Source organism: Pteronotus mesoamericanus, unplaced genomic scaffold, assembly GCF_021234165.1.
Source record: "Pteronotus mesoamericanus isolate MK-2021 breed Mesoamerican mustached bat unplaced genomic scaffold, CSHL_Meso_final contig_94, whole genome shotgun sequence".
In the NCBI taxonomy this organism is placed as follows: domain Eukaryota; kingdom Metazoa; phylum Chordata; class Mammalia; order Chiroptera; family Mormoopidae; genus Pteronotus; species Pteronotus mesoamericanus.
This window is the reverse complement of record NW_026555285.1, coordinates 51,142,757-51,193,225: the sequence shown is the minus strand read 5'-3', so window position 1 is coordinate 51,193,225 and position 50,469 is coordinate 51,142,757. Positions and strand designations below refer to the sequence as shown.

General features: G+C 54.6%; 1 protein-coding gene across 1 annotated transcript; it reads left to right on the top strand.

Annotated features, from left to right (window-relative positions):
- The first annotated feature begins 16,008 nt into the window (after positions 1–16,008).
- SOHLH2 (spermatogenesis and oogenesis specific basic helix-loop-helix 2) lies at positions 16,009–46,372 on the top strand. The gene is made up of 12 exons (XM_054586709.1): positions 16,009–16,056; positions 22,316–22,527; positions 28,756–28,817; positions 28,897–29,001; positions 30,726–30,825; positions 32,498–32,608; positions 35,743–35,890; positions 36,043–36,131; positions 36,953–37,074; positions 39,753–40,222; positions 45,928–46,023; positions 46,307–46,372. Exons 1-12 carry the CDS (start codon positions 16,009–16,011, stop codon positions 46,370–46,372), a joined length of 1,629 nt encoding a protein of 542 aa, XP_054442684.1.
- Positions 46,373–50,469: the final 4,097 nt, after the last annotated feature.

The window sequence follows — 50,469 nt, the reverse complement described above, 5'->3', positions numbered from 1 at the left end:
GGTCTAAGTTCTTCTACCGGGATGAGCTCCTTTTAGCCCCCGACATTCCTAAGCCGTGCACACCATGCACTGTTAGAATCTGCACAGAATAAAAGGAAACTAGTGCAGGGATAGGCGCCTGCCAGGACGGAGGAAGACAGCGTGAAAGGAGAAGTCACGATGCTCGTCGGAAGCGGGGGTGGGGTCGGGCATCAGCCTTGTCCTTCTGGAACAGGACGGTGGAGGGACAAGCCATCTTTCTAGGTCTCCTCTGCTCCCAGCTACTTAACGGGGCTATGTTTTGTTAAAATTCCACTGGCTTGATGACAGAAAATTCCCCAAGATACTAGCAAAAAGACCATCAGTCCTAGATTTTGGTGATAGGAGCTTTTTGTCTTTTTCTCTTAGTAGGTATTAGTATAAGTGAAAGAAAAAAAGAAAAAGCCAGTGTTAAGGCTTGTGAGTTAGCTAGAAACCAGAAAACCAGTATTCTAGTATGGTACTCTTGCCAAACCCAATAGGAGTTTTTAAATGGATTTTCCGTTCTGTATTTAGTGTAGCAACAGAAATGCTTAAAAGGCAACATTATTTCTGAATAGCTTGTTTTCTTTAAAATGCTCCTATTCACCATATTTTACAGATCCCAAAAGAAAAAAATCTTTTAAGAACATTGATCAGACATTTTTTAAAAAGAAACCAAATGATGTCTTCAACAGTATCCTTATGCAAAAAGTTGTCCTGCGAGGACATGGTGTAACCGCCCGGAAGATGACCTGGCGCGGTCCCGCGTGGCCAGCAAGTCCGGAAGCAGCTGGACGGACGGCGACGAAGGGCAACGTCCCACGGGCAACGTCCCACCGGCACCTGACTGTGCGCACACAACACCCCTAGTGGAGAAACCCGGGCGTTGGTGGGCGACGGTGTGTACGCATCGGGTCCATGCTAAAGCCACGCTGACGGCAGAGCACCGCTGTGGGGCGGGGGCGGGGGGCGCGCCAAGTTCCCGTCCGGGGACAAGGGGCGGCTGTTCGGATGGAGTCACTGGCCAGTGTGGATCAGCAACTTCATGAGAAATAAAATGCTGCTACTCACTGCTCTGCTAAGGCCTGATGAGGAGTCACTGCTTTGCCCCAAGGCTGTGAAGGGGCTTTCCCGGTCTCCCTGTCTGGGTCCCGGCTGTGCCTGGGGCGCTTGGGCCAGCGGTGGGCACACCCCGGGCGCCCAGCAGCAGCGTGAGCGTTACAGACAGCGCGGCCATGCCCACGGGGACCCAGGCCACGCAGGGAGCGTGCCCTCTGGTGAGAATAGGCAAGCCCAGCCGCCTTCCCCGGGGGGGTGGGGGGCGGGGACCTGGGTGTGGGTGTAGAGAGAAGAGGTAACACGCGGGGGCGGCGGAGGTTGGTCCCTCGGGGAGCCCACGCCGAGCCCATGGCACCAGGCGGGAACACAGCCCCCCTCCGGCAGGAGCCAAGGCCGGAACGGTGCCAGCCGAGGCGATGAGGATGTGATGATCATCATCCCCGTTTATGGTCCTGCAGCAGAGCCTCACTGTCACCCAGGACCGGCTCCGGTCGGCCCCTCCCACTGTCAAGGGAGGGCAGCTGCCTGCCACCCCCGCTCGGCTGCTCTGGTCGCTTGCGGCTGCTCAGTAAAACGCCCCGCAGCGTAGGGGCTGCGGTAGCACGTATTGCCTACGGTTCTGCAGGCTGGCCGGCTGCCTGGGTGTCCTTCACTGGGCCTCTCAGGTGACTGCCTGCCCTTGCAGGCCGGCTGGGCCTTGGTCACCTGCACGTGCCAAGAGGACTCGCGCGCCCAGCAGGCATCTGATGTCGGCTGCTGGCCGGGAGCCCGTGGCCACTGCCCGTCACAGCGCCCACCCACGGCTCCTGCAGCTCCCGGGCTGCCAAGAGGACGTGTCCCAAGAAGCAAGAAATCCGCAAGGCCCAAGGGACAGGGAGGGCGGGGCCAGGGAGAGGCCGCTGCCAGAGCTGCAGGGTCATGGCTGCTGCCCTCTGTCGGTCACAGCGGTCACCGAGTCAGCGCCAGGGACGTGCACTTCACCCGCGAAGGTCACGGCACAGCCGGGCGGGGCGGGGGGGCGGGGCACTTACCACGGGAGGCCTGCGTCACCGGAAACGCGTCCTGCCGCAGGGAGCGCGGGCAGCAGACAGGGCTGGGGTCGCGGGGGAAGACACGCGAGGGAGTCACTGGGACGAAGCGAATGAGTTCACAGCTATCGCGAGGGCGGTGGAGTGACAGCAAGGGAGGTTTAAAATAAACGTTATTGTTTTTATCGTTATAAAAGAAATACGTGCAGCAGCGGCAACCAGGGGTGCATCGGTCTGATGGCTGTTTCCACTCCCTGTGCCAGGGAGCTTCCCTTCCTACTTCAAAAGGAGAGCGGGGCCTGGGAAGGGGGTTTCCACTGGAACAGCCCCCCACCTCCCTACCTGCGCACCTGGTTCGCCCTCCTTCTGATCTGAGGCTCAGCCCTTCACCCGCACAGCAGATCTCGTCCCCTGCCACCTGGCCCAGGTGTCACCCCAGCCCTCGTCCCCTCTTTCCTGCGGTCGCCCGGTCTTCCTGCCCCACGGCTCTCCCCACCGCAACATGCCGGCTGAGTTTATTTCATCCGCAAACACACGACACGCCTCCTCCTGCCACGACCTTGCCCTGCGCCATGTAGAGCAAAGCTTTTCATAAAAGTGACATTCTGTTACCTCTTACCTGCCTTTTCGTAACTGGGTTAATTTCTAGGTGAAACGCCGAACAGCCAACTCCAAGGGCTCCACACTCCCATAGGGGCCTCGGGAAGCCCTTCAGGATTCCTAAGAAACTCTATACAAAAACAAGGGTTTTGTTTTAATGAAATCTGGATTTTATCATCTTAAAGACGAAGAACAGGAAAGGAAATGTTCAGGTGATTTTTTTAAGAGAGAAGAGTCAGTATCTATGTAGAGCTTGCAGTGCGTTTTTAAGAATTCAGGACTAGCTCTGGTCGGTGGGGCTCAGTGGACTGCGCGCTGGCCTGAGAACAGGGTCGCCGGTTGGATTCCAGGTCAGGGTACGAGCCTGGGTTGCGGGCTAGGTCCCCAGTAGGGGGCGCAGGAGAGGCAACCACGCCTGATGTTTCTCTCCCTTTCCCCTTCTCTAAAAATAAATAAAAAAATTGATACCCCACCCACACCACGGCCCTTTGAAAGAAGTATGATTACCCCATCATACCCCGTTGTGCAGATAACACGCGGAGAGCCGGGGGTTGCAATGGCTTTCCGAGGCCACCGCGCAGGGCCTCATAGGCCAGGGATGCTGGCAGGGAGCCTGCGCTCTCGGCCAGACCTCTTTTCGTCTCTGAAGCCTGCGTCTGCTTCTCCCGAGTTTCACGTGGGAGATCACAGCACCGTGATGGCTGAGCCTCTGTGATGTTTGCGGACTAGGGCAGGAAAGGGGGGACCTGTCCAGCGTGAGGACAGCGGTCTCATCCTCTCCCGAGGTCGTCTCCATCGGAGCCCCTCGTCCGCTGAAACTGCCCGGGTCAGCGTCACTGCTCCCTTCCAATTCGCTGAGTCCAGTGTCAGTGCTCTGTCCCCATTGTATCAGCGGCGTGGCCGCAACCCACCACCCTCGTCCTTCTTTCACGTGGCTCCTGGGACACCCCACTCGGTTGCTTTCTTCGTCTCTCTCGGGCACTCACTCCACATTCAGGGTTCTGAGCACTCGCTGTGCCCCGGGCTCCTCCCCTGACTTTCCTTGGTAAATGCGCCACCACTCGGGGGATCTCTGGTCCTACGGTGTGAAACATGCCTGCGTGCCTGCGACGCCCGGGTTCCCATAAACACGCCTGCGTGCGGAGGACGCACGGGTTCCCCTAACACGCCTGCGTGCGGAGGACGCACACGTTCCCCTACCACGCCTGCGTGCGGAGGACGCACGGGTTCCCCTAACACGCCTGTGTGCGGAGGACGCACGCGTTCCCCTACCACGCCTGCGTGTGGAGGACGCACGGATCCCTGTAAACACGCCTGCGTGCGGAGGACGCACGGGCTCCCGTAAACTTGTTCGCGTGCGGGCAACGCGCGGGTTCCGGTAAACACGTCTGCAGGGTTGACGCCCCCTTCGGGCGCCCCGCCTTTGAGCTCCTCCCAGCCTTCGTTTCTAGACTGCCTTCTGTCTTGGTAGATCACATACTTCGAAAACTTGGTAAATGCTAAGAAATGTTTTGATAAAATTTAGTCTTCTGTATTTTAAAACAAAAAATTTAAAAATTTTAAGTCGTTTTAATATTGGGTTGGCCAAAAAGTTTCTTTGGTTTTTTTAGTTGTCTTTAACTTCATTGGAAACAATTGTGTTAGATTGCATTGTGACAGCTGTCATATCAGCGTGCGTTAAAAACAAAAACAAAACATCAAAATTAGTGAGTTTTTGTGTAGCCATTTTAATATTGAAGGTGGAAGAAAATGTGTGACATTTTTAGAATAATGTGCCTTATTTCAAGAAAGGAAAAAGTGCAGCTGGAACACAGAAGATGGGTGCAGTGTGTGGAGAAGGCGCGGTGACTGAACGCGTCCGAAGTGATTTGCCAGGTTTCCTGCTGGAGATTTCTCGCTGGACGATGCTCCACAGTCAGGTTGACCAGTTGGAGTTGATAGTGTTCCAATCGAGATACCCAATTGAGAACAATCAGTGTCCTACCACCCTGGAAATAGCCGACGCCCTCAAAATATTCAATTCAATGAAGTCATTGGTGAAAATGAAAATGTCTTTTATGTTACGGAAAAAATCACACAAACTTGTGGGCAGACCCAGCGCTGAGTGATGAAACACGTTCCCGTTCCTCGGGAGAACAACGCTGCTGCCGCCTTGGGACCTGAATGATCTTTGAGCAGTTCCCTTGTCAAGCAGTAAAGTATGAACCAGACAAGCGTCACAGCTATTAGACAGGAGAAGATAAAATGATTATTCTTTTCCCCTTAAAAAACTTGCCATCCAGAGCCTTTCAGAAGACTGATTGGAAAACTACTATATTCGTCTAGAGTTAGAAAATGGGTGGATGAGCTAATGAAAGATTTTTTGGGGGGGGGGGGGTAGAAACCCAAAACGCCAGCAAGAGCCAGATAGACAACAGGGTGTTTAAATGGTCCCATCCACGATCGCACAGACCCGGCGCAGGAGACCCGGCGCCGTCCGTGATGGGAAGAAGCCCGCAGCGCCCGCGTCAGGGGGCCGAAGGCGGGACTACGTAAGCGGGTGCCGGCCGTGCAGCCACAGCTCTCACCGCCTGCGAAGGAAGAGGTTTCCTACCGGAGAGCAGCTCTAGAAGCTGAAACCAGGAAAGGCTGCTGCCCTGGCGCCGGCCCTGCTGAGCTTCTGGCGTCTTTGTTGCTAGTGCGGGACGCGCCTCCCACCGAAAGGCCACCGCCCGGCTCCTCCTAACGCTGGTGCTCGCGCCTGGGTGCGGCGCGACTGACGCCCGGCCCGAGGCTAAGGGCCCCCAGTCGGACCAGTAAGTAAGTAAATCACAGGGCGCGATGCGGGCTCCAGCGGACGGCCGTCGCTGCCGGCTGGGGTCGTTCACAAACTTCGGCAACCTCAGGGAAGGGAGGCCGGTGCGCCTGAAGGGTCAGGGAGCGCGTGTTTTAAAAAGCCTTGCAGCTCCGCGGTGGCAAATTGCTGCCCAGCGACATTTCCCCCCTTTTGAGAGTTAATTATCATCTCGGTTACTTAATTGCGTGTGCTTTATATTGTACAAAGCACACTTGGTTTTCATCCATTCAAGTGTCCACTGTTTAAAAATACAGAGGGGGCTCCCAGGACGGCTCCTGTTGAGCCCAGCGCCTGCTTCGAGACAGCCTTTCCCTCGGAATTCTTGCTGAATTTTAACTTCACGAATACTCAGAAAAATACAGAAACCATGGAACGGAAATCGGGAATATGTGAAAAATGACAATACTAAGCTCAGTCGGCAGGATTGAACGTCATACGATCACAATAATGGCTTGTTCTCAACGAAGCATGTAGAATGTGCCAGCCAGCGCAACGCACATCATTTGTCGTGCGACAGTCCCGGGGAATAAAATTTAGTATTTTTTCCTTTAATCCACGGACACACTTCCGGGAAACGCGGAGCCAGGCTCCTCTGACAAACCCACGGAACCACGTGATCCCCCCCCCCCCCCCCCGCGGCCCCGAGCAAGGCCAGATTCGTCTCTCCAGGCGGGACGCCGAGCCGACCCCTGTGGTCTCAGGGCCCGGGCCCAGACCACCCGGGAGACCGCCCTTTGCATAACTGCAACTTCAGGGAAAGAGAGCAAAACTTTGTGTTTTGGTGAACAATGCTTCGAGGGAGGAGAAAAACATTTTTTGCACACTCTGTTATTTTCAACCCAGGAAGACCCTTCTTTCTCTTCTGGAAAGTCAGGAAGACCTTGCTTGCTTTGCTGGTCGTTTCCCCACCTGCCGTGGAGCTACAGCGCCACCTCGTGGTCCTTAGGAGTCGCTGCAAGCAGTTGTAAGCTGCGCTTTCTTTACTGTAGGTAGAAATTTTTTTAAGGTACAGTGTATCTACTTTAAAAAGGCAAAATAAACTACAAGCCTGTCCTTGCTTAGGGCCTTTCTCTGCCCTCCTCCACCCAAGCGGGGCCTGCCCCCTGCCCCGCCGCGCCAGCTGGACCGCGACGTCACCTTCCGAGAGGCAGCTGAGGTCAAGGGCGAGGACATCTTCGCCCCAAAAAAGCCCCGGGGGAGAGAGGCGGCTTTGCCCCAGCGCCTGCGAAGTATAAAATATCAAGCGCCACCTATAAGACCCGCAGCCCTCGGGCCGCCTGCTTCTTGGTGACACGCCCCGAGTCCAGCTCAAGAAGTGGGGTTCGCCTCACAGTGGAGGGGGGTGCTGGAGCGAGCCCATGGTGGAGCGCGTCGTTGCATATCCAAGACACATTTGGTGGCTTTTCCAGCCGCTCCCTCAGGCTCTGTTCCATGTGCGTGGTGACAATAAATGCCCTCACTTCCCTGGATGAGTCTGTGTTCTTGAAAATGTGGTTCTCGGGGAGGCTTTGGTCTGGCGGCGCCGGGGGTTTGTTTCTCTTCGGTAGCAGTGGCAGAAACGTGGGGCGAGCGGAGAGTGGGGCCGCGCGCCCGGCTGGGAGGCTCCGGGGGTCAGGCTGCGGGGAGCTGTGCCCCTCCCCGGCCTGGGCCTCAGGCTGCCCGAGGGCCCGGGTTCCTCGCCCGTGGCGAGTCCGGGGCGCCGTCCGAGCAGAGGGTGAGGGATCCCCGCGGCCGGGGCCAAAGTGGCCAGCGACTGAGGAGAAGGCACTGGGTTCCAGGAATCCCACGTCCACTCAAGAAATCTTATCCAAGGACAGGGCACCTATCCAGTCATCGTTGTCACTTAAAACTGGTATTTGTTTATAGACAGGTGCTATCATGGAAACGGTACATTTCATTCCAGTTTTTTTAAAACTCCTTTCTCTATATATTGTGTCTAAAAATATGCATACAAATATCACCCTGTACATATTCTATTTTTTATTCTACCCATGTTAACACACGACAATCTAGTAAATGTTGTCTGCTGTTACATGTACATATCCTCATTTATTTATTTATTCCGCTGTTGACATGCCCTGAGAAGGCTGCAGACTCCCACTGCGACAGATGTCGCTGCGGTGAATGTCCACCCACATGTCTCCTGTGCAGAGGGTCCTGGTGGGTTCACTAACTTTTCCATAGGGAGCCAGATGGCCGATATTTTTGGCTTTGGGGCCTTTTGATCTCTTGCACCTGTAACGCCTGAACAGGTGGCGGGGGTGTTTAATCCAGCCAGTTTTACAAAAACAGGCCGCAGCTGGGTTGGGTCTTCAGGCTGTGGGTCGCTGGCCCTTGCTTTAAACTTTGGGGGCACCAACCACCTGGGGAACTTGGCGAAAATGCAGCAGCCAGCCCTGCCAGGGGCCCTTGAACCAGCGGCCACCTCTGCGTCATTCCCGGGGACCCCATGCGCACCGATGTCACAGAGCCCGTGCTCCGGCACACATACGCAGACAGTGGAGGTTTTGGATCCCGGGAAACACCGCTTCACTTTTTCAGATAATGATAAAGCCCCTTGACCAATCTGTCTAAACGCACTTAGTTCGGGGAGTCGGGAGCACAGGAGGGAGGTGTTGGGAGAGGAGGCGCAGGTAGGTGCAGGGCCTCCAGAACAAAGAATTAGAGTTTTGCTCCCGTGGTAGGGAGTGTGAATGTTTTTCCGTGGGATGGGCAGCTGCTGAAATACATGATACAGAGTCAGAAGCCGCCTCCAGCCCACCCACCACGGAGACAGGGCTCCCCAGCCTGGTTCGGGACTCCAGGCGGGAAAGCCGCCGGGCCGCCGCGGTCGCCCTGGTCCGGGCCAGGGGAGGGGCGTCGCGGGCCTGGGCCGCAGTCTAGCGGGGGAGCAGAGGGACCAGGTTAAAGAATCCCAAGGGCTGAGGATTTCGTGGCGACTGGGAGAGGGTTTGCGGCCGGTTCAGGGCGCTGACTTGCATCGCCCGGTGGATCACAGCGAAGAGGCCGGTAGAAACCAGGACTAGCTGGGAGGCCGGGGATTGATAGTTTGGCTCTGCATGCGGCTGTGATCCGTAAGCAATGAGAAATGCTTGTGGACGGCAGAGGCCCCGGCGCTGTCGGCGTCCCCGGCTTCGGGAGTGCACACGAGGTGGCTCAGGGAGAAAACAGCCCGCGCGCACGGCAGGGCTGAGCGCGGAACCTGGGGAAGGCCGACGCCTGAGGCAGCCGCGGAACCGGGAGGAAAGCGGTGGACGAGGGGAGGGGAGGCCGGGGGAGGAGGGAGCTTAGTGCAGGGTCAGCCGGCTGTCGTCCAGGAGCCTTCTGGGCGGGGAGGCTGCGCTCGCGGGCCGATGAGGAGAGGGTCCTGGGAGAAGGTGCGGGGCGTGGAAAGCAGGGCAGGCAACAGGGCGGGCGGGAGACACTCACGCTGCACCCGTGGCTTTTGGACTTAGATCCCCTGGGTTCAAGTTCAGTCTATGGGACAGGAAGGAAGTGAGGTCACTTCTCCGAGGCTGGATGTCCTTGCCCGTGAAGTGGAGGTAACAAAGTTCGCTTGCAAAGCTGCTGCCAAGACTGGGACAGGGATTTGCAGGAAGCAGATGGCGTGGTGCCGACGCAGCGAGCGCCCAGTCCGTCCGCTTCCTTCCTTCCCTCCCTGGACCGAGGAGGCATCAAGCTCCCGGAACACGAGTCTGCAGTGAAATCAGCCTCAATCCCGTGGGAAGGAACAAGGGCCAGGGCAAGGCCCGGGATGTGCAATCGGTTCTCACTTGTTAGGCTGTGCTGTTAGGGAAGTTGTGATTGTCCTGGTACCTTCTTAAAACTAGAGTAGAATTTTGTGGCCCCTAGTACCTGTCCAGCAAGCAGGGACTTCAGGGAATTTTTTAAAAAATCCTCACCCGAGGATGTTTACTGACTTTAGAGGGGGGTGAGGGGGAGAGACAGAGAGAAATATGAATAAGAGAGAGAAACATCTATCGGTTGCCTCCTGTACATGCCCCGACCCGGCATCGAACCTGCGGCCTTTCGATTTACAGGAAGGTGCCCAACCAACGGAGCCACACGGGCCAGGGCCATCCTTTGAAGCTTTGGCACTTCAGGTCACAAATGTATGTGGCAGAACCCAGTAACCAGGCATCAGATGAGAGTGCTGTGCACACCAAGGATGCGTTTGTGATTCAGGGATCTGTCAGCCACGGAGTGAGCACACTGGACGTTCTGGAGCGCGAAATAAACGAAACGCGGAGAATCCTGGCAGCTGGTGGAAGGTCTGGGAATTCATGAGGCTCCGTCCCAGGCGCCTTCCGCGGAGCGCGTCCTCCCCGAAGACCAGCGCGGCCAGTTTGCAGGCAGAGTTTCCTGTCAGAGGATTTAATACAGAAATCTAGTAAAAACGTCGTCCACACGGGGGCGTTTGGTGCTGACGCGTGCGGAGCCCTGTGTTCGTCGTGGCGACTGCCTCCTTGGAAAAGGGCCGACTGTCTGAGGGCCTTGGTTGACCGTATTGTCCTGGTTTTCTCTTTGCGTGTTCACGGAGGGATTCTTTTCCTTGTGGCTTTATGGGCTCTTTAGTAGAGCAGCTGCCATAATAGGGGGCTAATAGCACTTCCTTTCTGCTTTCGATAAAGGAAAAACCTTTTTTAAGAACCCAAGTATATTTGGTTTCAGATAATGTAAGTAGTATCCTGGAATTTCTTGTTCTTACTCCCCTGTTTCAGCCTAGTGTTAGAAAGGGACACTTTCCAAGCTGATGAAACCAAAAACAGACGCAACGCCGCTGCGAATGCTGGGGACTGGCTTGGAAACGAAGCAAAGCGAGAGCGCTCTTCCGTGGCGGCGCAAGAATTGCTTTTTGGGTGTGTGATTCTTGGGGGGGGGGGGTTAATTTCTAGGGGAGCCTCCCGTGTAGCTGCCATTTTAGATGTCATTCCAGGCGAGAGCTTTCTGGTGTGTAACCACTGATTACGGAATCAGATAAAAATCAAAGTGGGGCCTTGGGAAGGTCAGGAACGTTGTGTCTCACACAAGATGCAATGGGACGCGAGCGTGCGTGCCCTGGAGAAAATCATTTTAAAATAATCGGTTCATTCTGGACTCAGGAAAATACTCAAAATCTGGAAAGAAGCTTAAAGTTTTTATACTATAATTTCTTAATTTTTAAAGAACTTCCGAGATGCATAACAACCTTCTACGTGGATAATCACAGTTATTTATTTTGCTTTTAGTAGTTCAGGGTATTGAATGACTAGTGGCGGACCTCACATTGTCCAGAATGTGTTCTCATCTTTCTCTCCCAGGTACTCCAAAAATAAGTAATGGATACATCATTATTATTTTTTTTTTAGACCAGCTGTAGGCTCACACCAAAATTGAGGGGAAGATGTAGAGATTTCCCCCTGTACCGCAATTTGCCCTGTATGGTGCACACATTTTTGCCCAAATTTCTGAGGGAAAAATAAGGGTGCGCCTCATACCCAGGCAGCACTAACACGTGGGTGCCCACCACACTGGGCAGATACGGTAACCGCTCAACCGCACGCGTGCCCGGCCCCCCCACCCCGCCCCTCTCGCCGGGACGAGCCTACACTGGCTCACCTTCACCACCCCAAGCCCACCCTTTACCTTCCGTTCCCTCCTCGTGGAGCCCGTCCCGCGCGTTTGGCCAAGCGCATGGTTACACGCGTCCCTCCGTGTCGCATCACACAGGGTCTTCCCCCCGCCCTTGACCCCCGCCCTCCCGTCCCGGGCACCACCGACGTCTTCACTGTCTCCGTACCTCGCCTTTTCCAGGAGGTCACACAGCTGGGGGCGCGCGGTGTGGATGGAGCCTTGTCGGGTTGGCTTCCTCCCCTCAGCCCCGTGCACTTGGGGTTTCTTCGTCTCTGTGCACGGCTTGCTAGTTCATCTCTTCTTGGTAGAACAGCCCCTTGCCTGGAGGCGCCAAAGTTCGTCTGTTCACTGACTAAGGCACATCTTGGTCACTTCCAGGTTTTGGCACCTGGGAATAAAGCTGCTATAAGTAAATGTCCATGGGCAGGACTTTATGTGGACTCAGGTTTTCAGTTCCTTTGGGTAAATAGCAGGAACAGCAATAGCTGGGTCACAGGGTAAGAGCGTGTTTGCTTTTGTAAGAAAACTGCCAAACTGTCTTCCCGAGCGGCCGCCGCATCTTCCCCGCCTGCCAGCCATGAGGAGCGCTGCTGCTTGTCCGTGGTCGGGGCTCCGGCCGTTCCGATCGGTGTGCAGTGGCATCTCGTCGTCGATTCAATCTGGATTTTCCTGATGACAGGGTGCGGGACATCTTCTAATATCCTCATGTGTCATCTCTGTGTCTTCTTTGGGGAGGTATTTGTTAAGGTCTTTGACCCTTTCTTTAATTGGGTTGTTTGTTGTTGAGTTTTAAGTGTTCCTTGTATGTTTTAGATGATAGTCGGGGTGTGTGTGTGTGTGTGTGTGTGTGTGTGTGTATTTTCTCCCTGTCTGTGGCTTGTCTTCTGGTTTTCTTGATAGTGTCTTACACAGAAGTTTTTAACTTTAATAAAGATCATCTTCCATATTATTTTTTTCACAGACAGCATCTTTGGTGTTACCTAAAGTCGCCCAGGTTTTCTCCTCTGTCATCTTTCAGGAGTTTTATAGTTTTTCATTTTACATTTAGGTCTGTGATCCATTTCGAGTAAATTTTTATGGGGCTGCAAGGCATGTGTCTAGATTCATTATTTTTCATAACAATGTCCAATTGCCTGGTACTCTTACAAGGCTACTTTGTTCCCTTTTATCACCTTCTCTACTTTGTCAAAGATAAGTAGACAAAGGGTCTATTTGTCCTTGTGTCTGGGGGGGGAAAAGGGGGGATCTAAATCTGGGCTCTCTATTATATTCCATTGATTCATTTGTCTATTCTTTTGCCAAAGCCACACTGTCTCGATTCCTGAAGCTTTACAAAAGTGTTGAAGTTGATTAGCACAAGTTCTTCCAGTTTGTTCTTCTCCCTCAGTGTTGTGTTGACTATTTTGGGTCTTTCGCCTTTCCATATAAACTCTGGAATTAGTTTGTTGATATCCATAAAATTACTCTACGGAATTTTGATGGGGATTGCATGCAACCTGTAAATCAAGTCGGGGTGAACTGATATCCTGACAGTATTCATGAACATGGGATAGCTCTCCCTTTATTTAGTTTATTTATTTGATTTTATTCATCGTAGTTTTGTAGTTGTCTTCATACAGATCTTGTACGTACTTTGCTGGTCTTATACCTAAGGATTTCATTGGGTTGGGGGGGGAATGCTAATGTGAATGTTACTATGTTTTTAATTTTCAATTCTACTTGTTTTCCTGGTTGGTGGATAGGAAAGTGATAAACTTTTATGTCTATTAACCTTGTATCCTACAATCCTACTGTGATCATTTATTTTCTTGAAACCGACCCAGTGTAGCCTCTCCCGTTGGTGGGACTTGCACTGACTTTCCCCCGGAGCAAGCTCGTGTTTGGGGGGGCGGGGGCGCTGGCCTTGGTAGCACTGGCACACCGAGCGCTGCGGCGCGGAGGGCCGCCTGAGAGCGGCCGGCCGTGCGGGGAGGCAGGGACAGCCGAGCGGAGCCAGAGCCGCGGCTTCCCGGCCATGTGCTGTGTCGCTGACGTTATTTTTAGAGACCAGACCCTGCTCTGTTTTAGCTGACCTACTTATCCTACTGATACCATTTTTTAAATTCTATAGATTACTAACAAGTATCTAAGAGAGAATAAATACAGTTTCTAGGGAATTCGCTGTTTCAGGAGAGGGTCGTGAGCTCGAGAAGGCGATGTGCTTGGCGGAGATTTCAGTCAGCTGCTGTTGTCTTGTCTTTGTTTCTTTTAATAGATTCAGCGGCCACATCCTCACCGAGAAGAGCCGCGTCGACGTCGACGTGGAGAGTTTTACATTCAGCGTGTAAGACTACGAGGAACACTGGAATTGCTGAAAACGACGTCAGGAGGGGGATGAAGAGTTTAAACCAGGCTGACTGCGCGCCCGCTGCTCAGCTCCAGCTGTTTGTGATGACGGCGCAGCGGGAAGGGGTCGGAGCTTCCAGAACTGTACTGCGTGGCCTGTCCTCTCCTTCCCCGGGCCGTCGGCCTTCCTGCTCGTTCTACCACCTACCTTGTTACACGGGTCGTAACCACACGCCCTCATGCCGTATAATTACCTGGCACGCGTGGCCTGTGGAGCCGGCCTACCTGGGTTCCAGCCCCAACCACACCAGGGCCAGCTGTGTGTCTTTGGCGCCTCATCCAGAGCCGTTCCTTTGTGTGAAAAATCCCCTTCCTCCGTGAACATTAAGAAAATGTCCCTGTTTGTACCTCCATAGTACCACCTAATGGTTCGTCAAGTAATGGAGGACCGCTGGACCTCATATTCCAAACACAGTGCAAACGTGATGCTTTAAAGCAGGCTGTCCAGCCTCCAGGCGCCTCTAGGCCGCACTGGAAGGAGAAGCGTCGTCTTGGGCCACACGTGAAATACATTGCAACACGTGATCACAAAAAAAATCTCACCGTGTTTTCAGTGCATTCACAATTTTGTGTCGGGCCGCATTCACAGCGACCCTGGGCTGCGTGCGTGTAGGCATGTGTTTAAATACCTACACTGTAAACAGGCTGAGGGTTGAACACCCCTGTTTACAGTGTAGGTATTTAAATACTGAATTCAGTACATTGTTAAATAGAAAAGCAATGGACGTGTGTTAATGCTCCGGCTTTCAACTTCCGTGGTTATAGCCCTTACGAGAACAATCTCCGGGCCTCAGGGTCTTTCAGAGGGAAGGGTAGTTAGGCCATCTCTAGGGCCCCGTCGAGTTCTAAATTTCTGTAACTCTGAGAACAAGCCAGGGAAGCAACAGTGTGGACACAGTGCTTATAGATGAACAGTTCTTTACAATAGCTGGGTGGAAAATTCCTGAGCATTTCAAGCATAGGCTCTTGATAAGAATTCCTTTGAACAGGCCATGTATAATGTATTACTTTATAGAACTATTCAGGGTATATGAATAGCATGAAAAATACACAATTCTTATTTAATTTTTTTGGAAAATAATGGAAAGCATCATAATTTCAGGTGACCCAGGAGCTATCTTCTAAGAGATGATTTGAAGTGTCCATTTTGAGTGCAAGTTTTAAGTATATTTCTCTGTGGAGAATGACTTGTCATATTTAATAATTCATAGTATTCAGGTTTCCATCAAGAGCATAAATGGCCTATTTTTACTCTTGGGACCCAGGAAGAAAATCCATCTGCCCGTTTGTCTCTAATGATACAAATGAAGATGATTCGAGAGCATTCAAGGTGACAGAGATGGGAAAGTACTAAAATACTTAATTTGGTTCTTGATGAAGCTTGGGTACAGAAGAGGTTTATTCTTTTTTTTTTTTTTTTTTTTTTTGCTTCCTGCTGCAAAGGTATGGCTACTTCCACTCAGTCTGGAGGTAGGAGCCTGCAGCACCTCAGGAACGTCTTGGTCACTATTAGCATCGGGGCTGCTGGGACGCAAAGCAAACCCGGTTACCCCGGAAAATGCGCCAGGCGACCCCCATCCCCCAACCCCACCCTGGGCCGGGGCGTGGCTTCGTCCCTGTGGATGCCCAACCTCACTGCCTCGCATCTGTGCGGTTCCTCTCAGTTCCCGATTAACTGAAAAAGCAATGCCCGTATCTTGCCGTGGATAATGTGCACTTTTTTGCCCAAATATTTGGGCAAAATTCTGTATCTACGTGTTTTTAATTCTTTTATTAATGCTGATGCATTAAAAGTGTAACTCTAGAAAGTAATAATGATATCCATATGCAAAATAATGCCGTAGAATACGATAATTGGTTTTGTTCCTAAATATAAACAATACAATTTAAAAAACGAAAGATTATTTTCCTCCCTGAAAGTCTGGGCCAAAAACATGTGTGCGCAGTATATACGGCTAAATACGGTAAATAACCCACATTCGTATCTATTGAAACGTGTACATTTACTTCCAAAAATAACATAGAATGACCTCATCAGAAGTTTATCTGCACCTTTTCCTGACAATAAAACCACACAGAACCACAGGAATAGTTTTGCAGGCTCTCAGGGTCGGCTTCAGGCCCCGGAGCACAGAACCTCCTGCTCAGGAAACAGGGCCTTTGCCCTGACAGAGGGGCTGTGGGTGGTTCAAGGGAGACCCAGGCCGGTGCGAGCCTCTCCGGGGACCCGCCGGTGACAGGGCGGGACCTCCAGGGTCCTGGGGCGGCCCTGCCCGCGGGGCGCGCCCATCGCCAACTGTCTGCCCCGGCGCCCAGGCCTGGCCCGCGCGGCGGGTCCCTTTAAGGCGGCGGCGCACGCGGCGCCAGGTGGGGGCGCACGCGGCGCAGGTGCGCGCCCCGGGCCATCCCAGCGGTCGGCGCCGCGGCCCGAGCTCCTCCTGTGGGGAGGCCGCCCCGCACCGGGCACGTGGGCCGTGGGCAGCGGGCATGGCCGCCTCAATTAGCGGCCGGGAGCCCGACCGAGTCGCCGGGCAGGTAAGAAGCAAGAGGCGAAGGAGCAGGAAGGGGAGGCAGCTGCGCTTATAACGCCCGCGGGCCTGGGCGTCTCTCGTTCTGGGGATGGGCCCGGGGTCTCAGCGAGGCGGCGGGGTCGGAGCTCCCGGGCCCCTGCCCGCCTCGAGGTGGGGGACCCGGCTGAACCCCGTCAGGAAAGCGGCCGCAAGAGGAGGGGGGTGACGGTTTTATGGGGAAACCCCCTGCAGCCCGACATGCGCTGCACTTAACACGAACGGCGGGCGGAGGCCACTGGGAGTCAGGGAGCCTGGAGCAAAGTTGTTAGGTATTTGGGGCTGGCGGCCGGGCAAAAAGTGACTGCCAACTTTTAGCTGGACTATAGGACCGTGTATGGGACCGAGGAAAGCGTGCCTTCAGCCTTCCTGTGGCTGCCCGAGCCCGCGTGTCGTCCTCAATCCGCTTCCTGGCGTGGCCGCGAAGCGCCGTAGCCCCGCGCGCGGGCCAGCCAGGTGCGGGCGGCGACCGCCCCCGCGAAGCCCCAACGCCCGCGGGCCTCTTGGGAAGCAGCGTATTTCCTACCCCCGCAGCGGCCGCACAGTCCCTTGTGAGGCTGGCTCAGTTGGAAAGGAAAGGCGGTTATCAGCCCGGGCGGAAGAGCCGTCACCCACCCCAGCAAGCGGGGCGCACGGGCCGGCTCCCTTCCCATTTCTCAGGTCTGGGTGGATACGCGTGAGAGGGAGGCCCTTGGGCCGGGGTGAGGTGGTGTTGCCTCGTACAGCATCCCGCCCATTCCATCCCCTCGGTCTTTGGGAACACGCTTTCTGAGCGGAATTGGCCGCCTTGGGAAGTGGGCCGGCGTAGCGGGTGTTCTTCACTCGTTCAAAACGGAGGTGCCTGTTTAAACGCAAAGGGAAAAAGAGTAGTTTGTGGTGCAGGGTTAGGCCAAGCCGCCCAGAATGGAGCGCTGAATAAAGGGTCTGATTATCTAGTCGGAGGTACGTAATCGTGGTTTTCCGCTCCGAACGCAGCCTGGAGCCCCACGCGGGCCTTGTGTTCTGCTTGGAGAGCAGCGCGCTCCGGCGCTCTCTGCACCAGAGCTAAGCCCCTGGACTCCTGGGGACCCAGGGAGGCGCCCCGCCGCCCGGTGGGTGCAACCGCTGCTCCAGCTGCTCCCGCTGTGCCCGGTGCCACGAGTGACATAAATAACAACTCACAAAAGTGGGGGAGCGATGGGCTTGCAGTAGGTCAGCACCTGCTGGCACTGATTAAGAACTTAGCCTGGGGCAGGTCGCCAGCGGAGGGCCAATGCACTCGGGCCCAGACTGTGTGATTTCTGAAACCCCAGGGAGTGGCCCCAGAGCCTTGGTGACCAGGGTGTCGCGTGAGGCAAACGGCCGGCCCGTACGAGGCCTGCACCAAGGGGTGGGGAGCGTTTGTTCCTGAGTGGCAGGACTTACAGATAGTTTTTATCTTCTCGTTGGGCTTTTTCGAACTTCCCAATATTTCCCAATGACGGCATATCGCTTTTATTTATTTTTTTAAAAGATGCGGTAGGCAATAGAAACAAAAACATTTTTCTGCCCGAGGCGGCCTGGCGTCGGCTGGCGTCGTGCTCCCAGGTGGACATCTGCCCTGTGCTGAAGGGCGGGTCTCCGGAGCCGCCCAGCCCGCCAGCTGCGTTCACTTGCCGTCACTGTTCTCGTCCGCGGGCCTTCTCCTCACCTGCGTTCGCATTGCGCCGTCAGCAAGGCGCCTCTCCCTGAACAGGTGCTCTGCTTTAGGTTGATGAGAAGCTGGCCAAGTAATGTGGGCCACCTTGGGAGAGGGGGCCGGGCCGAGTTCTCACTGGTCCCATCGCCGGCGTCCAGGTGAGCCGGGGCACTGGCTTTGCGGGGCGGGAAGGACGCTTCCTCCCGAAGCTGCTTTGGCCCCTGTCCCCTCCGCTCTGGCGCATGGCGCTGCAGACTCCCGATGGCCCACAGCGCAGCGGGCTGCTGGGCGGCGCGCTCCCGCCTCTGGGTTTGTCCCTGCTCCGCAGGACCCCGGTTCTGGCCTCGGCTCCGGGGAAATCTGGCCGAAGCCTCCCAGGCCACAGGGGCTCAGAGCGCTGGCCGCTGGCGTCTCTCGCGCAGGACGCGCCGTGGCTCCCCGCAGGCCCACGCTCCCGAGCCCCGGGGCTGTCCCTGCTGCCTGAGGCGGGCATGCTTGCCTCTGTAGCTCTTCCTGTCCGCTTCCCCACCGAGGTCCGGTGGCATTTGCTGTACGCTGTTACTCGCGCTTGGTGCTGCTTGAGAAAACGTGGCGACAGCTACTACCTACAACGCCCCGAACACACATTGCTCCCTGAAACAGCCTTGAGATGTGCTCTCATCCCCACACGAGTATCTGCTCCAAGTCTCCAGGAGGTGGCTGAACTAGGGGGACTGACCCTGGTCCGTGGCTTGAATGCCTCTGTCCCCACATCTGTTCCCACTGCATCAAGGTGTTAAAACAGGGGTTCTGGTAGCAGCTTCAGTGGGCCTGGGGCTCACGTGCTCTTCTCTGTGGGCTCTGAGGTTGGGTGCCATGCTCAGAAGGAGAGGAAAAGCCGGCTGGAACGGAAGCCATACAACGGCAGGGACCTTGTCCGGTTGTCCGCCCTCTGTTCCCAGCACAGCGTCTGCCCTGAGGTGGGGCCTCCGTGATTGTCCGCAGGGACAACACACAGATTTCAGCCACACTGAAGCGGAGGCCAGCGACGGGGTCTTTGCAAGGAAAACAAGCCTTTCGCGCTGAGCGCTGCAGCCCCGGACAGCCTGGCGTGCACCTGTTCCTTTAGTGCAATTATTAATAGCAGCCCGTTGCATTCTCAAAGGGCCTCAGTTTGGAAGGGAACTTCAGGGGTCACCCATTAAGCAGGCGATTCAGCAACACAACTGGAATCACTGCTTTTGTGACCGCTCGTGAATGACTGTTTTCAGGGCTTAGCGCTGGTTCACGAGGAGCGCACTGGTCCCGAGGACACCCCGTGTCACGCGGCGATTTGCCGGGTCCGCCCTGCAAGCGTCGAGGTGGCTGAGGGCGCCGCGTGGCTCCTCAGGGGCACCGGGAGGGAGGGCGGTTTTTACAATGAAAGGAAACGCTGTACAAGGCTGCCCCGCTCCCCGGGGCCAGATGTCCTCTACAGGAGAGGTCCCAGATTTCAAAGCTCATTGTCACGCTGTCGTCTTAAAACAAAGGATATCTGAGGGAAGTAGGAGGGGGTGAGACAAGGGACGTGGTGTGAAAGGCCATCCAGGAGTTTGAATTTTTATCCTGTTTTAAACAGGGTGGGGCGGGCGGGTGAGATCCGCTCAGGACGGCGAACGTGGCACATCCGTGTCTCCGTCCACCCAGGCTCCATGGCAGGACGCGTCTACACGTGTCAATACTGTGGGGGGTCCATGGGGCAGATTCCAAATTAAAAGTCAAGGGGGACAGAGCAACAAGTGCAATGCACAGTCCTTAATGGGATCTTGCTGTGAACAAAACAGCTCTTCTGTGAACACACAGAAAAAAAAAATCCACAGGAAAACTTGACATTTAGAAAGCAGATAGGTTCACATTGCCACTAAAACAAAAGGAGAAAAACCGCAGCTTCAAAGAGGCGAAGAGAAGAAATGAGCGGTCGGACGATTCCCGGGACGGGTCGGGGGAACCGTGGCCGCAGCCGGCGTGGAAGGCGCCGGCGAGGAGCGGCTGCACGCAGCCCGCCTGGGCCCGTCCACCCGCGTTTCTTCAGCCCCTCGGCTCGCCCTGCTCGCTCCTGATGCAGCGGAGCCGCGGCGCCTCTCTGTCCAGGATGAACCCCAGGAACTGCTCGTTCCGAGGACAGGGCGCTGCTGTGTGCAGGACGTGGGTCCCCGGGGTTAGTGGCCTGCGGAGCTCGGTCGCCGGAAAGGGCTGCGGGAAAGGCCGCCCTGGAGGAGGGCAGCAAGGGACCGACTTCCAGGGTGAAGCCTGCTGCTTCCTGACGCAGAGCCAGGCTCAGCCTCCGCGCCCCAGCCTGGGCTTCCGTGGTTCCGCCCACTCACACCCAGGTCACAGTCCGCGGTCCCTGTAAAGGGGCCGGTGGTGGGGAAGCCCCCACGCAGGAGGGACCCAGAGCCAGAACGGGACTGTGGGCGTATAGGACCCCCTGAGCTAGGGAGGAGGGAAGGGGCCTCAGAGGGTCTTTGCAGGAGGATGGGAAGGGCTGTTTGTTGACTTACGGGGGACAGCCGTTCTGGCAGGGGTGAGGCAATACGTCCTGGTGGTTGGACTTGCATTTCCCTGATGCTTACGTGGGCCGTGTGCAGGTCCTCTTTGGAGAAATGTCTATTCAGGTCCTCTGCCCATTTTTTAATTGATTTTTTTGGGGGGGATGTAAAATTCTATGGGTTTCTTATGTTTTGGATATTGACCTCTTACTAGATGTATTATTGGCAAATACGTTTTCCGTTCGGTAGGTTGCCCTTTCATTTTGTTGATGGTTCCCTTTGCTGTGCCAGAACTTTTTCGTTGGATGTTGTCCCATTAGTTTATTTTTTCTTTTGTTTCCCTTGCCCAAGGACACATATTCAAAGAAAAATATTGCTAAGAGTGATGTCAAAGAGTTTATTGCCTATGTTTTCTTCTTAGACGTTTTATGGTTTTGAGCCTTCCATTGAAGTCTTTAGCCCATTTTGAGTTTAGGCTCCTGTATGGTATAAAAAGGTGGTCTTGTTTCATCTTTCGGGCATGTGTCTGTCCAGTTTCCCAGCACCACGTTACCACACTGTCTATCCTTGTCTCCTTTGTCGTAAATTCATTGAGCATTTAGGTGTGGGCTTATTTCTAGGTTCTTGACTCTGTTCTGTTGATCTCTGTGTCTGGTTTTATGCCAGCACCTTGCTGTTTTGATTACTATGGTCTTGTAGTATAGTTTGATATCAGACAGCATGATACCCCCAACTTGGTTCTCCTTTCTCAGGATTGCTGTGGCTATTTGGGGTTTTTTGTGGTTCCATATACATTTTTGGATTCTTTGTTCTAGTTCTATAAAAAATGCCATTGGTATTTTGGTAGGGATTGCATTGACTCTGTAAATCACTTTGGAGAGTATGGGCATTTTAAGGAGGTTAGTTCTTATCGATGAACATTGTATGCTTCCAGTTCATTTGTGTTTCCTTCAATTTCTTTCTTCAGTGTCTTATAGTTTTCTGAATACAGGTCTTTCTGAGTATGTCCTTGGTTACATTTATTCCTAGGTATTTTACTTATTTTTTGGTACAATTGTAAATGGGATTGTTCTTTTAATTTCTCTTTCTGATAGTTCATTACTGGTGTATACAAATGCAACCGATGACTGAATATCAATTTTGAATCCTGCTGCATTACTGTAAACAAAGACAGTTTCACGTCTTCCTCTTCAATTCAGATGCCTTCGTTATTTATTTTTTGCCTGATCACTGTGGCTAGAACTTCCAATACTATGTTGAAAAATGCTGAAAAAGGCGGTGGAAACGGACATCCCTTTCTTGTTCCCAGGGTTAAGGAAGACGCTTTGAGTGTTTCCTCGTTGCGTTTGATGTTGGCTGCGGGTTTTGACACCCGCGGCCTTTATTATGCTGAGGAATGTTTTCTCCGTCCCCCTTTTCTTAGCATTTTTGTCATGCAAGGACGATGGCTTTTGTCAAATGCTGCTTCTGCTGTGGAGGATAAAACAGAAATAAAAGACGAAGATGGAAATTATGTTTTTCCTAATCGAATGTGCTTCAAGTGTCCCTAAATGGAAGTAAAGAAGGCCTTTGATCCCTTGTATTGAGATTCGAGTAGCATGTACATTCTGTTCAAATAAAGGACTTTACTGGAGTGTTGCTTAGGATTTAGGAATTTGGAGCTTACGCTGTTCTGTGGAATCTGTGTTTCATCAGAATGATTTGGGGGAGTCAAAAAATAGTGTGGGAGAGCCCCCCGTTTGGGTCTGCCATTAGGAAGCAGGTTTTCGAGCCGAGCAGGCGGTTGGGAAACCAGGCCTGAAGGGCCCTGTCTGTTGTTACTGGGATGGGAGAGGGACTTGCAGGAAAGCCTCAGGAGAATGGGACCGGTAGGCAAAACTTTGAAAAACTGGTGCGGCCTTCCCATCCGCCCACGGCCTGCCCTCCGAGGCCTGGGGCCAACAGCCGCCGCCCTGCCGGGGCCTGTACCTGGCCACACAGGTGCCCGGGTCCCCGGGCTGCCTTGGACCTCTCTGCGCCCAGAGGGTCACCCTGGGCTGCTCTGCTTTTTCCTTTTCTTTCAGGTAAAAATAGACGTCTTGCTACTTGGAGATGTCCCCGTTCAGCCCCTGGCCGATGCGGTGCAGAAGCTGTTTTCAAATCTGGCAGAGGTCACCGTGACCGTGGGCGACGTGCCGGGGGCCGCGGCGCTGCTGGCGGAGCACGCCTTCCACCTGGTGTTCCTGCGGCCGGCGTGCGCGGCGGCCGGGGATCTGGCGGCCCCCGGGTCCCTCAGGTGAGCCCCGCGCCCGGGCCGCGCCGGTGGGGTGGCGACTCGCGGAGCCCGGGTCTCTGCGTGCCCCGCCAAGAGGACGCCAGCTCTGCTTCACTTTCTAAGACCAAGGAGAGCGCTCTGGGCCGGCTCTCCGTGCAGGTGGTTTCTATTGCCACTTGGGCATATTAGGAAAACGGTCATTTTCACTTAACTAATCATAGGGGCGGGTGAGGGTGTGGGAATTGATAGTTCATCCGTAGGGGCGGGTGTGGTGTGGAATGCCGGCCCGCCTCCCGCGGGGTCCTTTATAACACCCGTGTCCCCGCAGCGCCCATCTTTTCGGGGTTGGCGCCTCGCTGGAGCAGGTGGGCGTGCAGGTGCGGGCGCAGGTGGGCGCTGCGCTGTGGGCCCGGCAGGTGCTGCCCCTCCCCGGCGCCGCGTTGGAGGGCGCCGCGCCCTGAGGCCGCGAGGCCGGGGCCGCTGTGCGCGGGCCTTGGTTGCATCTCCTGGCGCTGCGGAGGCTCTGCTTCTGCGGGCGCCCCTGGGCTTGGAGACCTGGGGCGGCAGGTGGAGCCAGGGCCCCCCTGCACTGCTCCTTCGGATTCTGAGCCACTGAGGGTGTTTTAAAAGAGGGTTTATGAGAACACTTGACAGAGAAAGTGTGATTGGAGGGAATATTCAAATAATGCAGGGTGTGGCACAAATAACGCCCCTGATTTTTTTTTTATTACAAAATCATAGGCATGTCATTCTGCAACATAACACTATCACGCTCAAGCATGCCATAGGACATTTTAGGTGACATGCTCAAATTAAAAATATAAATTACTTCACCGGTATTGTTACCCTACCAACCACACTCAAGCAGGCGTGCCTTCCGCCGAGCCCTGTATAAGGGCTTCTCAAAATTGTAGGCCAGGCCTCTGCAGACCAAGGAGAAAGTTCAGGGACGATGCCGTGCCCGCGAGAACGCCATGTTAGCGGGAAAGAGAGTGGGAGGCAAAGAAGCCAAAGACACTGAGTGGCTTGTTAAAGAGAAAGAGACGGACAGACAGACATTACTCTGGGTGTTTTGGTTTGGTTTTGGTTTTTTAGAACAGCTGGTCTCCTGCATTGCTTTAGACTTTCAACTGGGAATAGGATCTCTAGACAAACCAGGCAAACGACCTCAAAGTGGATTTCCTGTCCAAAACATGCTGTGAACGGCCCTCCTCCTGAAGATACGCCTATTTTGTTACAGACCTTTAAACCACCTCCTAGAGATAGGGTTCCCCTGGCTGGGGGGTGATATCACATCTCCTTTATGGGGTATTTAGTCTTTTTGGTAACAGCTTTACGGGGGAGGTTAAGCTGGGTGTCCCCGTTCCTACACGACAGGTTACAAAACTGAAGCGGCGAGGACTGGCCTGAGACATGCAGGCTTGTTCTGTCACAGCTCAGACCAGAGCTCTCTCCCTTTCCCTCCCTGTGCTTTCGAAGGGTCTGCGATTAGCTGTCTTCGGCGCGGACGCCCCTTCATCTGGGCCCGTGAGGTTCCCGTGTGCCGGTCCTGGTGCAGACCGCGTGCATGCGTGGCCTGGGAGAGCCGGGAACCGGTCCGCGGGGCCGGCCGCACTCTCCCTCCCAGAGCGCGGTCCTTGCCTAACACTTGCCTCTGCGCGTTGTCCCTCTCTTGGGTCTTTGCTCCAAATAACATAGCTTAAGGTTTCTCGGGGGAAAGAGAAGGCAGGTAAAGGTCCGAGAGGTACAAACATGCAGGTGGTAGGTCTATTGACACTGTTTTGCTGTAAAAGCCTTTATTTAAAAAGAAAAAAAGGATAATGTGTGGAACACACCTGGGTTTGGTTTTCCGTTCTCTCGTGACACTGTGCTCAGTGGCCAGGGTGCCTAGGTCCTGACCAATGGCAGGTACTCAGTGCCTTGCTCTAGGGACGAGGGGGGCGTGGGGGGGTGACGGGGAGATGCCATCCCGGGCAGAGAATGTCTTCTGGCCTCTGTGCTTCTCTCTATCAAGGGACGGTGCCTTTTCAGGAAGCTCCACCCTTCACGAGGGCTCAGAGATGCCCTTTCAAGCAATGGCTCTGTGATGTCCTTTCTGGCCCTCAGAACTCTTAGGAGGTCATGGTTTATGGATTATTAAACCCTTGTACAGCCTGCTGGTGTGTTTAGATCTGTACTTCTTCTTAGGGTTATACATCCTATCGACATAGCGCCCCCTTTAAGAGGCATTTAAACCTTCATCTTTCCAAAAGCGCTACCATGTAATGGCTCAACCGAAGTGAAGAGTCTCGGTTTAGCTTTTTTTTTTTCCTGCTGCATTCTAGATTTTTTCCTCTCTGTTAGAACCTTGTTTTCTAATAGCTCGGAATCTGAATAGGCCCAGAAAAATACACAACTACTTACCTTACTGTCCCCTCTCTCAGCTCTTATGTGCCTCGCAGTGAATGAGGAACCTAGTACAGGAGAGAAGGTTCCAGCTCATTTTAAGCATTATAGCATGGGATCATTTTAGAATGAAACAGAAGCAGCCTCCTTAAAAAGATTCTTACATTTTTATAGGAAAGCTTTTCAGCTTGGAGCTAATCGTTAATTAATTTTAATCATTCATAAAAATATGGGTACTTTGCCCACTGGCATTTCCAACAGTTGTGGTACATCTCAGTCACAGGTTAATATTCCTCATCACTCCCTAATCCATTTCAGTTGGTGAATACTTTTCTTTTTTCTTTTTTTTGAGCCAGCTGAACTCAAACGCTACCCAGTGCTAAAACAGTGTCACGTGGTCTTACGTTTTATGTGGTTGGCTCCACACTTCGGGGGATACATTTGACGCTTGGGTCCGTTCCCAACGTGGAGCCCCACACGAAGAGCAGACGCTCAGTAAGTCCGACACCCCCGACACTGTATCTTCCACAGGCAGGTGCAGAAAACTAAAATGTGCTGCAAGCTCATCCACGTTGCGTGAGTCCTGTCTGAAAGTGTGATTTGCGGCGTCATGAAATGTCTCTGCTGCTGTCACACTGTGACTCTCGTGGGCTCGGAGTGGCCGGAGAGGGACACAGGACGCGATGCCCTCTCTCCGTCCGTAAATCGGGTTTGCTCTGGGTCTCCCGTTCCCCACGTGGGTTCAGCCACCTGATTGGCTCCCTTATTAATGATGTCGCTGAGACAGTCCAATCTTGTGAGCCGCAGGGACCTCGCCAGCTGTTGTGTTATGTCCCGATTCCAAAACATCCTGGACTGGACAATGCAACTCAACTCCCTTGGCCGGTTGGCGTGGCCTGGTCCCCCGAATCTGTGGCAGGAAACACAATACCAACAAAACACGGAGGACTTTGAGTACAAACGTAGCTCTGTATATTGATGGCGAGTATACGTAGGAACTGAGGACGATTCTAGGTCTTGGTCATTTTTGCGTCGCGCCACGTGGTGGGCCGGACCCGGAAAGGCCCGAGCAGACACTCCCCCAGGGCGGCACACGGGGCGGCCCGCCGACCAGGGCCGGCTCCCCGAACGGCACTCCGTTGCACTGCAGGCGCCCTTTGGTGGCCAGCGAACTCAGTGTTTGCAAATCTACGGTAAAGCTCTCAATTTTCTGACTGAAAATAGTTGTTTTAATGAAGTAAGTAATTAGCAAAGAGCATTATTTGCTATGTGCCCAAGAGGTCCTGCCAGGTCAGCCTGGCGGCCGTGGGCCGTGAAGAGAGGATCATGGGTAACTGTACTCAAGAAGGCGACAGCCCAAAGGTGACATTGGCGTTGTCCCTCCAAGTTCTTGTGGCTCGAAAGGAAGGACGTTTAGCAGTTCTTTCCAGCTTCATGGGGACTTCTGCGAACCCTTTGGTCCTCTTACTACATGATAGTTTCCAGAGCTGCTCGGGTAGACGGGGTGCACAGCGGGGCGTGTAAGACTCCATATGATCTCTTTGTTCTCTAGCTGCCAGGGAGGGGCCAGACCTGGGCGTGGGGCGAGACGGGGGTGGGACAGCTGCGATCTCAGCGGCTTCTGGAGCCGGAGGGTCCTGGAGACAGGCACAGACGTGACCTGGGACATCAGAATCCGATGCCGTGCGTGGACGTCACGCAGGAGCATTTAAACAGCGTGTTCTGTGAACGTGAGCAGAGATGAGTTACACAAAACCCGAGGGACGTGCCTGGAGGAGGTGCTCCTCCGACCTCCGAACCAGCAGTTCGGTTTTGGTCCACAGAGGGCGGAGCGGTGTGCGTAGGGGTGTTTAAGGAACATTCATTCACTGGAAAAGGGGCCTTTAACAAGTTGCTTTCTGGTGATCCTGGAAACAAGAAACTCTATTGATTTGTAGAGCATGTGAATGAGCGGCTGAGCCCAGGGCCAGAGCGGTGGATGCTGGGAGCTCTATTGATCGCTGGGCTTCCGTGCCGTAACCATCAGGGTTTCCCCGAGGCCAGGGGAAGTGCTGGGCTGGTCATGTTAAAATGATCGATTCTGTGCCTATGGCAGAAGTCTCAGAATTCCAGTTCTGCCTGAGGTGAAGGCTGAAACTGGAAAGGCATCGGGGCAGACAAGCCTCTGTATCCAAATCTAGCCTCACCTATTTTTGGGGTCAGTAAAATCAATTTATAAAATTTAAAAAAAAATGCAACATTATTTCGAAAAGCAAAAAAAAAAAAAAAATCTGCGTTTAAAAATTCTCTAATGCTCAGAGGTATTTTCACGGAGGGTCATTTACTTACTTTTTGGGAATCGGAAAAGCGCTTTTCGTGTCCAAAGCGGGACGGAGCTGCCCGCCCCGCCTCTCTCGGCGGCCTTCTGCGTGGAGGCCGCTGCCCTCCGCCTCTCCCCCGCCCGGTGGGCGTCCCTGCCTCACACCTCACGCCTTTTCGTCCCTTCATATACTTGACATGCGTCCCTGCGGCGAGCGGCCTCCTCGCCACTCCGTCCGCGTCCCGCTGCCGCGCTCCCCAGCCTGTCCGCTCCTGAAGAGACATCTTTCCCTGTCATCCGTACGTACTCGAATAAATACCTAAGATAAGGAGTCCTAAAAATATCTGCGATACCAATAGTGCCCCTCAGAATGAACAGCAGTTCCTTAATATCGTCAACTCTCCTCTTAAACATTCTCTCGTTTATCTTCCGAGGGAAACCCTTTTTAAACTGCGAGTTTGGGCACATCAGGGTTCATTCTTTCCCTTCCTGTTTGTTTCTTTTGGTCTTGCTCTTTATTTATGTATGTTTTTAGAAGGGTCATTTTTTTAATAGACTTTCCCACGTTGGATTTATCTCGTTTCATCCTTATAACATTCTCTAAAATATCCCTCTTTTCCTTAAGTTTTTTGTGAACTGTTGGTTAGATCAAGAATGTGGGTAAGGTTGAGACTCAGTTTTTTAAAGCAAGACTAAAAGTGGCCCATCTTACATTCTACCCAGACCTGAGCAGTTTTATCAAAACTGTCAAGATCATTTAAAAAAACAAAACAAAACAGCAAAAGTGGCACAAACTAGAGGACACTAAGGAGACACGATGCCTAATGGGAGGAACCCTGGAAGAGGACAAGCATAATAACTGAGGACATCCAAATAAAGCGTGAACTTAAATTAATAACGATGTGCCAATATTGGCTCATTACTTGTGAGAAATAATATAGGAAATTAGGTTTGGGATCGATACAAATTCCACTATTTTAAGTTTTTTGCTGTAAATATAGAATTATTCTAAAATTAAAGGTTTATTTCTATCAAGTCATCCACTCACCCTTTCCCCAGTTGTGGTTGCCATAGATACGAACCATAAAAAGACAATTCTTATTAACAGCGTGAATTCCTGCTCAGAGAAGCCATGGGTTTGACTAAAGACTCAGAATTTGGATTTCCTTGCCCATTAAACTGAAACAGAGAACCTTAAGCATCTCTTACAAATAAAGCGTGAAACAGAGTAAATATTAGGCTTAGCAAAGTCTCTCTTCCGCTTGTATTTCTCAAACACTCTGTAATTGTGCTGTGCTCTCTAGCAGCTCCCTTCAGAACTGGCTTCGTGCGACTGTGGGAAATAAGAATACATTCCCTTTCCTTACAAGTTGTTTAAAAAGTGCTCCATCTTTTCCCTCCCTGATTTGAGACGCTACTTTTACTAAATATCTATGTTCGTGCCACCATTTTAAATTCTAAAGAAATAAAATCATTCTAGTTCAATTCCTAATAAGCTAAGCTATTGAATCCCAATTTTCTGAATGACGATTTTGCTTCACTTTAACATTTGTTTTTCTTCTCAGATTTGGCAAGAAGAAAAATACACATTTTCTGTTTGTTTTTATAATCCCTGAAAATTTTAAAGGTATGTGCCTACTGGATATATTATTTGTTTTTTCTCTAGATAGAAACCATCGGTCAATATTTAATACAAATATTCTTAGGTTGTATTTCAGGGCATGGAGCTGATATTACAATAACTGAACCACTGACGATGGAGAAACTTAGTGTTGTGGTAAAATACTGGGAAACCTATTTCTCAACTACTGGTGAGTGAAAAATAAATTTCCTAAGGTTTGAAAATTTCTCATTAACATATGGCAAAAATTACATGTATATCTTTTAAAGCTGGTTTTCCACATATGCCTTTTACTTGCTGAAGACTAACCGTATGCTGTGTACTGTAGAGAACACGTGACCCTTGTCAATCGTGGGCTGAAGAAAACAAGTGTAAATAAAATGGAGGGAAACACTCTCTACCTGTGAGGAAAGACTCGCGTCTTCCCGGGACTGAGTGTGTGGTTCAGGGCGAAGGCCGCGCTGTGGTGGGCACGGGTTATTTTTGACAGTGAGACCGATACTTTTACTTTTGACAGCCTAGCTACTGCCATCATTCCTTCGTCATTAAAATGGAACTAATCGGACTGTGGCCTTGTGTGACTGTCTAATGCCAGGGCCCCCACCCGAAAGCGCATCAAAACACTCGCCTCTAAATTACTTTACTTTTTTCCGTTAATAGGGTGGTTCTTTCTGTTTTAGACAGTGAGAGTGCTTCACTGAGACCCCACATTTTTTAAACGCCTCACTTCTGTTGTATCAACGTAGTGTATCGCTGGCATCTACCACGTAAGCCAATTAGATGTTCGAATTTGGCTTGTCAAAGGGCAGACTCCACTTTCTGAAATTCCACTCAATCATTGCTGGCCACAATCAGCGGCTGTTTATGGGTTTCCTAGGCCCAGGATGCTAGCGAGGACATCTTTTAAAATTGAGATGATATTTTTCTTCAAAGGGGCCTGAAAGGCATGTGCAGAGGACCCGTGTGAGCTCGTACAGCAGCTGGCCCGGGACTCAGCGTGTCCCTTCGTTTTCACTGTTCTTTATGAACACTCAAGGAAGGCTAGTGAGTCTGCTCAGGGACATTGCGGTGGCTCCCCTCCTCCCAGGAGTGGCTTCTGCGGCGACCGCAGCTCTGCCTGCTGCCGCGCTTCCCAGGAGAGCCAGCACAGCTGGCTGCCACCACCTGTCTCGCGCCCTTCCGATGGGTCAGAGCCACGTCTGCTTCCCGGCGGCTCACCCCGGCTCTGAGGGCGAGCAGCTGCAAACCAAAAAAAACAACCAAACCACCCCGCGCACAACAAACCCAATGACACCATCAGATGCCATAGTTTGACAACGTAGCTGCTGCCCGAAGACTCATACATACTTTCTGTCTCAGCCATCCATCTGTAAATAACAGCTTCATGAGCAAACTCAGTTGAATGTGCTATAAGCAAACCTGTCTCTAAGTTTCTAGAATCTGGTTGAAAGAGGATGACCTGGGGTAAATTGTATGCAGTATTTTAATTTTGCCCACTAACTTGGGTGGTTTCGTGATTCAATCCTAAAATCGATAGATTGCTTTCTGGGGTTTTTTTTTGTTTGTTTGTTTTTTGTTTTAAATACTGCTTTGTGCCCTGGCCGGTGGCGGGGTTGGTTGGAGCATCGTCCCGTGCACCAAGAGTGTGTGGGTTCCGTTCCTGAGGGGGGTGTGGGCGGGAACAGCTGCTCGATCTTTCTCTCTCACATCACTGTTTCCCCGTCCCCTCCTCCCCACTCTCTTAAAAAAAAAATCAATAAACCTGCTCTTGGGTGAGGATGTTAAAAAATACTGCTTTATAAAGTCTATTGAGTAAAAAGTGACAACGGCCGTCGATGAAGGTGTGTCCACGTGATGAACATCGACGGCGGCAGTGGCTCTACCATTAACGTGGTCCCCCTTTTGAAATTTCAGTGAAGAGGGAGAATCCCGTGACGGCGGGAGAGCCCCGGCCGCCCCCGCGAGAGCCCTGCACCGAAGGCCTGGGGTGCTTTTCCGCTGATCTGTTTGCTTGGTTCGTTGTTGTTTTTTTTTTCCACTTTCTCAAACTAGCCGTGTTTACTGTAGGCATTTCATTAAACACCGGTGGGGGGGGAGGCTTACTGACTGTGGGACGCCAGCTCCAGGCCGGGGGCGATGCGCAAGGCGGAAGAGGCTATTTTGGGGAAGAGGGGTGTCCCTTCGCCTGCGTTTCAGGACCCGAGCTTGGGCTGCGGTCACCCACTCCGGGGCAGTCCGCTAAATGTGAAGGGCCACTTTGTACCAATCGCAGCTGCCCACAGCGGGGCAGGCGGATCGTAAGGGGCGAAGTTCCCCATCACGGATGTGTTCAGGGGGAGTCTGGGTTACCACCTATCAAAATTAAGTAATACCAGCGGTGGCCAAACTGCTTCTCAACAGAATCTTTTCTTCAAACAACTATTTTACATAAAGCCCAATAATCACTTCGATAAGAGTCTCGGCTGTCACCCACCTACCACGGAGCTTCTCCGGTGCCCCCTTTAACCTGCACCCCCATGATTGAAAATGACCCTTCAGGGCGTGTCTCTGCCTCTGGTTCTCAGCCTGAGGGGTTAGAACCCGCATCCCCACCCGCGTGGTGTAGGCAGGTGAGCTGGGGCCAGGCCCTTCGGAGGCTGGCCTTGCATCGGGCTTCTACCAGTTCGGCTCCCGTGCCTTTCTTTCCTGCACCTGCAGCCGATTGCCAAGGGGGTTTTAAATAGAGCGAAGGGTTGCAGGCAGCGGATGTAACTGCCGCCGCCAGGGGCGGTGATGGCGGGGATCCTGAGTCAGCCACTTCCGGAATTTCTTGAATGTGACCATCTGCTCTTTATAGAATGGGAGCGTTTACTATTTTGATCAAGGAAGAGGCTTGGCAGCCAATCCGTGTGGTTAAACCAAAGATGCACTCACTTAAGTAATACAGAGATATCAATAGCTCCCTTAATCTTATTGAACATTTTAACCTCAAAGAGATTTACTGTCTTAAACCACGTCTGGAATGCGAGGCTGGGAAAGGGTCTGGACAGCTCTGGGGTCTTCTCGTTTTACCTGTGACTGCTTTCTGAGTCCCCTCGTCTGGGGTCTCTGTTTTCCTCAGAATCCTACTACTAACAATACAAGGAAATTTTCAAATCAAGTTATATCCCTAGGGATAAAGGAGGTAATATTAGTTTTTAAGGTGCTTAGGGAAGCTGTAAAAAAAAAAATCAACTCAGTTCATCAAAATGCCTAGAGAAGTTCTAGAGAAATGGTAGAGCTAGAAAATGTCCAATAATCGGTAAATTTTTAAGCAGAGGGAACCAGCCGTGCCAACCGGGTGAGAAGCGCGTGCAGCGGCCCTTTGACCTTTTCCTCTCTCTCCTCTAATGCGCCTGGAGGTGCAGCCGCATAATATGGGGTCGCGGCAACCAGTGGGCTCGGATGGTTATTTTAATCTTGCTGAGAGCTGTTATTCTTTATCAATGTATTTTAGAATATCGATCAGTCACTGAGTTTAGGATGATCTTGATATAAACTCTTTTGAAATGTTTTGCACCAAATATGTAAGGCAAAGTGCTTTGATATTTACTGCACCGTTGTATGAAGCGAGAGACTTGGAGAAACACCCTGTGATTAGGGGTTGTTTACTCTTGCCTGACAATGTTCCTCTTAAATGTATGGTGTGATTTTTCCCTTGTTTCTAGTTCTGACTCTCTAAGAAACGACATTGGACTTGAATTAAAGGCTCCGTTGTCTGATTTTGAAAGAAGCAAAAGGATTTCTCTTCTTCATTCAAGCAAGGAAAAGCTGAGAAGGTGAATTTTGAATTTTTAGCACCATTCCTTTGCAGGAAGAAATGCTTTCATGAATTTTATAATTTTTTGTAATATTGTTAGAGGCCTACATGAGACTAGTAATCTCACAACCACATACATGCCGCTCATTCATTCACTTAGTCATTCAGCGAATAGCTGTGAGTATCTCCTGCGTGCCAGAAAGTGACCGGAGAACTGAGATGAAAAACAAACCCTCCTCTACGCGGAGGGCTTCGCGGAGCGCTCAGCCAGCCTCCCAAATCGGCGGCTACGAAGTCGGAAACCAGGCTCTGACACCTATCGTGGCGGAGGCGAGCACACAACGGGCTCCCAGCCAGGTTGCCTCCGGCAGAAGGAGGGCCAAGGAGGGTTTCCTGAGAAGGTGGGGGCAACGCCGAGCTGTAACCCAAAAGTTGCCGTTGCTGTGGTTCAGGAATCAGGGAGGGGCGCTTGTGGGTGGGTAGAGAGGCTGGCCGTGTGGGAAAGGCCCGTGAATTTGGAGCTGCGAGTGTTCCCATGAGTGGACTCAGGCGGAAAGAGGCAGGAGACGGGGGGTCGCGGGCGAGGGCTGAGGGCGTCCCGCTAAGGAACCTGAGGGCAACCGGGGGAGGTGCTGAAGGGACCAGTGAAGGGGTGGCGTGGCCACACATGGGCCTTAGGACGAGCCCTCCGCCAGCACGTCGGAGAGCGAGCTGAGCGCGGAGGCCAGAGCATCCGTAGGAGGAAACGAGACCGTGCACGATGGTGTCAGACTTGGGAGAGCGGGGGACAAGCCCACTTTAGACACACGGGGTAGGCAGAGTCAACGGGTGCGTGGCTGGGGCGGGGTCGAGCGTAACTTCCGAGTAGGAGGCACAGCGGACGGCCGGGGGTGACCCGCTTTTGGTGAGTTTGAACGCCTGTGGGTTCGGTGGCGCTGGCTGTCCCGTGCCGTCCGCAGAAAGGCCCGGGCTAGAGATGCAGACGCTGCGGATGCAGGTCTGTCTGCGGGGCGGGTGCGAGGTGGCTGTGATTCCAGACAAGACAAGCAGGGGCGAGAGCCTTGGGGGCCATCGCGACGGTTCAGGCCGCGGAACAATTGCTCGGAAGTGCGTCGGCATAGCGCGGCGGGGGGACAGAGGGACAGAGGGACGCTTAATACGGGACCGACGAGGACGGTACGTGTTCACTGTGGGCTCCGGGCGGGGCGTGCGTAAGTGCTGCCCATTCAGGCTCTTCATTCTTTCATCGTCTAAGTATGAAGATTTTTTAATTCTTTCAACCTCTCTCTATGTTAGAATGTTTTCCTAATAGATGTTGGGAAAACCTGTACTGTGCTTTTTCATTATGAAAGTGACGTATGCCTCGCAAAAACATTTGGAAAATATGGAAAATAAAACGAAGAAATCGTATTTTCCACAGCCCACGTCATCCAGAAATAACCGTTAGGTGGTGGTTTTCCTTTCAGTCTTGTTTTTTTTCTTTGCTGTGTGTCTCCTTTGTTTAATGGCGGTGGTCATACTTTAGCTGCCGTCTTGTATCCCGCAGTCGTATCCTATACGAATATCCCGTTTTCCGCAGTGAGCTCTGTAACTCATTTCCACTGCCCAGGAACATTCTGCTGAGCGAATGCGCTGGTGCTTGCTTACACATCCGCTTACTTTGCATGTTTAGATTGCTTTTCATCGTTTCCTGACACGCTGCTATAACGGATACTAAAAAGTTTGTCCCGTGTTTTAGATCCTTGTACGTGAAAGCTCCATGTTCACGTGTGTGAAAGGTTCAAAGCCCTCCATTCACGTTGTCAAGTTGTTGACGTTTCCGTCTCTCTCTCTCTCCTGAACGGCCCCTGAGACAGGCCCCGAACCCTCAGTCCTCCCCGAAGCCCATTGAAAGGACCGCTGACCTAGAATAGCTCACGTAGTCACTGGTCCATGTCGGACTAGATTTTTTAGCACTATTATTGCCCTGCTAAGGCTCAGAGGTTAGGTGACTGCCGGCGGTCCTGGCCCTCAAGGCGTGATAGTCAGCGCAGGCAGGCGTTTCCTCGTGTTTATGACAGGAATCCTTGGAAAAATGAAGAGATCGAAGGCTTTGGTGAATTTAGATTCATATTTCCTCGCGTTTCCCTTGGGAACTATGGGACGTGCAGGTTAGCTCTGTTCTGGCTCCGGCCTGGCTGTTCTCACCTGCGTGTGGTTTGTCGGTCTGCCCGCACCTGCGGCCTTGCCCTTGGCTCAGTGCCCAGCCCTGGCTCACGAGAGGCTCACGGATCTGTGGTTCGAAACGTGGCCCAGGTCACAGTGATGGGAACATTCTGATGTCTCTTTGCTTCTAGGCTTCTAGTGGGAGTTGCCAGAGGATTCACTTTGTAGAGCGCGCAAGTCCCTCTTCTGGGGGAAGAGCCAACGGCAGGCGCCATCGGTGGATGTGGGCAGTGGCCCCCACCCGAGGGGAGACATTCCAAGATCCCCACCTCCCCCCGCCCCCGCCGAGGAGGTGCCTGAAACCACAAACCGTACCAAACCCTATATGTACTGTTTTCCCCTATACATACATACCTCTGAAAAACTAATTTATAAACCGGGCACAACGAGAGATCAACAACAGTAACTACTAATACAATAGAACAAATATAACCATACACTGTCATAAAAGCTGGGTGCATATGGTCTCTCGTAAGCGATCGGAGACAACCCCGGAGCCACCAGCACACAGGCGGCACACGCAGCGCGGAGGCACATGACCGAGGGATGGTTCCCAATAGGCCAGACCGGGCCGAGCCGGATGGCGGGTGATTTCATGACGCAGCTCAGAACAGCGCACAGTTTAAAACGTACACGTTGTTCCATTCCGAACTTCTCCGCTTTATGTTTTTGGCCAGTGATCGACGGCAGGTCGCTGATCCTGGGACGTGGAACGGCAGAGAAGGGGACCCCTGTGTCCCCAGGTCTGGGCCTGGGGTCTGTGAGCACATGCTGCCCATGTGGGCGCCCAGGGCTTGTGACGCTGCTGGCTTTTGGGGACACGGCCGTCCTCCCACTGGGAGACTAGACAGGGAGGGGCAGCGTGCTTTTTACGCAGAGCCCCTGGCAGGGGGCTGGTGGGTGCAGAAGCAGCCGGGGCTGATGGCCCCCCTCTGCCGCCCCCTGCAGGGAGCGCATCAAGCACAGCTGTGAGCAGCTGCGCGCCCTGGTGCCGGGTGGCAAGGGCAGGAAGAACGACGCGGCGTCCGTCCTGGAGGCCGCCGTGGAGCACGTGCAGCGGGTCCGGGACAGAATCCCTCCGGCCGTCCTGGGCCAGGTATGGACCCGGGGCCCCGGCGTTTCCCGCCGCCCCCCGGCTAGGCTTTGACGCTACAACCGTGCCTCTCTCTGGCCTGTGTCCCGGGAGGCGTGCGTGTGTCGGTGAGGAGGACGGGCCCCGCTAAGTGCAGCCTTCGCTCTCTGTTGCAGATTGCGGAGGCACTCCAGCGCAACGCCAGGTTCTGCAAGAAGCAAGCGCCCTTCCAGCTGCCCCTGCCCAGTGCGGCCGCCACGCCAAGGTGTGCTCGGGGCCCCTGCAGGCTCCCCCGGTGCCATTGTGGGGCGAGGAGGCGGCCCGCACCCGCCCACGTGAGCGCCTTGGCGTTGGTTAGGGCTCAGGGAACTGCCCCGGCCGGTGGCTCCGTGGGTTGGGGCGTGTCCAACCTGGGCACCAAGAGGTGGTGGGTTCGGCCCCCGGTTGGGGGGGGGGTGCACGGGAAGCAACCCACCTGTGTCCCTCTCATGTCGATGTTTCCCTCTCCCTCCCTCCCTCCCTCTCTCTGTCTGAGACCAGTGACCGTATCCTCGGGTGCGGGTTAGAAAAGAAACCCCATGGCTGAGGCACATCATTTCACGGCAGCGATAAAATACGTGGTATTTTCAGGCCCCGGTGCTGTTGTCACTTGCCTAGTGTCCTCTTGCTATTTCCGAGGACCCTAAACCAGGGCTTTCCCGGTGGCGGCGGCCGTGACCGTGGCCACGAGTAGGGACACAGTGGATTCTAGCGTTCCTTTGTCACGGGAAGTCACAGGCTTTGGAGCAATGAATCCCTCACAAAACCACCAGCACACACGGTGACGTGCCAAAGGAGCACTTCCTATTCAAGCCGATTGGAAGAGTAAACGAAGGAAGACGAGAGAGGAAAAGCACGTCATTCCTTCGCACCCTAAAGAATCATGCGGGTCCCGTTCGGCAACGCATTCTTCTACTTCGACAACCCATCGTTTGGGCTTGTGCTGTGTTTTATGACCCGAATGATAGAAGAACAATGGAACTCAGTCATGTTCCTGCAGTCTTCCTTGAGAAATGTGTAAAGTACTTTTTTTTCTGTCTTTTTAAGGGAAAACAGTGTATCGGCCAGCGTGCACCCACCTGGGAGAGGAATCAGCTTCCTGGCGAACAGGTGCCTGAGTCTGTGCCCCGCCCCTGCCTCCGGGGGCCCCTCAGATGGCGCCGTGAGAGGTGAGCTCGGCCGCACCCGGGGGTGGCAACATGCCGGACCCGCGCGCTCCTGGGCTTCTCCGCTCCCCCCACTCCCGTAACCTGGGGCTGGAGCCCGGCCGGGGGTCCCACCAGGAGCCGCTCCGGGGTCGCCTGCTGAGGCACACGGGCCGGCCCCAGGCACCTCACTAGCGCCCTTCCGAAGGTGGGCCCGACGTTGACCGTCACGACCAGAAAGCGCGCCTTACTGAGGGGTGACCAGCGCGCTGGGGGCTTTATTTATGCGAGTAGAACCTAAAGGGAATACGTTTGTATTCATTCCCCGCTAGGTCCTGAGCGCTGCACGCGTGAGTTGATTGACCACCTTCATGCCTGTGTCCCCTTCTTGGGGGCCGGGCGAGCCCAGCACCGTCCTGCCTGCGTCACGCCTGTGTCATGCCTGTGTCACGCCTGTGTGGGGCTCGTGCCCGCTTCCTCTGTGCGCTTTCCTGCCTTTTGTAGCCTTGCACGTGTTACTTACTGCCTGCCTCCTCCCACTAGAATACCTCCCCCGCCCCCCCCCGCATACACACATGGGGCATTTTCCGGCCGGCTACGCTCATTGCTGTGCTTCTAGCGCCGAGAGCCGTGCCCGACTCGCATGGACGCTCAGGAAGCGGCGTGACACGCAGGTTCATTGCGAACAGGCCTTTACCCACCACGGGGCGCGTGTGTTGTTTGGGTTACACAGGCTGGGCCGCCCATGTACTCGCAGAAATAAGATTGAAGAGGCAGAGGCAGAGTAAAAGGACCCAGCGACTGTGTGACCTAGCGTCCCCGAAGGTTACTCTTCCGTGAGACGCCAGCCCTTGCCGCGTGTCCCGCTCCTGGGCTGCCTCTCAGAGGCGGGGACACCCGGCTGCCTCCCCGGGCGTCGAGGCTGCGGCGGCCCTTGCCCAGACCCGCACCGAGGGGACCCCGCACTCTCACCGCGCCTGCCCGCGCTGGGGTGGCCTTTCGCGCCCTCGACCCGGCTCACTGCCCGGTCGTCCCCCGGTTCCAGCTCAGACGTCCCTGCTCCGCGGGTGGGGGCACGCGGACGACCAGTACGTGGTCCCCTTCCTTACGGAGGTCGCACATCGGAAGCAGAGCGGCCGCAGCCGCACGACGCGACTCCTCCGGTCGCCGCAGTGCTGCTTAGGGCGCCGTGCTCAGCGCAGGGACAGAGCGGAAGCCACAGGCAACTACACGGTGACTCACCGGGGATGGTGTCCGGTGTCGGAAGAGAAAGGGGGGCGAAACCAGAACGTAGCCCCCCTTGGTCATGCAACCAAGCCAGCGTCCGGGGGATTCATTGGTCGGCTTAGGCTTCTCTCCAGCCTCAGGGAGAGCGGGGAGGAGAAGGGGAAGGAAGTAGCCGCGACCGTGCTAACGTGCTGAGAGCAGCTGGCTGGCGGCCGCGCCGAGTGCCGAGATCAGCCCGTGTCCACTCAGATGGAGGTCAGGCCGTGGGTGCGTGCCCGCGGCTGTCACCTCTTGCTCCTACGTCCCCTCCTTCTGCGTTCTCACCGTGCGAGTTCAGGCGGGAGGAGAGCTTGCAGATCCTTGAGTCAAAACCCCCGTTTGTTTTCATTTGACTTACATTTTTCCATTTGAAAAGCAATAGTAGTCCTTTACTAACCCAACAGTGGTAATAACTGTTTTCTAAATGTCTTGCGTTCAAGTCTCTTTCTGTGCATTTTCCTGCAGGAGCGGTCGTGAGGGACGTCCGATTGTGTCCCCCACTTTTGTTACTTAGCCTAGCGTCCTAGACAGTTTCATGTTCACGCATTTATAGTTTCCGGGGTACGCATTTAGAGTTTCCGGTTTTACGGGGAGAGTGCCTACCTCTCTTCTACGACAGGAAGCACGTATGTCCCCCTGTGACTTTTCCGCACTTTGGTCTTTTCCTTGGGCTGAGTACCGGGAAGTCTGGCGTGAATGAGTTTGAGATCGCGAGCACATGTAGAGCCCGTGTTGCGTGAGCCAAGTGTTTGAAATCAGTGACGTCCCTCCGACTTCGTTCTGGTCACCTACGCCCGTCCGGACCGTGATGCGGGTGGGCTGATCCAGCGCAGCGTTTAGGCGACGCCAGGCTGCCTTTGCTTGTCCTTTGCCGCCAATCAGCGCACGCGTCTGCTGAAATGCGAAGACTCGCAAATATTCCAGGTACCTTTGTAGTTAGAAGTACAATCGCTTTTATTATTATTAATGTCCAGAAAAAAATAAACAGGTATTCATGGCGTCACTTGAGATTACGTTGTTAACATCCATTATGCATTTTTAAGTGTGTTCCTGCCTCCCAGGGGCCGTTGGGCGCCGCTGCGTCCATGCAGCGGCGCAGCTTGCCGCCCTGGCAGGGAATCAGCCAAAAGCAGTCGCGGCTGCAGGGAGTTCTTCCGACGTCTTGCTTCCTGGGGACGGTCACCTTTTGATTACGGTGGAAACAGCACCCCCCCCCCCCACACACACACTGATGCTTCTCTAAAATCCGCCCTCTAATGACGCGAGGACCCTCGTTTGTAATGTACCTGTTGCATTAAATGCTGCTCCTAACGTGTCCGCTTTGTTTTCCCAGCAGCAGTCGGGTGTAGCGATTCTGTCTGTGCGAAACGTGGGGAGGACAGAGAGCTCGGGGACGGGAGCACACTGACGGTCACGCACTCTCCTTGTTTTCCAAGGTCCTCCCAGCTCCGCCCCGGAGACAGCGGCCGGGCACAGGCACCAAGGCTGCGCTCCCAGCCCAGCGCTGCCCCTTAGCTCCTCCCACGCCATCAGGTACTGTCCCACAGTCGTCCCCTGCTGGGGCGCGGCGGCCGGCACCAGTCACAGTGTCTGGGGGTCCCTGCCGTCGCCCGGGCCTGGAGCCCCCAAGGGCCTCCCTCCGCACTGCAGCTCCGCGCAGGGCCAGGCGCGCACGACGCGGCCCGACTGCCTGGTAAGTCTTCGGGGCTCCTGGACCTGCCCGGGCTCTGTCCCTCCAACCAGCAAGGCCCCTGACGTGCGTGTTGCTGCGAATGCCCTGGTCAGAAACCCCGTAGGCGTGGGACCGGGCGCAGTCAGCCCGGGCCTCCAGCCCGCGTTCCCAGCGGTGGTGTCGAGGTGTCCGGAGCCAGTGAGTCTGGACGCGGCTCAGCTGGTGGGAGCCTCGGTAACCAGATGGAGCCCAGGTCCCTCAGAGCTGCTCCCTCTGCCCCTCGGCTTCCACGGGGACACACCGCTCTCCCAGCCTCGCGCTCCGTGGGCCCCACCCCCGGGGCTGCCACCCAGCCTCTCTGCCGCCAGCTGCCATGCTAGGTGAAGCCTGTTCTTCAGCCGTGAAGCTGGCTGCTGTCAGGCCCCAGGCGCCCTCCCGGCACAGAGGCTGGTGGGGCCCCCACCGCGTCTGGCCTCGCGCCGCCGCTGAGCACGTAGCGCGCGTGCGCGCAGTCCCCGCCCTCCTGGGCGCTGTCGGATCCGCGGGAGGAGCGCCGCTGCCGATGACCTTGCCCAGACTTGGGAGAGGCCGGGGTGCTCACCCCCGCGGGAGGGGCCGTCAGAGCAGGGGCGCAGGACTGAGAGCGTGCCCTGAAGAGGTGTGAAGCGTGGTCGGGGGCTGGGAGGGAGGAAGGGGAAGGGCGTTGCGGCGGGCGCACCAGCACCCGTAAACGGTGGCATCTTCATGGGGGTGGGGAAGAGCCGTCCGCCTCTGGGGGAAGACCCCAGCCCGGCTGGCCTGCTCAGACTGTGCTCCAAACACCTCGAAATGGGGGCTCCTACCTTTGCGTAATAACAGTAGCCAGCATGTTTTGAGTGCTCAGTAGGGGAAGAGCGTGCCCCATACTCTGCGTCCTTAATGTGGATGAGCTCTTGGCCCTGAAACTGTCCTTGTAGGTACCTCCTAGTAGGGTTTCCAGGGGGCATCTATGAAACGGGAATAATCGTGACCTTGCCAAAGCGTTTATGGGAAAACTATGCTGGAGAATTACAAAGAGATCTTGGCATATGACGCCTGTATCAACAAACCTAACAGCCATTGCTAAGTCATCAGTATAGCAACACATTGCAACACTGTTGTTCTATTGTTGACCTGTACTTAGTCTCCAGCGTTTGTGGTAAGAAAAACATTACTTTTAATAACAGTCATAAATATTTAAAAACCTGCAGGTGTAATGCACCTGAACATTTCACGCGGTTTTGGAGATCATGCCGTACCGCTTTAGGGCACGGGAAGCACGTTTATAACCTCACGAGTAAGGGCGGGGCCGGGCTCCGGTAACGCGGTGTCTCTCCCCTTCGCAGCCGCAGTTTTGGGCGTATCGGTAGCCCGTGGCTGGAACGCGTGTTCTAGCCCACCCGGCGGGCGCAGGGGGACAACTCAGGAAGCGTGGGACAGGGCGACCTCGAAAGCTACCTCCGGAGGCCTCACGTCGGAAGAGTTACCCCGCGAGGCTCCTGGCGCACGTGCTGAACGCTTCGGTGGCTGGAGAGCCCCCGTCCGCACCGCGCGCCCCGCCCTGATAGCTGCCGGGCGGACGGCCTGGAAACCGCCACTCTTTTTCCCCTCAAAAACGGTTCCACAGTTGATGAGAACGGTGCACGATTAAGAAGACCCGCGGGACCGGATAAAGGGACGTGTCGGGGGCGGTGCACCGATACTCCGGTGTTGCTGGGGGTGGGTATGGCCACTTGAGCAGTTTTAGTTTTGCTGTGAGTTACTGTCACCTATTTCTGGGTGGGTCCCCCGCCCCCCGCCCAGATTTGACATTTTAGAGAGCTTGCTTTGTTCTCCGCCATTCAAATGAGTTACCTCAGTCTGAGGGCGATGCGAGCCTTCCCCTTGACGGCTCGCCAGAGCATCGACGTGTGTGTGGGTGCACTTCGTAATCCACTGAATGGAATAATCGCGAACAGGTAAATTTTTCCGTAGAGTCTTTTGTTACAGACGAGGAGGTTTTATTGTTTGGTTTTCACCTCCTCTTTGTAGGTAGGAGAAAAGGCTATTGAAAGTAAAGGGAGAAAGATTTTTTGGTTTCTATTTCCTTGAAGTGTTCTTAGGCATAATGTGTTTTATAATTAAATACTCAGTTTTGGCCCCCCAAATGGTGATCCACTGTGGTTTTGTCGCGCGAACGTGGACCCTGTCTTTTAGAAGCACGTGGGGCGGGGAGTTGTAATGGGACCAGATTTTTGGCGGCGTTTAAAATTTACTTTAGGAGCCTAATCTTCCTACTCAATTGCATCGCTTCCCTTTGAGGAAGCCAGGGTGGTGGAATCTGCAGCTGTTTGACAAACGTGGTAAAGACACGGGACGTTTCCAGCTAAGGTTCCACGCTTGTTGCTGCGGACGTGTGCCGCCTCCGCACTCTTGCCCGTTAGGAGTCATCGATCCAACATTGTAAGAGAACCTGCTGAGGTGTTTTGGGCACCGAGGCGGCTTCCGACACCCGCAGCTGGTCTTGTTGCTGCTGGGACTTTCTCTTGGCATTGTGTTCCCCCGGGTCCCCGTGGACTGTGACAGGCTGCCTGTGGCTGGTGACCCAGCGGAGGGTGGGGTGCACCCTGAGGTCCCGTCCACGAGCTCCTCTCGGTCCTCTCCCTCCTCTCGACAGGAAGGCGAGGCGACCGGATCTGTCGCGAAAACTCCGCGTTTTCTTTCAAAGCCGGTTCCCACGATCCCGAACGCCACGCAATGTCCACGTTCATTTCTGATGCTGAAGTTGCACGCTGAACAAGTGATACTCTTCCAGGCAAGCTCAGCTCTCCACCCGGGGGAAGGGGCAGCGGGGCCTGAGCCCATAGACAAGGAGCCGGACTTTCCTGTGTGAAATCGTGCTGACTAGTCACGAGACGGTCGCAGTGCTGTTTTCTCAATGAGGAAGGTGTCAGGGGTCTGCCCAGAAAATGGGACAGCTTGCAGGTTTCCCACGAGTGGCACGGCAGCCCCGGTCCCCGTCCGAACAGGGAGGAGGCAGAAGCAAACTTTCTCTGGGCCCTTTCTGCGGCCCCGGAGAATTATCGGGCATTTCCTTGAGGCAAGGGACTTCGCCTTACCCATGTCTGTCCTCGGTGTCAGCCGCCTGGCTGGTGGGATGGACAGACGCACAGACCCTTGGGTGGACGCCCGAGGGACTGGGGGCCTGAGGGGAAGGGAGGGCTTGGACTCGGTATGGCAATGACAGAGGGAAGAGCGCGGTGGGCACAGTCAGGCGCCGCGACGGCAGGGGAGAGGGCCAAGCGGGAGCCGGTGTGTCCGTGGCCACATGCCGATCTGCTCCCGCCTGCTGCTCGCCCCCACGCACGGGGCGGATGGACAGGAATTGGTCGTGTTCATACAAAAAACGCTGTGTGGTCGACGAAACCCTCACAGACCACCCGGTTGCTCATCAATTTTTCAAGCTCTTCCTTGGCCAGTGTTATCTTGGGTGCTGGGAATGCAGCTCTGCAGACGGCGGGGGTCTTTTTAACGGCCTGTGTCTAGGAGCGCGGAGGCTGCCGCAGAGGCGCGGGAGGGCTTTGCGAGAGCCGTGCGCCTCCGGACCCCACCGGGAGGTGCGGCTCGCGGGGTCCTGGAAGGCTGCACTCTGCACGGGACGGTGCTGATGCGGGGCCATGGTTGCGGTTTTCGGGGCTGATCTCCCACACACCGAGGGGCGCAGAGAGGTGACCGCCAGGAGCCGAGCCCCCCGCCGCCCCCCGCCGCCCCCCGCCGCCCCCCCGCCGCCGGCCGCTGGGCCCAGCGTCAGCGATCATCCGTCCGCGCTGGTGGGCCCGGGTCAGTTTTGCTGTGATGTTTCAGAAGCGCCTTGGGAAGTCAGAGGGACAATTAAGGGAAAGCGCCCTGGGCCCAGATTAGAGTTGAGGGACTTTCAAAGGTGGGAATGCCCTGGGCAAGGAGGAAGGTCACTGGAAGGGGGTGTGGGGCGGGCAGGTTCCCCGCCCTCCGGCCCATCTAGGTGGCAACTGAAGCGGCTTCTGGGAGGGAAAGTCTTCCACATTTTTGTGAGACCTCCTGGGTTTTATAAAATTACTCACAAGGCCTGGTTGAAAGCAGAAGGTCGCTTTTGCAAGAGAATGAGCGTTAGGAAGATACATCATTTCTCTGAATACTTGGCAGTGGCGGATCCTAACACAACTTTGAAGCCAGAACCTTTGAAGCCCCGTGGCCGTTGCTGTCCAGCCGTCGGCAGACCCTCAGCTGCCCCCAGCCTCCAACGGCCCCCCGGGGGGTGGAACGCGGAAGCAGGGAGCCCGCGAGTCACCTGCACCTGCGTTGATCCCGGGCGAGGGCTGGTTTCGCCGCAGCGGGCATGTGACACCCCTGAGCAGGAGTGAGCCCTCAGCTCCCCATGCTTCAAGCTGGTTTTCACACCCTGGGGAACAGAAAACAGGAACACGCACGCACACTCACGCATCTATCTTACACAGTCTGTTGTACACGGTTGAATTTTACTCATGAGACGCGTGTAGTTTTCACTTTTACCCAGAGTGAAGATCTTGCGGGGTCAGATTACCAAGTCGGCGGGCTGGCCCACGGCTCCGAGGAGCCTCGGAACGAGGCCGCTGAGCGGAGCACGCCCGCCTGTTGTGGAAACGAGCTGCCCAGCTGTGCCCAGCAGTTTGCAAACAGCCCGTCCCCTCACCGCGCCCCCAGATAGTCGCCCCATGAAGGTGCGGGGCGTGGCGTCTCCTCCGGCCGCCCTGCCTCAGGCCGTGTTCTTGTGACCCTCAACAGAACAGCCAGGGCTGAAAACTCTCTGGCTTAGGGCTCGGGATGTTCTGGGCCCCTTTCGACCCCCTCCCAGGGCCCGGGGCTGCGAGCCTGGGAAACGCTGCGCTGTGTTTCCCTGAGATCGGAGCTGATCTCAGTTTCGAGCCAGAAATGATTAGAAAGTAGGAACAGTCCCCGCAGCCATGGGGACTATTTTTTGTTAGAAGCAAAAAAAAAAAAATAGTTTGGAAAAATTTGAATATGAACCTGTCTTGTGGGCATGAAACACTTTAAAGGTTCACCCTGATCCCAGGCAGCGGAGGAATTACCGCAGGCCTTCCGCTGAGCCCCCGCGGCCCCCTTGCTTTCCTGGGTCTCGTGAGGACAGTTTTGGGGGGGGGGTGTTCCTCTCTAGACCCTCACTGCCCGCCCCCCGACGCTAGAGCTGAGGCACACGGTGGACGTCATGTTGGGCCAGGGCCCCGGCCCCTCTAACAGCCACAGAGCCCGATGGGCCCAGGACGCGTTTACACTTGGTGTCCCCGTCAGTTCTGCTGACAACCGGAGCCGTACGAGGACGTCATGAGATGCCCCTGTCCGCGGCAGGTCTGGGGCAGGACCGTGGCGGCCTGGAGGGGCGGTCACGGGCCATCAGGTGAAGGGGTTTGCCCTGAGAGCCGCGGCTCGGGTCCAGCCGGGGCTGGGGAAGACCCTCCGGCCGCCCAGCCAAGGAGATAAACTCAGGCCAGCGGGGGCCGGGGCCGGGGCCGGGGCCGGGGCCGGGAAGGTGCCTGTACCGGAGTGAGCACGCGCGGCCCCGGATGCCTTGTGGAGAAGGTGCCTGTCCAGGTTAACCGTGACAGAGGCGCAGGTGAAACCCCGAACACTCACCCCCAGAGCCGGCTTGGTGCCACCTCAGGATTGCCTTCCGGTGCCAACGAGGGCACAAGATTACCGATCAGGCCCCATCGCAAAGCCACGGGAGACCCGGCAGGCTCCCGGCCTAGAATGACCAGCCAGCGTCCACGCCTGGGCAGGCCGCTTGCCTGGCGCAACGGCGGCCCAATGCCGCCACCGGCCGCGCCCCTCCAGGGGCCAGCACAGCCCCGACGGGGCCCAGGATGGCCTGTCCTTCCCCCTCCGCCCCGCCTGCCCCTCCTCCCCAGCGGGGCCTGAGCTCCCGCGTGCCAGGCACCGAGCACGAGGCGGCCAAGACACCCCTAGAGGCGGTGTGGTGCCCGGAGGAGGATGTGCGCTCGGAGGTCAGAACGGCGCGACCGGGGCTCGGTGCCCCCTCCCATCAGCTGCACGTCGCCGGGTAAATTATTCCTCCGCGTGTGCCTGTTTCCGCCTCCATAACGGGGACGTCACGCTGTCGTTTACTGGCTCAGGTTCTGCAGGCTGAGGCAATGTTTTGAAAGTTCCTGGCGAACAGCAGGTCCCCTGCAAAACGTGGCTGCCACTGACCCCCCTGCCTTGCCTTCCTGCGGCCTCCCTGCTGCAAGGATCTGGGAGCTCGGAGTCACCCAATGCTGCTCTTCCCAGCCTGGCAGGACCCTGGCTCCTAGTTGCTGCGGGATCCGCACGCCCCTCCCCGAGGGCGGGCTGTAGAGTGGGCGGGAGATGCCTGGCTTCCCCGGGACTCCGCATCTGACCCCCGTGCCAGCCGTGCCACGGCCCACCCGCCCACAGAACGGCCGAGCGGGTTTGCAGGGGTGGGGCGGGGGAGGGAGCGGGGCGTATCGCCTGGGGCCCCGGGCCGCATTTCTCCGAGCCTCAGTTTCCCATCTGCAGAGCCACCACCCACCTGGTGAGTTTGTTCTGAGGATCAGAGGCGACGTCAGCAACCTGTCATTGAAGGTGGCCCCGTTCCCATGGACACGGCTCGGTGGGTACGATGCTCCCTGCCCTTGCTGGCTCCTGGGTGCACACGCTGGGCTGGGTCTCTCAGCGGAAGGCACGCAGCGCCCGCTCGCTCCCCCCGAAACTTGCGCTCTCCTGCCCCCTTACTCAGGCCATAGACACCAGCAACAGGCAACAGCGACCTTCTTCAGTGCATTTGAATCTGTTGAAAGAGATTTTAATTTGTGTTAGAAGAGGGATGTGGGCCTCCTGCAGCCCCGGGGTGGCTAGGAATGCGGCCCAACACGAAATTGCTCATCAGTTTTCGTTAGCGTTTGTGTATTCAACACGTGGCCCAAGGCAACGCGTTGTCTTCCAGGGTGGCCCAGAGGCTCCAAAAGCTCGGACACCCCTGGTTTATAACATTTAAACAAAACAAAATGGCATAAAATAGAGTTAAAAAAAAAACAACCCCTCTCTTCCTCTGAAATCCCACTCTTTAGAAGTAACCAGAGTGGTGTGCTTCCTTCTAGACTGTGTTTAATGCATGTGAAAACAGTGCGGGCATGGGGACAGATTTGCTGTGAAATCTGAAATAATATTCTATTGTTCTGCACTCACCCCCCCCCCCCCTTAACGCGTTTGTGGACATTTTCACTCTTTTTAATAACTGGCATTGTGGTCTATTTGAAGACTATCTTCAAATATATTAATTAGTTTCAAAATGTCTAGAGTTAGGCCTGTTTTCACTTAAAAAATGTTTAGAAACAGTATTACCACAAACATCATAGTGACATTGTTGCACAGTTACACACCGTACCTGTGTGCTACATGTAGCAAACCAGTGTTTACTGAGCGCCCTCTACCAGCAGGCACAGCCAGCAAAAACCCTCCCCTGGGGGCCTTGGACGGGTAGACAGAGCCTCCCTGGGAGTCAGGAGCCGGGTGGGTGCCTTAGGGAAGGGAGCCCACAGCTGGGTGCTGTCTCGGGGCGGGAGGCCGGGAGCCTCTGAGAGAAGGGAGCGTGTGGAGGAGGCTTGGCCAGGAGGAGAGAACAAGCCACTGGGTGATGTGGGCAGAGGGCCTCCCAGGGAGAAGGCCCGAGGCCCGCGAGGCTGCGGGTTTGGGGTCCTTCCAGCCCCGCTCGGCAGGGGCGCCCCTCCACCCCCAACTGGGCCTCCTCCCCTCCCAACTACCCAGGGACCTCCCTCCAGCCGTGGTCCCCTGTCCTCTTGGACCCGGAGGAGTCCCTTTCTGCAGGATCAGCCCCTGGCACAGCAAACCCGCTGTAATATACCTCCCAGTGTGAGAACCAAACCAAAAGAGCTTTCTGTGGCTCCGCCTCCCGGCTCTCCCCTGGCTGCTCCGTTTCTCTGGCCCCTTTGGAGTCCGCCTCCTCCCTCACCTCCTTCCTCTTCCTCCTCTTCCTCACGTCCCACTCTCTCCCGGGCAAGCATTTTTACTGCCCTGGGTATATAACGCGCGATGAATGATCACGGAGTGAATAAACCAGAGGCCAACACCCCAGTCAAGAAACAGAACGCTGCCCACGCCCCAGAAAGCTGGTCAGCTCTTCTGCTTCCTGCTCTCCCTCCTCCCCCCAACGACGACTAGCGCCCCTTTGAGCACCCCCCATTCTTTTGCTTTGCTTTTGAAAAATGGCTTGGCGATGACACCTGTGTGTGCTGTGCGTGTTTTCTCTTGCCCGGCGTTGCATTTGGGACACCCGCTCATGCTGCGGCGGCAGCGGGGACTGGATCCGCCAGGGCCTGGCGGGGCCTAAGGGTTTATGGGTGGTTTTCTGAGTGAAATAAAGCCTTGGGAGGTTTCCGCAGAGGAGGCCAGGGTATGATTCTCACAGCGAAAGGCTCCTTGGCTGCTGCCTGGAGATGAGGCTGGGGCGGGAGGGCCTGGCCGAAGAGGGGGGCACAGACTCTGGGGCGAAAGCTGCCGCAACACCCCAATCACATTACTACATTCTCCGGCTTTAAAAAGACAAGGTGTCACGGGGCCGGCCCGCGGTGGGGCTAGACAAACCCAGAATAAATCAGGCTCCGTGTTGGGCTCGCAATTATGGGACCAGGTACCACAATTTCGACCCAGAAAATAACTTCACAACAAAAAGAGCCATTGGAAACAAGTGTACTTTTAAACAGTAAAATAGGGTAATTTATGGCTGAGAATAAATATAGGAGCTTCCGAATTTTGAAACTTTGGGTCTTAGAAGTAATACTTCATCAAACACAAAAAGAGGCTCAAGGCCGGAAAACCAGACCAAGGTCAGCTCCAAGGGGCGGGGTGAAATCGGGACACTCGTCAAAGCCGATGATCCATCAGCAGGGTCGGATTTATGGGTTGGCGGGACAGGCTAGGACCATGCTATCTAGCTGCCCGATAAGTTTTTGCATTACTGTTTACCTATATCTTGTTATTTTTGGCACATTACAAAGATTTCATTCCCCCTCAGGGACAAGTGATTTTTAAATGACTCGGTTGAAACCCAGGTTTACACGTGGTTGAGTTTTCATCTATTTTTTTTCTTGGTTCTGAAAGTTCTTAGCTTCTGAAATGGAAGGTTTAACATTTTTACTGAGATGCAAATACTTCATTCTGTGTTGGTTTTCACAGCATTCTGGGCAGGAAATGAGGCTGGAACGGGGTGGATTTTATATCCTGCCTTGAGCTACACACAAAAATCAGCTTAAAATGTGTTCAAGACTTGACCTGTGACCTGAAACCATAAAATCCTAGAAGAAAACACAGGCAAGAAGGCGCTTGACCTCGGTCTTAGCCTTGATGCTTTTGGATTTGATCCCTAAAGCAAAGGCAACAAAAACAAAAATAAATGAGAGAGACAATATCCAATGAAAAAGCTTTCACAGAGCAAAGGAAACATCAACAAAACCGAGAGGCAGCCTAGGAGAAAATATTTGCAAGCCACATTTCTGAGAAGGGGCTAGTATCCAAAATGCATGCGGACTCAATACAGCTCAACAGCAAAAAACCTAAATAACCCAATTAAAAAATAGACGAAGACTAGCAATTGGCATTTTCCTAAAGCAGTCACGTGCACAGTCAACGGCAATACGACGAGGGGCTCAGCGTCACTAACCATCAGGGAAGAGCAAAGCAGAACTGCAGTGAGACGCCATCTAAAACCTATTGTGATGTTTATTGTCAGGAGGACAAGCGATGGCCTGGCCGGTGCGGCTCAGCAGGCTGGGCATCACCCCACAAACCGGAAGGTCCCCGGTTTGGTTCCTGGTCAGGGCCCAGGCCTGGGTAGCAGGCCAGGTCCCTGGGTCGGGGGATGCAAGAGGCAACCAATTGATGTTTCTCTCTCACATGGATGTTTCTCTCCGTCTGCTCCCTTCTCTCAAAAAATAAAATCTTAAAAAAAAAAAAGACAAGCAATAAATGCTAGTGAGTGTGTGGCGGAAGGGAACCTTTGCACACTTTGTAAAATGGTGCAGCCTCTGTAGGAAGTAGTATGGAGGGTCCTCAAGAAATTAAACATAGAACTACCACGCGGTTTAGCGATTCCAGTTCTGGGAGTGTGTCAAAACGGTACGGAGCCATGGTCTCCAAGGGGTGTCTGCGCCCGCACGTTCACTGCGGCATTACTCCCCGGAGCCCAGGTACGGGAACAACTGCGCTGTCTGTCAACAGGTGAGTGGGTAGAGAAGATGCGATGGGTATCTGTCTCTATACATCTGTATTATATCGGTCTCTATGGAGAGCTATCTGGAGGACAAAAGTGGGCTTACTGATGCCAATGAGGAACGCCGCGCCAAAGGGCGCGGGAGTGTGGCACGTAGGGCACAAAGAACGTGTAAACCATGAAGGCCCCCAACCTGAGCTCTTAC

Excerpts from the sequence above, each read along its gene's own strand:
- SOHLH2 (XM_054586709.1), top strand. The coding sequence starts at position 16,009 with ATGGCCGCCTCAATTAGCGGCCGGGAGCCCGACCGAGTCGCCGGGCAG. Across the intron at positions 30,826-32,497 it reads TCCGCTGATCTGTTTGCTTG|TTCTGACTCTCTAAGAAACG; the intron begins GTTCGTTGTTGT and ends CCTTGTTTCTAG. Across the intron at positions 40,223-45,927 it reads CTCAGCTGGTGGGAGCCTCG|CGGGGCCTGAGCTCCCGCGT; the intron begins GTAACCAGATGG and ends CCTCCTCCCCAG.